The sequence below is a fragment of the Eumetopias jubatus genome, unplaced genomic scaffold (genome assembly GCF_037043125.1).
Source record: "Eumetopias jubatus isolate StellerSeaLion01/CBP00866 unplaced genomic scaffold, mEumJub1_p1.0 scaffold_2, whole genome shotgun sequence".
Classification (NCBI taxonomy): Eukaryota; Metazoa; Chordata; class Mammalia; order Carnivora; family Otariidae; genus Eumetopias; species Eumetopias jubatus.
In genome coordinates, this window is record NW_028274808.1 from 179,759,696 (window position 1) to 179,831,784 (window position 72,089).

The 72,089-nt window shown below is 36.1% G+C and overlaps 1 pseudogene; it reads left to right on the forward strand.

The window, feature by feature from the left end:
* The first annotated feature begins 32,580 nt into the window (after positions 1–32,580).
* LOC114198643 (coiled-coil domain-containing protein 6 pseudogene) lies at positions 32,581–33,233 on the forward strand (annotated as a pseudogene).
* The last annotated feature ends 38,856 nt before the right edge of the window (positions 33,234–72,089 follow it).

Below are 72,089 nucleotides of genomic sequence, written 5' to 3' on the forward strand. Positions count from 1 at the left end.
TTTATTTATGTTGCTTTATGAGGGTGAAATTTAAAGCAAAAAGTGCAGCTCTGGTATCAGCTAAAATTTGGCAAATTTCCCATTAATTTTAATTTTTGTTTCCCCTTGGCTGTTTAAGGGAATTACTGGTAATAGTTTTCTGGAAGATGAATCCATCTAAAGTGTGAGAACCCCTGAGACTACTGTCAACTATCTTGGGACCAGAGTTTTGATGACAGACCCCTGGGGAGGGTGCAATGCAGGAGGTCCAGGTGTTGTTGTGGGTCTCTGGCCTTCACGCTTTTGTAGCTGGAAAGCTAATACTTGGGCGGATTTTTGTTTTCAATCTTGCTCCAGGTTTCTTTCAAAATGCTCAGCTAAGTCATGAGTTCCATCAGGCCTGTGGACTCCTATCTTATTTATTTATTTCTTTATTTATTTTTATTTTTTTATTTATTTTTTGCTTTTTTATCAATCCACTAATCTTAGGAGATAATCCATTTAAAAGAAGGCAGCCAGAGCAGGCTGCATGACCTTATTTATTGTATGGAACCCTGAATGCCGTAGAAAAAGGGCTTCCAAATGGGATTTAAAAAATGGCACGGATTCATTTTTGTGTGTCTGTTTGCATGTTTGAAAAATAGACCAATCAGGGTGGGCAGGGAAAACTCTAAGAATGGCTTGTAAAAGTTCAGCTGCTATTGTGAGAGCTTTTTCTGGTTTCTCAGATGTTGAAGACCAAAGATCTTGGATATCATCCTTTGGGTTTTGCCATCTTGCTTCCTGCATCCATTTTTGGGCTCTACCAAGTCTTCCCAACATGTGTACAAGCTGACAAAGATCTGGCAGCCCACAGTCATAGGCCCAATAATGACTCTAAATTCTTCAGAAAAATTTTTGAGGTTCTGCTTTAGGTTTAGGAAATTCTTTAACTAGGACTCCTACTTCAATCTTTGACCAAAGGGTGAAGGATATCTGAAGTTCATCTGTAACCTCAGATAGTTTTATTTAAAAAAAGTAACTGTTTAATAGTCTCTTTGGAATGGAAAGGCAGTTCAGACAAAGAATTAGTAAAACTTGAGTACTCAGGTAAAAAAGAATGAGGTGGGGGGCGGGCAGTAGGAGTCACATTAGTCCTATGATCTTTTGTTTTAGGTAGCTCTTGTGTATTTAAATTTCCATTAGCCTTTTGTAATGAGCCTTTTAATGAAGCTATTTTGGAATCTTGAAGTCTTTTGGAAGTTTCTGCATACCAATTAAAGTAGGCATTCCATTCTGTTTATTCAGCTTGGGATCCCTTGCTCTCAAGGGCATTTCTTAAATGAGTGATCTTGACTAATTGGAATGTTCCCCAAGATGGCCATCCTATCTCGAAGTTATTTTTAGTAAAATTTTGCCATTTTTCTAGGTAATCTGTAGCTTCTGGGGCTACAGTTCTTAAACATAAAATAATAGCCGTGCCAGAAGGTGGTGAGCTAAATAAACTTTGGATATAAAGAATCATATTTCTTTTAGCTAGGGCTTTGGGCTTCCCAGAGCCAAACTAAAACCTATCACAGGAGTCTTCTTGACATGGTGAGGCTCTAACAACCTTTAAATGCTTGACCCTGTCCACCAATGTTTGCAGCTTTTTTGACTTCTGAGATTCCCATGAACAATTAGCCCTAATTTGATATACACTTGAGGCCTCTCACCAGACCCAGGCCAGCCCAGAGGAGATCCAGTTAAATCTCAGACTCAGTCCGATTTTTAAGTTGGACTCTTGAGGATTCAGCTATAGCCCCATTTAGCTTTGGTTCTGTCGCCAGCACCACATACCAAAAGACCAGGAGGAGTCTTGCCCACCAGACATGGGGTGATAGATGTCCAGCTGTGGACCCTGAAGTGTTATTCTGTCTTTTTCAAAAGAATAAATAAACTTACCATTTTTTCTTTTAAACTAATTATGGCATAAAGGATTTAATTGATACCATATTAAACATGTACTATTTGTCAGAGAATGTGCTATTAAATGTCATACAAATTATACTAAAGTCTTTGAGATTTCAGGAAGAAAATGTATGATTTCATCTTTTTCTTCCTCACTATTTTGTTTATCTACGCATAACTCTAGGGTTTATTTGTATAAAATAGAACATATATTTGTATGCAGGCAACATTCATTGAAAGGAGAGATGTTCTCCAAATTATTGGTTCATTTTTTTAAAACCTCAAATTAAGAAAATTGAACTAATCATATCACTCATGGGTACCTTATCATTGTTGATTCATTCAAGTCGCCTTTCTTCTTTTGTTTGCTTCTTCCTCCCTCTGAGCTCCTTCCTTGGTCCCTTTTGCCTTCCTTCCTCCCTCCTTTCCTTACTTCCTTGTTTCATTTCCTAGACATTTTTCTTCCATTTCTCCTTAGAGACAAAACTTTTAATATCTTTATTATGCATTTTTGTTCATGTTCTTTTAAAATGTATATTGATTATATATGCAAGCAGTTTCTAAATATACATAAGTAATATTGTGCTTTCTATCTTCCCCAGTTTTTTTGTTTTGGTTTTAGTTTAGCTCTGTTCTGTTGCTTTTTTTAACTCAAAGCTGTATTTATAAGATGCAACCATGCTATGTTGTGTGTGTGTTTATTCCTTGTTTCTACTGCTAGATGATGTGCATCCACTACATTTTTCCATCTGCTTTACAGGTGATAGGCACTCCGATTGCCTGTAATTCTTTACTGCCACTCAGAACACTGTACCGAACATCCTGATAAATGCCCCCTGTGGACCCGTGTAAGAAGTTCTGCATTATGGATTCCCAGGAGCAGAATTGCTAGGACAAATTATATGTGTAAGAGTAATGTGTGTCCTGGCAGGGTCTTGTCCAGACTACATCCCACAGTCTGCAGCGCCCCCACCAGCATGAGAGTTGCTGTATCCTAATACCCATGCACAGACTTAGAATTGTCCAGCCTTTAAAATTTTGCCAGAGAAATAAGTATAAGCTAATATCTCATTGTTATTCGCATTTGCATACTTCTGACTTGTAATGACTGTGCATTTCTTCATATGCTTACCAACATTTCAGTATTTCTCTTCTGTACATGACAGTTTATATGTTTTGCTCATTTGATCATTGGAATTGCCATATCATTCTTCCTGATTTACGGGACCTTCTTGGTTTTTTTGTGTTTTGTTTTGTTTTGATGGGCTTTTTTTGTGTGTGTTTTTGAAGGGGGTTGTATCCAACCCCCCTTCTGGCCTCCCTCTAATTTTGTCTATAGTGTTCTTCATTGACAGAAGTTGTTAATTGTGATGTAATGCAATTGATCCTTTTTAAAAAGCTTTTTGGTGAGAAGTTTTGCATAACAATTCCTTTTTATAGTTTGGCCTTATATATCTTAGGCCTCCTTATGTATTTTCCACCTTTATCCTTTTCTGAAATCATCTAGAAGTTCTTCAATCTGATATTCCATTCCACTAATTTCTTCTTTATTCCATCCTTACTATTATGATCTCCATGTAGTCTGCATTTATTTCAACCAATATATTTTTATATATAATATTTAAAATTATTTATTTTATTTTCTAATATTTTTCCTTTATTTTCTCTTTAAAAATGATTGTCCATTGCAATAATGCTGATTCAAATCTTTGTGTTGGTCAGTTTCTATTATGGTTTTTGTCCTCCACAGATATTTAGGTTTTGGCCACTTTTCTTTGGGTTACCAGATATGGTCTGCTAATATGTGTTGAGTATGGATTCGGTCAGACTTTTTTTTTTTTTTTTTGTGACAATCTCAGCCAGTTTGATCATTTCCATTTTTGGTCAGTTTATCAGGAAAAGGAAAGTATTATGGTCGGAGCTGAAGTAGTGATGCCCACGCCCAAGGGGTATTCAATTCACACCTGTTTTCATCAGCCCCAGGCTTCTCCCATGCACAGATGTAACCTCACGGACCCTAGTATAGATGGCTTTTGCAGTAGGGTTTTGTTCTGAAGGAATAAGGTCACCTGGAGCCAAGACAGGAATGGAACCTAAAATGTTTTCTTCAAGCACTCTTCTCTGCAGATGTCTTCTTTTCCAGATTGCAGCCATTCACTGTCTAAATACCCTCATCCAAGACATCATTTGTCTTCTTGGGATTGTCTTACTTGTGCTGTGACTTGGAAACTCATATTTTATTGCTATTGTTTGATTGATTAGTTCTTGGAGTCCATGTTTCCCTCCTGTCATTAATTTCCCCAGAGATGTGTCCTGGGGAGGGAGTCTTAAACTGCTTTGCCTGAAACTTGAGATTTCTCTGTCACCATCTTTCTTAGGATGTTTGTGCCAATGAGCCAAGGCAGGAAAAATAGTTTATTTCATCATATCCTCATAGGCCTTTAATAAGTTATAATTCACTCTTACTTAGTTTTATTGAGTTTACTTTAAAATTAGCCCGGTGATGGGTATTAAGGAGGGTACGTACTGCATGGAGCACTGGGTATTACATGAAAACAATAAATTGTGGATCATGACATCAAAAACTAATGATGTATTGTATGGTGACTAACATAACATAATAAAATTAAATTAAAAAAAAGAAAAAAAATCCCAAATTGTGCTATTTTTCCCCCTTATTTTTAAGAAATATTTCCTCTTCTAGTGTTCTCTTAGTAACCCAGTAGGACATGCAGAAACTAAGGTCCATCTTTACTCACAATAAAAAGAATGATAATTCTAGTCAGTATTTTGTTCTCAAGAGTTATCTAATTTAGTCCTCATAGCAATCTATTAGTTAAGGTGTTATTTTCAACATTTTATTCAAGTGAAAAAACTATTAAAGAAATACCTTTTCCTGAGTCCCAGAACAAGATTCAAAACAAGCTCCAAATTCCCCCAGAATCTGAGCTTGTAGCCATTCCTGTCTGATTTTCTGATGCTAAGTAAATGCTGGCAAACATTTACTGGTAAAATGTAAGAACATTAAAAAAAAAGAAAAGGAAAGAAAGTTCATTTTCTTTACCTCAGTTTGCCACATATCACTGTTCAAAACTTTTCTAAGTTCTCTCTCCCAAGAGAATTAATCCACTTGGCCTTGTTAACTGTATCCTATCTCCTGCTACCTGCCAGGCCAATAGCAGAGACATATGAAAACCCAGGTTTGTCCTACTAGTCCTGATGAAAATGAAGCCTTCATACTAAGATCCAGGACCAATTAATTATGTTACCAATGCCGTGGCGTCCCTATACTTGTTTATAGTATTGCATGCTGATGGGAACTGCTGTTTTTACCATTGAATGTCATATACATTATTCATAATGCATGGCAGTGAAACTGAATAATTAATATCTCGATATCAGTGATAATCCACCCTCCCTTCCACATGCCAACATACAGTTTGGAAATTCTTTTTGATGCATGCCCAATGCATATCACACTGTGCAAGAGTTCTGCATTCTGAAAGATATATGCATGCACTGTAAATCTGAAACATAGCTTTGTGCCTTATAACTCAGCAATTATTTTTTCCAGGGGTCCATAAATAAAAATGAGAAAGTTTACCTATATGCATTTTTGAAAATTGGAGAGTGGATGCAACTCTAGTAAACTATTCATTTTTAAAAGAATGGCTATTGAACTTAATGGAACAGCTTCATCGACGTGCAGAAATTTACCCTCTTGACAATGCAATTTAAAAGCTGACTTGTTTTAGAAACAAGTAGACTGGTAAAAATTATAGGAAGAGATTTTTCAATAAGGAATAGAACTCCCAGTACTTACATGACTTTCTGTATCTGAAAATTAGTATTTTTTAAAAATGGAATGTGTGTGTGGACTTTACCTTCCTTAAGTAATGATAGCATATCATTTATTATTATTAAAAGTCTAAAATTTAACTTAAAATATATTATCTGCTTCCTTTTTACAGTATCACTTTTTACTATTCATCAATATTTCCATCACCATTGATTGTTATTCATTGAACATCTAAAGCATCTGTGCCACTCTAGCAAGAGATCTGATCCCTCCAGAATACTGACTTTTGATCTAGAGTCAGATAAGCTACTATTATATTCGTGAGGTCAAAATTAATTACAGGAATAATATGAATTATATATTTATAAGAAATGGTTGGCATTTTCTGAATTCCAACTGTGTATAGGCACAAGCTAGCATACCTATTATTCTCATATCTAGTTGGGATTACAACTGAAATTAAAAAGTCAGAAAACACAGAGGCATAGAGACGGACTAGAAATGGAAGCCCAAAATAGCACCCTTGTCAAAGTGACTTTAAATTAGGGTGACAGGCAAGAAATATAAAAATAGACATATGGAAATAGCCAAGTTGATTAAAAATGGGTATCTGAATTAGTGCCATTTGGAGGCTAATGTCAGATTCTGATTCTATTCTGACATATTAGGAAATGTGTCATATTACCACCCCAGGCCATTTAGATATCCTTTATCTAATGGTACCCGGTTTTCCCAGGGAGGCCTTTTTATTCTTCCTGAGAGCCCAAAACCCTACAGCACAAAGACCCAAATCACCTCTTAATAGAAATTCATACCCAACATGACCAAGACATGATTATTTCAGTGTACGTATAGGAGAGCTCCCTGCTGTTCTTGGCATTGTGAAAGTCATTGTTGCTCACTCTCCCTGAAGTTGTAGAGGGTTTTTTTTTTTTTCTTCTCCATTAACGAGAGAACATTTCAATTCAGTTGGTGTTCCTTTAGTCACTGAGGTGGCATTACCACTAACTTTAGCACTTTGAAATGGTTACAGTCAAGTTTTAGATCACAATCCTCATACCATTACTAAGGGTAATGGTTTTCAAACAATACAACTGTATGAGAGAGCCTGAAGATAGCCTGGGAAAGTAAAGGTGGGAAAGTAGCTCTGTTGAAAGGTAAGACTCTCCTGTGACTGAAAAACCTCCTTTATGCGTTGACTGAACCCCAAGTGGACCTTTCCTATTGACAAGCTAAAGGTATTTCTGAGAACAGGTAGTCAAGTAACAAAAACTCATTTCCTCCAAATTGAAGTGAATTGCTAAAGCTACTGCTTGAAAGAATGACCTCTTCAGAAGACAGGGCAGAAGAATTTAGCTTTGTTTCTTCTCCAACTGTGTACAGTTAGCAGAACTGTTAGCTATTCCTGGTGTCACTAGGAACAGCCCCTTTGAGCAAGAAAGGGAGAGGAGGTCCAATACAGTAGTGAGATTCTGAGGAGAAGGCCATTCTTCTCCCTTCTAATATCATTAAATACGTGTTACTCCTCTCTGGGTCGTTCAGCTTCATCATCCCCCAAATAATTTAGGTCTTTGTAAAGACATAAATGGATACCAGTACAAATTTCATTTAACATTTTGCCTTTAGCATAAGTATAAAGATATAAAGTGTCAATGCTTCAAGTGATTTCCTCTGGGACTTTAATATATTTACCAGATGCTTGTACTATGCCATAGTCTGATGGACAGTGTCTCTTGGTTGACATTTCTTCCTGCTATTTTGCACAGGTTGGTTCAAAAAGGTTTAAAAAAAAAAAGTGACAGTTAAGCATATCAGTATTCCTTGCAACTCAAAGCAATGCTTAGAATTTTGTTCACATTTTTTCCATTGTATGTCTATAGATTCTCAATATTAATGATGGTTTTCCATTATCATTCAAGAGACATTGACTCTGATATTGTTAAAAAGAATAATCACATAAAATCATATAATAAAAATAACCAGTTTCTCATACAGAAATCCACAGAATAACATCACTATGTGTATCTTATCTTTGTGCATTTGCTTTGTTTTGAAATGAAGTGGTATGTCTTGGTGGGTTTGATTATCTTTTCCATATTTTATAATTGCTTCTATATTTTCCGTATTTTGTAATTGCTTCGGAGACGTCAGAGAAACACACAAGTACTCTCAGACTGAGAAATGGGATAAATCTATTTCATCAAAATGTTTAGGAAAGATAAAAAAAATCAGTCACCAGAAAAATGTTGGCAAATCAATCAACAAATGCTGATATTGTGTGAAGCATTTGGGTATGGGCCAGCTATATTTAATAGTCTATACAGAATCTTGACTATGATCTTTTCTAAGTGCAAAGCACTCAGAATTGAATTTTAAGATTATTAGTGATTACCACTCTGGATTTTAAAATTATATTCTTGCTTTTATTTACTACATTAATTAGAGCTTAGTTACCATTCCCAAATTCTCATGAAGTAACTTTCCCATTCAGGGTATTCACGGAATCTGTATAGGTCACCAAATGATTGCACATTAGTCATGCAATGACACAGTGATTTTATCTTTTTTTTTTTTTCCGGCTAAAGTCCTTTCCAGGTTTAAAATTTTAAGATGGACAAAGATAATCATCCCCAAAAGTAAACCGACAGTAACATTAGGTATGTTTATTAATTCTAATCATTATGCTTCCATAGTGAAGGTCACATCAATGACATTTAAAGTGGAAATGAAAGTTTAAGTTTGGAGTGAGAACACATCACTGTCAATGAAGAGATCCAGGGCTCCTGAGGAAAATTTTCATCAGAGTGGAAAGCAAATAGGGAAGTCAGTCTCACCCAAACCTTTTTCTTCCAGAGGCGAAGTGAGGCTTATGGTGGTGAGTACCATAAGAGTTCGATCTTGAGCTCTCTTGACATGATTTTTGAGACAAATTATCAGTAAAGTGGTATGGTCAGGAGAAAGGCATCAAGGAGAACGGGGAAGGCTAATTTAATTGCCTTTGTTCCTCAGTGACATAGCTTAAATTGAGCTTGCATTTCTGAGAGCACAGGGATATTTGCATGCTTGGATTTTTATAAATGGGAAATGAACTCAAAGCACTTGGCCTACAGATAATGTATCACTCCATATTCGAAGGACAAAAAATACAAGAGGGAGTCAAGGGAATCTGAAAATTTTTCTTCTTTCAATTTCTCCTGATATGGGGGGGGAGGTGATAAGGTCAGCTTAAGTGTAAAATAAAATGTAATAAACATAATACAAAGAATAAAAAATGTGGAGGGTCAAAATGCATGTACCTAAATATATGTTCTTAAGGAAAAGCAGTATCTCGTGGCTATAGGTAATCAGTTCACTTGATGATTCATTTATTAATATATTAAACAATGACACATTAAAGATCCTTTGAAACTGGTTTGTACCCAGATAAAATCTGGCACAAAACGTTATGTAGAAGACGCTTTGTCTATATGACTGAATTTATGAAAAATCAGGGAAATGCCAGAGTATTTTAAGCTGTTCTAGAAAAAATTAAAAAAAATTGGAACAGCTCCAAAAATATTCAAGGATTGAAAAACTTGGGACTCTTTCCACTAAAAACCTGGTAGCACTACGATTTCCTGGAAGTGGACATAATTAAAACACATTAAAAAAAAAGCAATTTACACTCTTTGCTTGCAAATCCTCCCATACATTTAGATGTTACTTGAGTTGATTTCTTTTGCATTTGATCTTGTTGTCACTAAGTCTTCTATCCATGATCACTGAGATTTTATTCATGTCCAATTGAATCTAAGTAATGAAAAGTTAATAAAATCTATTATCAATATAATGAAAACTATAACTTTGTTATAGAGGTAAATAATTAAGCACTTGTTAAACACTGAGTCATAATTCAGTGGAGTTTGTGAGCAATATAAATTTATAAAATTCAAACAAATGAAACATCAGTAAAAGTGAACTCTTGTTCCAACTTGAGGGGGGAACACTAAATGGCATTATTTTCATGCTCTATTTGGAATCAGTTAAGAGACATGGGGATCAGACAGATGGAAATCAAAAGAACACCAAGAATGCTGATAAAGGCTAAATTGGAGAAATTGCCTTTCAGTCTGTTAGCCTTGTGGGCTTGCTCAAATTACACACTGAAATTGAACCTGGCCACCCAGTTTCAAGCTTGTGAAAACTTACACTCTTCCCCGGAGTCCCGACCCTGTAAAGCTTTCATGAAGGTGTTGCAGTATGTACTTTCTTCTAGGAGGTGTATTAGAGAGAGAGAGAACAGGGCTGGGTCACATTTGTTTAATTCTCTGCTCTCAGCCTCACCCATGAGAAAAGTTCATCTTCTTCCTGTGGGCAAAAGTAAATCTAAGAACAGAGAGAGGTCCACATTTTACCCTATTGGAGGCATTGTTATTGTTTACTGACATTTAAAAAATAATAGTAATAACAGTAACCTCTCGAGATTTCTTTTTTCTTTTTTTTTTTAAGATTTATTTATTTATTTACTTGACAGAGAAAAAGAGAGCACGTGCAAGTTGGGGAGGAGGGAGCAGTGGGAGAGAATCTCAAGCAGACCCTGCTGGGCGTGCAGCCCGATGCCGTGCTTGATCTCCCCATCTGAGATCATGACCTGAGCTGAGGTCGAGAGTCCATCCCTAAACCGACTGAGCCACTCAGGCGCCCACCTCTTGAGAGTTCTAAATATACCCATATCTGGAATGAGATAGATGAAGTAGCTGCATGTTTTTGATTTCAACCAGGTGATTTCAGTTCGACTGTTAGAGCAAATATTGATAGGACAATAGTTACTTCATATTACCTTCTCCCGTGAGTATTCTTTTAACTTTACTACAAAAAGATAATAATAAATGTTTTAGCCATTGTTATTAAATGCTTAACGGCTAGGCACATAACTTTAGATTCCTTTGCCTGCTTTGATAGGTGTATGCCAACAGGAAGGATGGGGATATGCAAAATAGACAGTACATTTAGAAGTTGTTTCTACAGGCTGTCCACATGGGCCTTTGCTTCTCTTCCACACTTGATAGGTTGAGGAAAAGAGACGATGGAGTTTAGAAAGCAATGAAGAAAGTCTATGTCACTTCATTAAGAGTAGCTGCAATAAAACTCCACCGTTCCTCAGGTAAGATTTTTGAATAGAGACAACAGGATCATATTCTGTAAAAAACAATGCTGACATAGAATATTCACATATATACATATATATATATATATATATATATATATATATATATACACTTGAGTAGTGTAGAGGATGAGTTTCAAAGGTGAAACATTATGAAAAGTGTAAGAACACAAAGGTGAAACATTTAAGATTTATTAAACTTGTTGTCATATGAAATTGCAAAAGTATGACAGATACAGAAATCATCTCCTATGTTGTATGTTAGGGTCATTAAAGCCAAACAGATGTGACATATCCATATTGCTTGGGTAAACTACCAATGCAAAGTAAATACTGCATTCACAATACATATGGAAGGTTAAGCTGAGTGAAAATGGATACATTAATGAAGGTAATGTTGCTGTACCATGGACTTTGGGATGGCAAGATATTTGAGGCAATATTCTAGTACTTATTGGAGCAAATTATTAAGATACTGTTTCACTTCCCTATAAAAAAATCACTGTTTTTATGTCCTTGATTTTGTATTACACCTTCCAGAATTTATATTAACGTGGATAAAAGATTTAGAAAGAATCAAGTCTATGAGTTAGAGTCGTAAGAGTTGTCATGAGACGAAAGGACACCACAGGGATGGAATGACCCCTCTATTCTCGTTTGTATTTATTTTGTTTTGGGGGCTACTCAACAGAACCACTTACTCCAACATCAACTGATGTTTCCTAGCTTAATCTTTATCGGTAAATGAGATGATACTTTGTCCTCCATCTCCTTTTTCTTTCTTTAAGACAACAGTTTGGGGGCACCTGGGTGGTTCAGTCATTTAAGAGTCCAGCTGTAGATTTTGGCTCAGGTCATGACCTCAGGGTCATTGGATCAAGCCCCGGGTCAGTTCTGCACTCAGTGGGGATTCTGCTCCCCTTGGGATTCTCTTTCTCCCTCTTCTTCTGCCCCACCCCCCACTCACTCTCCCTCTCAGATAAATAAATAAATCTTTTTTAAAAAGACATTGATTTAAAAAATCTTGGCAAGGAAGAGAAGTATTATTTATTAGGATGCCTTAAAGACTCCAATTCTCTCCATATGTATGATAGACAGAGAAGGAAATATATATATATATATATACATATATACACATATATATATATACACACACACATATGTACATATATTTCTCTTTCAACATACCTTTTTTGATACCAGGATTCATAAACTCACATATACAAATATGTACTTACAAATACATATTTTTCATAGATTAATAAAATGACTCCAGAGCTTAAAAGTCTGTATATTTTGGATCATTTCTTATTTAGAAAAGATTGAATGTTACATTTTTCCAAATCAACAAAATAGGATCAAAATATAATGTAATCCCAGAGCCAAAATTAATGACAGGAGTAGAATGCAATTATTTTACTGTTTTGCCCAATTTAATCTTATGTAATACATGTAATACTGTGGCATGTTAAAACCACAGATTTTATTTTTGGCAAACATTTTTTTCATTGCTAATATTTTCTCGACTTGGGCCCATTTTTAAAAAGCTTATCTATTTGGTTTGCTAAGTCTTGAAATTCCTAAGTTTTGGTGTGATGCTGATACTAAAATTATAAATTATTATCTTGTTCTTAAGAAAATTGTTATTGTCTACCTGTTGCAATTTTGACTAGTATTTAATCTAAGTGGTTAAAAAGAAATATATTTATGTAGCTGTGTGTGCTTAGCTTTCAGGTAGCCTGTTTGCATATTTCTTTGGTGTCTCCCATTATTAGTTCCCAGAATAACTTGATAAGCAGAATGCAAAAAAAAATAGATCAAATACAACTTCCTGCTATAGCCCTCTCTTCATGTTCTACCTGTGGAAGAGAAGTGTTATTACTCTTTCGATTTATGGAGGCTACCCTACTCTTGGCCCTTGCTCGATGCTTTACTTAGCTTATTAACATCAGTTCAGACTTGAGTATTGATTTCTGAGGCAGTGCAACTCCATCCTGCATCAGAGTCCAACAGTACCAGGTCCAAATGCAAGAACAGTTTGAAATAAGCTTTAAAATGTCATTGAAATCTCTAGGGCAATATCCAGAGGTGACGGACCACTACTCCTCTATATCATTATTTGAAAAAATGATAGGACCTTCACTAAACAGTAAGTAAACTGCTTGGGGAATTATCTACAGTTGAGTGTCCTGTATAATATAAACTGCTGCAGCAAAGAGTTTAATAAAAAGTGATCCCAAACTGGAGACACGTGTTCAATACCCGAGGCTATCCTAACTCTTAATATGATCCTTGGTAGTTATTTAAATTCTTTCAGGTTACATTGGTTATTTCATTTAAAAAAGAGAGGGGAGATCAGCTATTTATAATAGCTATCATTTATTGAGTACTATGTCTAGATTTCTCTACATTATTTATATCTGGATATCATTTAATCATTTAATAATTGTGTGACAGATGTATTAGTATTATCCCATTTTACATTTGAAGAAACTGAATCTTAGAGAAGCTAAAATTCCCATAGGCATATGCCTACTAAATGGTGGAGGCAGAATGCAAATTTAGGCCCGTCTGTCTTCAAAGTTTGTGCTATAAGGATAGGCTCTAGTTCATGTTAACATTCTATGATTATTGGTTCTTTGGGTGGTGTGTGTTGCCTTTGGGGAGCCAAGTGTTTTGGCACAAAGATGACCTAGAATCTTTTTTTTTTTTAAGATTATATTTATGTATTTGACAGAGAGAGCGAGAGAGGGAACACAAGCAGGGGGAGTGGGAGAGGGAGAAACATGCTTCCCACTGAGCAGGGAGTCCGATGCGGAGCTCGATCCCAGGACCCTGGGATCACTACCTGAGCTGAAGGCAGATGGTCAACCAACTGAGCCACCCAGGCACCCAAGATGACCTAGAATCTTTTGCAGTACTTATACACTTTAAAACAAAAGAAATATAGGGCGCTTGGGTGGCTCAGTTGGTTAAGCAACTGCCTTCGGCTCAGGTCATGATCCTGGAGTCCCGGGATCGAGTCCTGCATCGAGTTCCGCATTGGGTCCCTCCTGCTCGGCAGGGAGTCTGCTTCTCCCTCTGACCCTCCCCCCTCTCATGTGCTCTCTCTCTCTCTCTCTCAGATAAATAAATAAAACCTTTTAAAAAAAGAAATATATATTATATATTACATATAAATATATAATGCTTGTAAAATAGGTTATAAGCTAGAGGTATTTTAATCTATACCCTTTCTTTTAGATTGGAAGCTTATTGTAGTCATATTTCCAGAATAAATATAGAACAGAACTTAGTATATTACAGTGCCTGAATATAATTTGGGGCTAATTGAAAAAGGCAAGGAAATCATCCCTGATTAAATTTTCAAATGGCTGTCTGGAGAACCATTATAATTTATGAGGATTTGTTGCTCAGAGAGTAAATAATACCAGTGACAGCATTTCCTCAGAGAACAGAAGATCAAATCTGTTGCAAAGTAAGTGCCAATACTTCCTCTCAAAAACACAGTGGAAGAGACAGAGGTAATAATAAATGATGTTCCGTTTACTGAAATGCTTATGACCCTCCTTGTTGCTTAAGAGCAGAGGGACAGCATTTAACTCTCAGTGTGCTTGAACTACATATTCCTGCTGCATCCAACAGCCTCAAATTCTCAGGGCATAACTGAATGAGATAACTTGTCTAGGCAAGTGAACCCCATAAAGTCACACCTGGTATTTCTGGCATATAGAGAAATGTTTAGTAATTTCATGTAAAAATATTTTTTTATCCCATAATAATAACGATGATAAAAATCTCCATGGTATGCATTGAAGCAATTCTGTGTCCGTGTCATTTACAAAAATGACAGGCACTCTGCAATTAGCACTTGTGAGTTTCTGATAATGCAAATTGCATGATGAAATTTAGAATTTGTGGTCTCATATTTCAGAGCTAACCCCAAAAATCCAAGGTGCAGATTCTAGCAGATTTAATTCCACATTTAGCTCTCCTGCAGCATATAAATTCAAAGCTAGGCAACTTGTCATTCAAATGAGTTATTAAAAATTGAGACCCTGGATCTCACCACTTTAGAATCTGGTGGTGTCAGCACATATTAAGAACAATTTATGAAACGTGGAGACCTATTGGTCAAATGTTAGCCATATATCCTGAGGTTGCCATTTTAATTAATATACGTCCCTTTTTAAATAGGTATTTATTATATGAAATAAATTATTGTTCTGTTTGACCAGCAATATCTAGCCATTATTGATATCTTATTACATTGCTTTAATAATCATTTGGCATTTAGCATTTTGTAGCTAACAATGAAATGTAATGATTCATAGCTCCTGAATGGATGATAAAATCCTAGAGGGAAGTCATTATGTTCTATATTCATTTTATTAATTGATTAATTATTCTGACACAAAGTTAGAATGTAGTAGGATTTGTAACACCAAAAGATTGATGAGCCAAAGTTTACACTTAATAGGTGTATTTTTTTTTTTTGGTGATTTGACATAAAATGAAATGATATATGTGAAACATAGAATACAGTGTCTATAATAAAATAGATGATATAATATATATGGTTTCCTTTTATTCCTGCCTTTCATTTTATTAGTTCTCATAAAAACCTGTATATGGAGACATGCACACACAATTTTCTCTCTCGGCAAGATGTTTGTTTCCATGCAGGTAAGATACACCAAGATAGTGTCATTGGTACTACTACAATAAGCCCGTGTCTACTAAATTCTATCTATAATAGCCAACTCTGAAACCCATATAAACAGGCTAAGAAAGTAAGAACAAGAATAATCTTCCTGCATGGTGTTGGGAAAAGAGGATCACAATCAATTCCTTCCTTGGGGGATAATGTAACAGGTCCAGCTTGGGGGGCGGGGAAGCATGCTGGCTTCTAATTTTGCATTTTACAATGATTTGTCCAAATTTTGTTGGTTGATTGAACTGAATTGTCTTGTTTTTGAAAAACAGCAACAGCTTAAAAGGAAGCTCTCTGCAGGAGAAAAAAAAAATATGCTTCAGGGAAGAAGGGCAGAAAAAGGAGAGAAGGCGTTATTAACATGGCTAGTTATATGATTATTCTCTTTACAGTTTGTTTCTTTAGAGCCCAGTGGCAGCTTTTCGAACTCACTTTGCGGGCCACAACGCTTTATAGATTACCAAATCATCAAAGCAGTCTCCATTACACAAAACTAGGATACACCTGCTACAAGGAAACAAGGTAATAAACAGACGCAGACACAGAGGTCAGCAATACTTGAGAATTAATTCTGCTTCGTCGTATGCCATGTGCGCAATAATTCAGAGTAAATGATAATATATTACACCCCGAGTCCTTAGAAAATAAAAGCCTAGTTGGTGCTTGACTTACACGAGCAAAACAAGCTTACAGTGCATGGGTCTGTGTTGTTTGGCAAGTGGTCAATAAAACTGTACCTTATGACTTTCTCTCCTAAAGGTTCTAATCAAAACAATTTATTTCAGGCGTGTAAACCCTGCTTCTCAGACTGTAGCTATTGTCAGCATATGCAGAGGCTTCAGCAGCAGCTGATGCGATTTTTGAATTGAGAGTCTCAGAGCTCCCCCATCTGTCTCAGGAATGGCTGGATTTTGAACTCCATCAATACGGCCTGTCAACTCTAGTGCGAGGATTTTCCCCCAACCTTTATACTAGCAGTTGCCCTGCACCCAAAGCTTGCCCAGGGTAAAAGCAATATCTGAAGATATTATGCAAAGTAGCTGGAGCTGATAGAGCTTGGAGAACATTAGCTATCAGGACACTAATTGCTGGAGGCCGAGAATTCAGACATTAGAGCCCATTTGAAATCTTAAAACATCAGCCACGAAAAGAGAGTATCTTTTCAGGCTAGATGTTAACTTGCTTGCCTCTCTGAGCACCGGGCGGTGGGTAAAGATGGGAAAGAGTTCTGTAAACAAAGCTACCGTTTATTTTTGTCTGAGAGTAATCTGGTTGCTCCGGTTGGTTCTCTGAATGTATTTCTCTCTCATCAGCAGTGGGAGAGAAGAATTGAATGTGATGTGTTTGTCTTAGTAAAAGGTATAACTAGATCCTGGAGGGAGACAAAGGGTTTTGTTTTGTTTCTGCTCCAGTTCTCTACTGAGAAATAAAACCGAGAGGATTCAATTCTTTTCCTGGCAATGGACCCGCGGCGGCCATGACTCACTGCTCAGAGTCACGGTGAGCTGATTGTTGTGTATCACTGCCCCTTAGTGGTTGGCCAACAGCAAACCTTTTAACACCTACTGAACGTCACTGGTTTAGAGGTAATTAGAGCATGCAGGCCTTCCTCTCTGTTTCTTAGCTCAGGCAACAGAGACTTCATGGGCCTGCCCACTGCTTTCTAAGGGGTTGTTGTACTTCTCCTGGTCAGTAGAATTGCAGAGGAAAGGGCAAGTACTCTGGGGTCAAACAGATCTGGAATTATATTTCCCTGCTGTCAGAGCTTAGGCAAGTTGCTTAACCACTTTCTCCCTCCAACATGGAATTAGCTACTACTGACCTAAACCAATGTTGTGGGATTAACTGAGATAATGCAAGAGAACAACTAGAAAAGTAGCTGACATAGGGCTTGGCCTCTGTGATGATAAAATGTAAAAAGCATGTGACCCAGTATTTTGTGAGACCAAGACAACGTAAGCATGTCATGGAAATATAACTGTGGATCCTATGGAATTACAAGTGGAGCCTGCCTTGAGAGTCACCCCAAGAAAACAAGGACACAGTGGTTCCTGTTTCCAGTCCAAATCATACATCAATTTAGTTGTTGTGGTTTGTGCTTAGATTATGGTGAGTTGAAGTAGGATTTTATTCAGTTCCCTACATATTTATCAATAGCCTTCTGCTCTGTACAGTCAATGTGCAAAGGAGAAAAGGGAGTATCAGTGGCTTCAAGGGGCAACTTCTAAACAGTGGAAGAGAAAGAGATATAAACTTACCTACATAAAAATTAGACTTTGCTAAACTAAGCATGTGTATGGGGCGCCTGGGTGGCTCAGTTGGTTAAGCGTCTGCCTTCAGCTCAGGTCATGACCACAGGGTCCTGGGATCGAGCCCCGCATCGGGCTCCCGGTTCACTGGGCAGTCTGCTTCTCCCTCTCCCTCTGCTCCTCCCCCTACCCATGCTCGCTCTCTCTATGGAGTATTAAAATCTTAAAAAAGAAATAAATAAACATGTAAGTGCTATGGGATTGTAGGGGGAAAAGTCAATGAACACTGAACTTTCACATACTGAACAACAAAATGCTGAACTTTTACATACTATATATTATAACAAGGAATCATGAGGGAACATGTTTTACATCCTAGGAAATTTTCTCTATTTTGGTTGGAGAAGGCAATATTTAAAATGGATTTACTCAATAGCCTCTTTCATATTAGAGCCAAATATCTTGTAGTCATTTGCAAGGTTATCCATTATTATTTTATAATGTTCATTTACCCCTTCTTTAAAATGTTGGTGAAATAAAAACAGCAGTAAAAGCTAACTCTTATGGATTCTTTTCAAAAACCAAATCTCCCATTGGCCTGTCATTTGATTTCCCCATTGCTAATGATAGCTGTATGTGAATATTGTTCTCCTCTCCTAAATAATTATATACTGCCCAGGCAAAACTGGTCACTGGAGACACCTTGAACAACTAACTGGAATCATTCTGCACGTAAAGTAAAACCTTTGGCTATCTTATGAAGATGTAAAATTTATAAAGTAACATTGAGAGATGAAGGACAACTGCCAAAGAACCATAGGATGATATGTCTGCTAAACCTACAAAGGCACCCAAATCTCTATTTCTGTTAATATCATTAGTACTACTCAGGTCCAAACATCATCATTTCTCCCTTGGGCTACCTCATTGGCTTTAATCGTTATAAGCCAGCCAACTGAACTTCCAGTTTAAAACTCTCTTTTGATTACTGACATCATTAAAAATACAATACATGTTCATGTCTCATAAGGTCTTTATAACATCTTTATAACAGCTGCACACTCATTGTGTCCCATGCTTCTCTGCTGTTACTCTGCTTTGCTACACATTTTCTTGTTCTTCTAACAATTCACCGCTTTTCTACCACAGGGCCTTTGCTCTCTCTTACTTTTTCTGGAACACTGATCTCCTGTGATGATCAGCCTCCGTGATGATAAAATGTAGAACGTATGTGGCCCACTATTTTGTAAGACCAAGACAATGTAAGCATTACATTACGTTACATTACATTACGTTACGTTACGTTACGTTACATTACGTTACATATACACTTCATCGAGGTTTTTATTTAAAGACCAGTGTAGACTGGTCCTGTCCATACCTTCTCAGGGGGCTCCCTTTCCCCACTCTCATCGTTCTCTATGCTCCATCACATCTTGCCATTTTATTTCCTTCTCAGCACGTGTTGCAGTAATAAATTACCATATTTCTTACGTATTTACTTTGTATAGCCTGCTACATCAGTGAGAGCAGTCTGTTTTATTTCCTTTTGCATCCCCAGTGCCGCCACACAGTGCAGGCGGCTGTGTTCGTTAAACACTTACTGAACGAATGAATGCACAAACAAATGAACGAGTGACTCACTAAAGCCCAAATCAGATGAGAAGAAAATTGAAGTAGAAAGCCACTGAGATGCTGAAGCCAACAGAGAGAATAAGGGGAGGGGAGATAACTGACTAAGGAAAGCATGTGGGTCACATATATCAACAATGTAAGGTAGGAAAAATGGAGACATAGCTAGTGTCCGCATGGCCATATTTACAGTCCAGTGTCAGTTAAATTCAGTATGCCAGTGGATGAGTAGGAATGCTTGGGATTTATCCTGCTCCCTTTAACTGCATAGGCTCTGGGGAAACAGCCAGAGGAAGTGTGAGAAGTCTGCAGAAGCAGCCCATACGTGTACTCCTAAGTGGCTGGGGAAGAGGCGAGGCATGATCTTGTAGCATAGCAGGGGCATCTGGAACTTCAGTACAAAACTGCAGTATTTCCCCACAGGTCCTACAGCAGAGTTCTGGCAGGTGTAAGAGCAGGAATTATAAGAAACCCTGCCATTAGGATATATGGTTCTAATTTTAACAAGCTGTGTTTTGTTATCAGGACTCTGCTCCTTAACAGAGAAAGGAGAGAGGTTAGGCAATGAGGTGAAACTCAAAGTCCTAAGAATAGGAAAAAAAAAAAAAAGACACTGTGCATCTTGCTACTATAATTCGGTCGGGAGGGTAAATCCGAAGCCAGTAAAATCAGAATGAAGAAACAAAGACAGAGTTTGATTGTTGCTTTATGTATTTTCTCTAAAGCACAACACCTAGAATCACAGGGTTCAGGTGGAAAGGTAGCAAATTCTTGCAATCTAGTCCAATTTGTTCTTTTTTTATTATTCCTGTGGCAAATGATATTTTCTACAAATGACTAAAAGAATAACATATTAACAGTGACAAACTTTTGTACAGACACTCTCTTATTTGGCTGAGAAACCTATAGGAAGAGCTACTAGCTAGGAAAATGGGTCTGTATGGCCCAGAATGCTAATATAAATACTGATCTACTGAATCTGTGAGAACCATGCAGAATGAATGGTAACACGGGGTACTGGAGGTTTTATGCAGGAAAAAAAATGACTGTGATTAGAGATAAGTTCATGGGGAATAAAAGAATGTGGAGGCAGAATTACAGACTTAGTACAGGAAAACAGATTAAGGTTGAGAAAAACTAAGATAAAAAGAGATTTGGCAAGAGGCTGAAATGCTTTAAATCCATGCAAATAACTGACAAGGGGGAAAGTGAATATGTTGGAAGGATAAAACAATGTGTTTTAGAGCAGGACAAGGATCAGATACAGGGACAAAACATTAAGAAACTGCCCATATCTTGATTTTTAAGTTATCTAAGAGTGAAATTAACTTAAACATGTTCTCTATAATGTACAATAAAAACAATAACCAGCAAATAATATTAATAGAGCAAGCAAAGAAAATCAGAGTGACCTTGGTTAGCAATATTATACAAAAGAATGGAAGGATTTCTGTTTAAAAAAAGGAATTCATTATAAATCTTGAGTGGAGCATGTAGGAGGAAATTTTTATTTTATGCACTTTAAAATTTGCATAAGACAAGTATTGATTTTGCCATGTATTTTTAGAAGGTGGCACTATGGACCACGATCAAATCCTTATGGGACACACTACAGGGAAACAGAGTGACAAAACCTCAATGCTGAGAAGCCCAATGCCATCTCCAGCACCTCTACTCCTGAAACACCATAAACTCCATATCTTGCCTCCCAAGAGATTCAACAAGGAAGTTACTAATCTGGAGTTTCTATGGATGTGCTTTGGATATGGGGAGGTTGAAGATTTATGAATAACTTAAAACCATAAACACACTGAAGAACAGCAGTGTCTATTGCTCTCATTTTTTTTTAAAGAAGTCCTCAGCTCAAAAGTTTCAGAAGCACTGAATGGTTATGAAATTATGGTATAAAAGCTTAATCTAATGTTTTTAAATCAGTACATTTATAGATTATATACATAGCATAACATAAAGAGATCACTTATATACATGTGTGTATAATGTGCATATATATAGTTATATATAATCTATATGTTATATCTGTAAGCATTAGTTTGTTTTTATATAATCATTTGATCACCATTCATATATATAATAACTTATGGAACTAAAAATAATTTGTGCATTCTTTTGGTAACTATATACATGATGCAATAAAGGGTCATCAATAAAGTTACTCAATAGATAGATAACTATTTCCAAAAGCATATTGAAATACCTGTGTTTTCTTTCCTCTCTCAAGGATCCCTAAATATAGATGTTGGTTGTGCCTAATACAACCAGCTTAACTATTTTGCTCAAATTACAATTCAGTTAATGTCTTCATTAACATTAACATAGTTCTATCATTCATTCAATCATCATTTGAAGATTTTAAGATTAAATTATTAAATATTTTATGTGCATTTTATGTTCCTACTTGGCTAGATGTTCTTCTTCTTGGGACGGCCAGAAATATTTTCATCTGGAAAAAGCTTGCCTCTCTAAGGGCATAAGCCCAGGCAGAAAAATGAAGGTCTTGATTCAGCTATCTGTAAAACCATATAGCTAACTAAACTAAACTGCTATTGTGTTGCTATGGCAAGATAATTAATCATGGAACAAGGCTAAAAACCTAAAATAGAGAAGTTTCAGCTCTTAGTGAAGTCAAAATTGGTGAAGTGGTTATAACAGCAATAAAAAATTTGAAGCAGTGGTATCCACTATTTCTTTTATCAATTATGTAAAAGATGGGTAGTAAATTTAAACAACTACAACATAAATACATTAGTTCAGAAAAAAGTACCTCAGAATTCTGAAATCTGGAACAAATATTTTAAGATTGTATCCTTGCCTGTTTCATTTACAGAATAAATATCTTCATGTCCTCCACCTTGCAGAGAAAACTTAGAATTTTATGAGGGGTCTACTGTATGTAAGCTGAAAAGATTCAGTTAATTTTCTGTTGCCAAATATGAATTTGGACAGACCTCTGAAGACTCTATAGGTAAACACTTCCCTATAAAGCATCTCTGGGTTTTAAAACTCTAAATTTTTTCTTAGGTACATGTCTCAATACAATGGTTTTCAGACAATGCACAAGTGTATTTGCTTCCCCCAAAATGTATTTCCTCTAAAACTGCATTTTTATCAAAATCATAGGAGAGAAAACTCTTGACTTACATCTTAGACATAATTGGTAGAAGGTTATACTTACATATAGAAATTTTGAAAAACCTGCGGATTCCCAACAGTTGGAAGGTGTGTTTTGCAGGTTGTATGCATTCTATCAAAATACACCAGATAAGACTTTCTCTGCCATATTGTTCTCACCTGAGCATGATTTCACTGTGATTTTATATTTAGTCTTTATTTTGTCTATTACAGCACAGTAAATGCCAACACAGTGGAGAAAATATTTAAGGGCTGTAGAAGAGTAAGCAAAGCAGATAGGAAGTGTAATTGTTAGGGAGAATACGGTCCTGCATATAAAATGACTACTGGTTAAAACCGTATTAATATTTTAGAGACCAAGTAAGAATGTTTTAAAACAATTTCAATTTTTACCTGATAGTTTGATACTTCTTTTTCAGCACTGTAAAAACTATATTTACCTTATTGGATATTGTTGAGCCCTTTAGGTATACATGTAGCACTTTATAATGTTTCTCATTTAACTAATAAAAACTTGGGTCCCTGTTAGGATTTTAGGGCAGAAAAAACTTTCAGTAAAGAATTATGTGGGTAATGACTGATTTTGGTCCTTCAAACACTGAATTGTCAAATAGCCTCATGGATGCTTTTCTTTGGACTCTAGCATCAATTTTTCTTAAGGCAGATTTTAATCTCTTCCAGACTGCTCTTGTTTCTCCATGACCTAAAACAATACATCTTAGCAAGACAATGATGACTTTCTCTCATTCTAAAGCTGCGTGTAGTGCTATATAGTAAAGGGAGACTGGACAGTGTAGGGAGGAAGATCTCTGAGAATGGAAGCTAGTTTAACACCATAGCCTCCTCTAATATTGACCTAGAGCCCATGATAATGGCTTATTTGACCTATGAGCTTTGTAAATTTGGGTAATTAATTTTGTAAATTTCTCATTCATAGAGAAATTATGTCATATGGAAAGCAAGAGTAGGTATCCTTGACCAAGCTCAGGTAAAATCTAAGAATTAGACACATGAACTGTTGATAAGAGGTGAACAATTTCACCTAAAATTACTTTAAAAAATATGATAGAATAAGTGGTAGAATTGATTAATAGTAAAATTACTAATTAATTAATAATAAAATTAATAGTAAAATGGTAACAGTAAATTTACCAAAATTCATATGCCAGATTTGAAAAGAAGCCTTTATTTTAGGTGGTAAGCAAATACAGAAATATAATGTTATTGGTATTCCCTATTGTAAGGAAATTTTTAGCGATGTCTACTTTTCAAAGTATATGTCTTTGGCATGCATAGTGACATAAGGAGGAAAGAATATTCTATTTCTTGATTATGCAAAAAAATGACATTATCTTCTTAAATTCTTTTCAACAGTGGGTCAAAATCAAGCTAAGAAAGGAAAAAATGGTTAAAATCTGAACAAAATTTTAAAAAAATTAAGACATCATTATGTAATATGGATAATAATGACTCTTATGCTAGAACTCCCATCTCACGTTATTCTGTACAACTGACTTTCTTTCCCTTCCCTCCGACCTCCCTTCCTTCCATCTCAGCCCCCCCACCCACCTCTCTTCCTCTCTCTCTCTCAACGGTAGTTCTGTAGCCTGCAAACAGAGATCCTTGTCCCTAGCACTGAAAGTAAATTTCTATCTCTTCCTCTGCAGCATTATGGCTATAGAAACAAGGCTCTTTTTAAAATGTAAATATTCAAATAAAATTTGCTTCAGTACTTAAATTGCCATTACTTTTGGTAAATGAGCTTTAATAAATGTTTTAAAGATCTTCATGAGGAGCATTTTCATCCAAATAAGGAGAGAATAAGCTTTATTATCCATTCTGTTTGGCTGTCAATTTCTAAAAAAAAAAAAAAAAATCCTACTTGAAAAGTTTTAAGGGTACTCAATAAATGATTTAGTATAGTTACACTAAATGGGTTAGCACATCTTACAGCACTCAAAGAGGTTTATTAGTCAGGCATATTAATTTCATATTTTCCACATTTATAATTTTCCTTTGTTTTCCTCAAGTTCTTAGACTTAGATCAGTGGTTCTCAGAATTATTCAGTTGGTCTAGCAGCTAGAAGTCACAGTGCAATTTGTGGAACACCATTGAAATACTGAGATACTGAGTATATCTTTAAATTATACATACACAATTTTGTGGCATACCCGATATCCATTTTATATGCATATAAAATCAATAAGACACAACAAGAGTCAATGTTCTAAGCCTAATGTACTCGAAAGAAAAACATATATTCTTTTAAATGTCTTCATTAGGTATTTTTTTTCTACAAATTGGAAAAAGACTCATTATTCAATTACAGCTGCAGAACACCTTGATCCTGCTAATGGAACATGCTCTGTATGATAATTATTTAAAAACCATCTTTCTACATTAACAGACTTTAAAAGAAGACCATGAAGTAAAGAGCATTACATAACTCTAATCAACACAAAAATTAGCTGGATATTTAAATGTATAAAATTCATGGCACATTGCACAATTTATGATCTAAACAGGATGTTTTAAGCAAATAGAGTAATTCCCTTAAAACTACTCTGTAATATTAATAAAGTCTGCATATTTAGACATTCTTTGGGCAATAACTTACACAAAAAAATGATACGATAAACAGTCGTCAAATAATTTTGTTTTCTTTTTGTAAAAAGATTAAACAAAAATCTAACAAATATGCATGGATTCATGAAATAACTGAAATGCATTTTTATAGAAAGACCTTTGTGGGAGCACCTGGGTGGCTCAGTCGGTTAAGCACTCGCCTTCAACTCAGGTCATGATCCAGGAGTCCCAGGATGGGGCCTTGCATCGGGCTCCTCACTCAGCGGGGAGTCTGCTTCTTCCTCTGACCCTCCCCCTCTTGTGCTTGCTCTCTCTTAAATAAATAAATAAATAAATAAATAAATAAATAAATAAATAAACAAAATCTTTAAAAAAAGAGAAAAGAAATGCCTTTCTTATCATAGTGCAAAGAATACAAAGGAGATATAGTCTTACAGAATGCTATTTTGTGAATTGATTGGTGGCATGAGGCATTCTCCGATCATCACAGAGTCATAGAAGAATATTCTGGTAAAAATCCACAGTCGATTCCCTTCTAGGAAAGTTTGGTAAATTTAGAAGAATTTATTTAAAGTTGAGTTTTTCCTTTATTAGTAGTCTATATGAGGCTGAACTTCTCATGATGGTGATCAAATAATTAAGAAATGCAGTTCTTTTTCACATAGGTAGTAGAAGATTAAATACACCAAAAAGAAAATGAGAAGGCTAGGATGTATATTTACTACATATATATATCTATACATATATCTATATTATTATACATCTATATACATATACATATATATATAGCATTTACTATATATATACTCTTTATTACATAATATTCTTTACTACTAAGAACTGGTTGATTCAAAAGTAACCACTGTAACTGGAATATTAAAATGGCAGAATTACAATTATTTGGTCTAAAAAATAACTGAAGGTAAATAATTTAAGTTTGCAAATGATGAAGTTGAAACTTAAAGAGGATGTGACATATTCAAAATATGTGTGGAAAGAAAGCTAGGTCCCAGGTCTCTGCCTCCCAATCAATGCTTCTTCTAATTTCCCAGATTGTAAACAAATAGGAGTTACATATTAGACTTTTATATTGAATAATGCCTTTTCTTCTGTTCTTGGCATGTAAAGACCAGCAATGGAAAATTTTTCTACAACTCTTTTGTTCAGAAAATTAGGACTAGAATTTTTTTTTTAAGATTTTATTTATTTATTTATTTATTTAACAGAGAGAGAGAGAGAGAGAGAGAGAGCGCACAAGCAGGGGGATCAGCAGAGGGAGAGAGGGGAACAGACTCTGCTGAGCAGGGAGTCTGATGTGGGGCTCGATCCTAGGATCCTGGGATCATGACCTAAGCTGAAGGCAGATGCTTAACCAACTGAGCCACCCAGGTGCCCATAGGACTAGAATTTAAAGCAGTCATTTATTCACTTGTAGAGAGTTATACACATATGAAATCTATAATGCGGGAATAGACATATCTCCAAAGAATATTAACAAATGGCCACTAAGGAAATGAAAAAATGTTTATCATAATTAATCAATATAGAAATGCAAGCCAAAACCACAGTAAGGTACCACCGTGCACCTATTAGGATGGTTTCTATCAAAAGAAAATAAAGCAAACTAAAACATAAAACCCTAAAACGGAAAATAAAAAGTTTCATTGAGGATGTGGAGAAATTGGATCCCTTATACACTATTGGTGGGAATGCAAAATGGTATGGCTGCTGTGGGAAACAATATGATGGTTTCTCAAAAGATTAAATAGAGAACTACCATATAATCCAGCAATTTCACTTCCAGGTATGTACCCAAAACAATTGAAAGCAAGGTCTCAAAGAGACACTTGTATATCCGTATTTATGGCGGCATGCATTATTCACAATAACTAAAATATGGAAACAACCCATCAGCAAGTGAATAGATAAGTAAAATATGGCATATATAAACAATGGAATGTTATTCTGCCTTAAAAAGGAAGGGAACTCTGACACATGCTACAAGACGGATGAACTGTGAAGCATTATGCTAAGTGAAATAAGCCAGTCACAAAAAAAGACAAATACTGTATAATTCCCCCTATATGAGTATTTAGTATAGTAAAAATCATGGAGACAAAAATGGAATGGTGGTCACCAGGAGCTAAGGGGAGGGAACGATGAAGAGTTATTGCTTAATGGATGTAGGGTTTCAGTTTTACAAGATGAAAGAGTTACAGGGATAGATGGTGATGATGGTGGCATAACATTATGAATGTACTTAATACCACCAAATTGTACACTTAAAATGATCAAGATGGTAAATTTTATGTTATGTTTATTTTACCATAATAAAAAATCTGGGGAAAATGCTATGATGCATACTAAAAAGCAAGAAATCAAATAAAACATGGTCTCTGCCCACAAAGAACCTATATCTTATTAGTGGGAAAAATTCAAGTACAGTAATAATTAGAATACACCAGTCTAGGATGTGGGATTGCAGTCTGGAGACTTTTCATTCTGTCACACTGTCACCTAAATGTAAGGAATGGATGATGATTGAGACCTCTGACAAGTGGCCGGCTGTGTCCAGCCACAGTGGACACTGAAAGATGCATCTGTCCTTCACGTTCACAGTCTACCCAGATCCTTTGTTCAGAATGAGTGTGGATTCATATAGCAAGATAATTTTACCAGAAGAAAATACAGATTATTTCAAAATTGTCTCACAATTAACTTTAAGTTTTGTTCAATAAGAAAACATTTCCCAAGTACCTTGTCCTCAATGTCCTCTTTAGAAAAACCTGGCATTTTAAGGAATGAGAGTTGTAATATGGAAATAAACAAATACTCATGTTATTACATTTTCTTTATTCTTCCTAAATATTAACTAATGGCATATAAGAGATATTTCTACACAATGTTTTTCAAACCTAAGGGCTGATGTATTCATAGGGATTAGAGAACTTTAAGTGCAATTTAACTCAAACGACCTTAATTACAGGCAGGTGCCTGTCTATGTTAAAATTGAGATAAAATTCCATTTGAATTTTGACCTTGTCAAAAAGAGTTGCAATAAAACTAAGTATAGATTACATAAATTTACATGCAGAGTAAAAGAGAGGGCTAAGAGAATTTTTTTTTCAATATATCCATATTTGTAAGTCTAAACTATGTCACTGAAGAAAGCAATCAAAAGAGCTTAAACTTTGCAGGGTCAGGGTGAAATTGCATTAAATTCTCTACATTCATTTACATCCTACTTCACGTTTTTCAAAAGTGAGAAATACAGGCCACTCCCACAACGGGTCTTATCTGGATATCTGATTGCAGAGCTTCAGTGTGATACTAGCTAGTATTCTGAGATGCGAACAAGAAAAAAAAATGAAACTAAATTTGGGTTGTCTAAGTAGAAAGGGGATTTACTGATAGGACATGGAGGGGTATGACTTCAAAATAACAATATGAAGAGCTCTGCTATTTCCCCAGTGAAATAACCACAAATGGTGAAAATCATGGAAAAAAAAAAGTCTTTAGAAATGGTCCTAGAGGCATATAATAAATGAAGAAACTAAACCAGTAAGAATAGCAAGAGTCTGTGGCAGTCGAGCACATCCCACTCCCCCGACAACCTTCCCCCACCACAGAGCTCAACATGATGGAAACACCAGTCTGGGCATGTGTTGCTAAGAAGATGGAGGCTTGGGCGCCTGGGTGGCTCAGTTGGTTAAGCGACTGCCTTCAGCTCAGGTCATGATCCTGGAGTCACTGGATTGAGTCCCGCATCGGGCTCCCTGCTCAGCAGGGAGTCTGCTTCTCCCTCTGACCCTCTTCCCTCTCATGCTCTCTCTCTCTCATTCTCTCTCTCTCAAATAAATAAATAAAATCTTTAAAGAAAAAAAAAAAAAGAAGAAGATGGAGGCTTTCTTCACCCCCAGTTCCCAACCAAAGGATATGGCCAACTTGAGATCGGCAGTACACCAGCATTTCCCATGGCCCTTCATATCTGTGTAGCAGAAGCTGAACTCCAAGTGAGTGTTTCTGAGAGGTTAGGAGATCCTAAGATGGAGGTTCTACCCCAGGCACAGCAGGCCTAGAACCTTGGAGAATCTTGGAGCTGAAGGACACCCAGAAAACTCTTAGGGTGGTGGTTGCATTCTGAAAGAGGAAAGCAGAGAATATCAGAGATTGTCACCCACTCTGAACATCCTACTGGTACAGAAGGGTGTCACTTTGAGAGAAGTGTACCACTGCTGTTGTTCCTAACTCAGAGATTTTGTTCATGCAAGAGAGATGGGGCGTAAGAACAGAGAATTCTCAAGTTCTCTCCAGAGGAACTGACCTTATTCTCAACAGAGTATGAGAAATTCAAATCTAAGGGCAGTCTCAAAAACAGGAGCGGTTTTGGTGGCAAGCAATTATTTTTTTTTTTTGGTAAAGATTTTATTTATTTATTTGACAGAGAGAGAGAGAGAGAGATAGTGAGAGAGGGAACACAAGCAGGGGGAGTGAGAGAGGGAGAATCAGGCTTCCTGCAGAGCAGGGAGCCGGATGCGAGGCTTGATCCCGGAACTCTGGGATCATGGCCTGAGCCAAAGGCAGACCCTTCCGACTGAGCCACCCAGGTACGTCCCGGTGGTAAGCAATTAAAAGGAATTTGGCAGCTCTAACAGTGTAGCAAACTAAGCTATAGGCTAGCTAGTTCACCAGAGAAAGCGAGGGTAAAAAACAGCTGAGAAGAGCCGTCTTAGAGTCTGGACAAATCTCAAAGACTGTTCTCAAAATTAACCCTCAAAAGGGGGAAGAACCCAAATGTCTATTAACTGGTAAATAGAAAATATGGTAATTATTCTCAAAATAGCATATTATTTTGCAATAAAAAGGAACAAAGTAATTACAATATGAATGAACTTTAAAAACATTATGCTAAGTGAAAGAAGCAAGTCACAAAATAGCATATATTATATGCTTCCATGTACATGAAATTTCCAGGATAAACAAATCTATAGAGACAGAAAGCAATTTTCGTGGATGCCTAGAGCTGGAGGTGTTAGAGTTGGGAGAAAGGGGGAGTGATTGCTATTGGATATAGGATTTCTTTTGGAGTGATGAAAACTGTTGTAAAATTGATATGGTGGTTATTGCACAATTCTGTGAATATACTAAAACCATTAAATCGTATGCTTTAAGGCAGTGAACTGCATGGTATGTGAATTATATCTCAATAAAGCGGCTATGCAAATATTATTTAAATACACATTTTGTGGTTCCCCTTATCATTGGAATGACTAGAGAAATGGGCTCTGAAAAAGACCGGGAAGAGGAGATGGCCAGGCGACTGGAACTAAGCTGAAACGAATTCATAAATTTGAGGCTCTTCATGCCTGGCTACTCTAATCTGCCCTGCCACTACCAGTTCTCCTTGGATATTATATACAAGGACTTCTGTCATTGGTACCACTATTCAAAGAGATTCTTCACTTTCCTTGTTTATATCATTAGCTCCCGTTTCAAACCACTGAGTGACTCATCTGATTGTTGAAGCTTACATTACACGCCTGCCCAAGCAGAATGTGTAAATACAAAGCCTTTTGCTCTCTTATATTAGAAGTCAGTTTTTGGTCCTTACCAGGTGAGAGTTCCTCAAGCACAGGAAAGGGATTCAGATGATGGGAGGATAAAGATGACAAATATACACTAATAAATGAATATAAGATATACTATATAAACATATGCTATATTTATGTAAATAGAAATATATGTTAAACATGATAATAACTAACACATACGCTTCTTACCATGTACAAGATAAGACACTGTCCCAAGAGCCTTAGGTATTTTAACTTACTTATTCTTTGCATCACCTATGTGTGAAGTAGGTGTATGTATTATATCACCCATTGTTTTCCAGTGAGGAGACTGAGACCCAGACAGATAATGTGAAATTCCCACAGTCACTTAACTAGTGGATATTGGCTGCGATTTGAAAACAGAGTACCTCTGGAGACCATGCTGGAACCACTGCTATGTTGAACTCCCTGTGAATAACAAAGGTCTTTTGATTCAACTCTGCTCTCCTAGATGGATCATGATCCATACTTAGAAATATGTTTTTTCTGCTAGTCATACTCACTGAAAAATAGACAGATTATATAGCATTCCATTATTTTACTCCTCCAGGGGTTGTGTTTGATGCTGGGGAGGGAGTAGGAAACAAAGGGGAATGCAATATAACTCCTGCTCTTAACACGTTTACAATATAAATGCATAACTGCTAAATGAGTACACAAAATAACTAAAATGAAAGGAGGTCTTTGCTTTTCAAGAAATAGAAACATTGGGGCGCCTGGGTGGCTCAGTCGTTAAGCGTCTGCCTCCGGCTCAGGTCATGGTCCCACAGTCCTGGGATTGAGTCCCACATCGGGCTCCCCGCTCAGCAGGAAGCCTGCTTCTCCCTCTCCCACTCCTTCTGCTAGTGTTCCCTCTCTCGCTGTGTCTCTCTCTATCAAATAAATAAATTTAAAAAAATCCTACAAAAAAGAAATAGAAACATTGCCTTCCAAAATAAATGTTGCGCAGAAAAACACTATATTAAAAATAAACAGAAACCTTTGATTCGATCTTGGGTTTAAAAAATTTGAACTTACACCCACATACTCCTCTACCTGGTCCTCCAAAACAATGCCTGGGGCACTGCTGAGGGAACCCTCAGCTCCCAAAATTTCAGTTTAAAAATCCTAGATTATGATAAATTCAAAGAGAAATATAAAAGTAAAGATTTATAGGGCTATCTAGGAAGAGAGATAGCATTGAGTTAAGGGAAGTCCAAAAGCAATCTTTAAAGAGGATGACGTTTGAGATAAGCTTTGACAGATGCAGATGGGTGGTGGTGATGAATTAAAGAGACCATTATTAGGACCACAGACTCACAAGCAGTGTTCAGGGAACAGTAAATAATCTAGTTTTGTAGGAACATAGATTATATATGCAAGTGCACTAGGAAACAAATTTGGTCAGATAAATTAACTCAGTGTTATGGACCATGAGTTGCCAAGGTAAGGCTTTTATATTAAGCTGAAAAGTAACAGGAAATCATTAAGTTTGTCAGTTAGAGAATGACATGTTTTGTTTGGTTTGGTTTTAGAAGAAGGGTTCAAAAGGTTTATTAGACAGTCCATCGCGAGATAGAAAACGCTTAATGACCACAACAATCATATTTCATCAGCCAGGTTCCACTTGGCACTATGACACAATCCTGCAGGATATCCTTGGGCTCACATTTCCTAATGGACTGCCAAGAAGTGAATCCCCTCAAATCAGGACCCTAATGCAAAGGCATTCCAGATACCACTGGGGAGCAGAGTGCTTAGAAAGCCTGCTTTCTTATCAATATTCTTATCAATATTAGGAAACATGATGCGCCACATCATTTTGAAGAATGAAGTGGAGAGGCTGAAGAAGCAGCTGAGAGCCGCTCAGTTACAGCATTCTGAGAAAATGGCCCAGTATCTGGCGGAGGAGCGCCATATGCGGGAGGAGAATCTGCGGCTGCAGAGGAAACTGCAGAGAGAGAGATGGAGAGGAGAGAGGCCCTGTGTCGACAGCTGTCCGAGAGCGAGTCCAGCCTGGAGATGGATGACGAAAGGTATTTTAACGAGATGTCTGCGCAAGGATTAAGACCTCGCACTGTGTCCAGCCCGATCCCTTACACACCTTCTCCAAGTTCAAGCAGGCCTATATCGCCCGGTCTATCCTATGCAAGTCACACAGTTGGTTTCACGCCACCAACTTCACTGACCAGAGCCAGAATGTCTTACTACAATTCCCCGGGTCTTCAGGTGCAGCATAGAGGAGCATCCCATGGCATCACAAGGCCTTCACCGCGGAGAAGCAACAGTCCTGACAAATTCAAACGGCCCACGCCCCCTGCTTCTGCCAACACACAGACCCCGGTCCAAATCCCTCCACCTCCACCTCCGCCGCCCATGCAGCCTGCGGATCCCTCGGCAGCCACCTCGCAGCCCGCCCCTTCACAATAGCCGGTGCACCCCTCCTCCCAGCCTTAATGCATGTGCTTAGTCTGCATCTCCTGTTGGGACTCGTACAGTGGAGTCTACTCAACGCCAAAAGCTTCCTCCCTTGGCATTTTTGGATCTGACTTATTTGCACTGAGGTTATCTAGGCTTCACTATTAATTGTGTTGTAAGTGTTTGTCGGAAACGCAGCCAGTGTTGTGGGTCTACAACACTAAACAGATGACTTTTTCCATCAGTGTTTTACTTGAATCTACATGCACGTCCATTCCCTGGCTGGAACATTTGCTATTCGATATTTGGTAATTCAGCAGCAGTGTGCAATTTTTGCTTGGCCCCAGAGCTTCATTTTCCTGGCTTTTAGCTTTGTAAAATAAAAAGGAATATCTTAAAAAAAAAAAAAAAAAAAACAGGGAGGAAACTGTGGGACGATTTGAATTTCTAAACTTAGTAAGAGGGAAATAAATTTGCAGGTAGGGTCTCCTGGGTTTGGGGCAGAGCATGGGGGACAAGAGAAGCAAAGCAATCGGGACCTGACAGCAGCTTTCTCTCACCTCCTTCCTTCGCTTGCCTCTCTCCTGGAGGGTCGGCAGATGACTGCGCCATTGGCCGTGTTGAAGTAAGCCAGCAAGTTGGAATCCTTTGTGAAGATGCCGATAGCTTCTCTTCCCCTGCAGGCATGCCTGTGGCTTCAGAGATCTTCTTGACGATGACAGAGAACTAATCTTTGAGCAGGAGGGTAAAGAGTAGCACCTGCCCTCTCGGTTTCCATTCTGTCTTATCCTGCATGTTAGGCCCCTGGATTTTGAAGAACATCTGCCTTGTTTTTGCGTACAAACTCCTCCTCTGGCGTGAGGCTCTTCTTTGTCTTCAGTGTCTTGGAGGTGTGCGCACCTTCCATGGGAAGTGGGGATGGACAGTGGGCTTTGGAGCTGGGGCTGGGACCAGTGCCAAAGATGAAGCGGGCGAAATGGCTGTTGGCACAATCATGGGGGAGGGCAGAGTGCCATGGTAGGAGGGGCCGATGGAGGCATGGGCACCCCATTGAGCCTGGGTGAGTGGATGATGAGCAGCATAGAGGCAATCGCTGAGCCGGGGGGCAGTCAGACCGTGAGAGCCAGCGGGGGCCAGGGCGTGAAGGTACTGCAGCCACAACGATAGCATGGATGGACCAGAGGCAGCCCACAGCACATGGAAGTGAGGTGAGGAGAGGGCCCCGCTGGGAATGTTGGTGCCTGGAGGTGAAGGTGGTGACTGCTGGGGGATGTCATTGGGCTTTCTGGGATCAGTGTTCTCTTTGGTATCCTGCTCCAACACTGGGCCCTTAGGTGGGCTCCTGGAAGACGATACTGGACTGGGTAGCCTGCTGGTTCCCGGTCATGCTGCCTGAGTGACCAGTATCAATTAGACATTGCTGAAAGTGGTGTGAACTATGTTTTATGTTGTAGGATGTTATTATATTATATTGTTATTTTTTAAAAGATTTTATTTATTTATTTGACAGAGAGAGACACAGCAAGAGAGGGAACACAAGCAGGGGGCGTGGGAGAAGGAGAAGCAGACTTCCCGCTGAGCGGGGAGCCCGATGCGGGGCTCGATCCCACGACCCTGAGATCATGACCTGAACTGAAGGCAGACGCTTAACGACTGAGCCACCCAGGCGCCCCTTATATTGTTATTTTAAAAACATTATTGTTTAATAACATTTATTTATTTGTTTGTTTATTGGGTTTAGGATGTGTCCAAATAATGATCAGAAGGAGATATAGAGACTGGCTCTAAGACTGTCTTAGAATACTGCAAATGAGATTTATTTAAATGGGAAAGAAAGGAAAAATAAATATTTGTTGGATGGATGAGAAAAATTAATGAAAGATGAATAAATGCATGATATAGTATGGCCGCAGAATCTATATAACTAGGTCAGTTTTCTTACCATGGGGGGAAAATTAGATTTATTAGATTTATTAGAAATGTTGTTGAAGATATGTAGAATGATGCTCGTATAATTAACAGAAATCAGGAAGATGGAAAAGGCAGTGGCATTTCTGAAGCAGAAGTAATATATTTGTTTGATCTATTTAAATAAAGTTCCCATTGAGGCAAATTTGAGGTGACGCCAAACAGTTGAAATTACAAATCTAAACCTTAAGAGAGAATTTTTGGATTATAAAATTTGATAACACATATGCAGAGAATACAAATTAAGGTGTAGGAATAGATTCAAAATATAGCCAGACGAAAATAAACAAGAAAGAAGGTTTTGAAGACAGGGCCTTTTGGAATAAGTATTTCTAGGTTGGGTATGACAGTATGAGAAAGACCAGAACAATAAGATAGAAGATAAGAATTATGTTTGTTATGAAACTAGAAGCCAGAGAGTGAGAATTTAAAAAGTTGATTTGCCAGTTGGAAAAAAAGCATTGAGTATTTCATAAATTAAGGGTTTTATGCAATGAGGGATCAGTTTTGCTAAATAAAGAGCATCATTTGAACTGTTTGAAAAGTTTTGTCAAAGACCATTAGCTATGTCATATGGGAAAACAAAAGAATCCCTACTGAGTTTATGTTATGTCATATGGAATAAGCCTAAAGATTGGGAATTATTCTTCAGTTTTGAACAAAATTAACGTTAACATTTTTAGTAAGATATGCTTATACAAATGTGCAGTTTTCGGATGATATTCAAGAGCAGTACTGAGGTGTTATTTCATACATAGGAGAACTTCTAGTTACTCAAACACAAGAGATGTCCAGTAGCTGTTTCTCAATAATAACATCCAAAATATGATGGAGACCAGTCACTATTATGTTGAGATGCTGACTCATTCTATTTATTCTTTTTGTTTGAAGTAACAATTATGTGATAAATATTTTCTATTTACATGTTATGCTTCCATACTCTTTGCACCGTGTTTAAGGATTATGGAAAAAAAAAAACATAAAATCAAAGAAGTCATCATACAAACTTTTCAGGGCAAAAGGGAGGAAACACAAATCACACTCACACACACACACACACACACACACACAGATAAGGTTTCAAAAAATTTTTATAGCCTATTTTTAGGAGTGTGTAGATAGAGTCAACCTCCCAGGTCTACTATGAAGATTGAGATAAGATACATAAAGCATGCTTTACATATTATAAAACACTCAGAGACCACTGTTAGGTTAATCTTGTTAAAATTTGCATAAGTCGGGGCACCTGGGTGGCTCAGATGGTTAAGTGTCTGCCTTTGGCTCAGGGTGTGATCTCCAGGTCCTGAGATTGAGCCCCATTTCCAGCTCCCGGCTCAGTGGGGAGTCTGCTTCTCCCTCTGCCTCTGCCTCTCCCCCTGCTCGTGCTCTGTCTCTCTCTTTCCCTCTCTAATATGAATAAAATTTTTTTAAAAATTTGCATAAGGCAAAGAGTATTAATCCAACACAGTAGAGCATAAAATAGGAAACAGCACTAACAATAACTTCAAATATAAGAGTACCTGTGGTTACACTCATTTTGCCTTAGCTGGTACTCATATGGATCGTGAAGAAAGAAAAATTAGATATTGTGTTTTTTTCTAATTTTTTCAACAGCAAAACTAATATCTACAGGTGGTCATTTTTAAACATCACATATTTCCAAGATGGAAAATAACAAAAAATAAGCTGGATCCAATGTCAATGTTTTGTGTCTCCAAAGTAACATTGCCAAGGTTACAAATCAAGTAACAGAAATTATATTTTGATCTGTTGTTGCCCACCATATACAATTTCTCTTGAAATCATATCTATGACAGGATTTCTTCTGTCAAAATCAATACTTTTTCTCAAAACAAAATTATTAAAATTGACTTTAAGACATTTTATTTAATTTTGTAAGGATTTATTGATAGCTTAGGATGTTCAAGTTAGATGTCTAAGACATTGTGATAAATTAAAAGTCTATCTACTATCTCCACTTCTCTAATATCACAGGGATTCATAAGTTAATAGATGAAGTAATTATTTATAAATTGCTAATAATATAAAGCAGGTTTGTATAAATAGTACAATAAATATTCAGAAAAAGTGCAATAGGAGTGAGGTAGATATAAATGAGAAATTTATTCTGATGAAAGTGATGTGGGAAGCATGTCTTGAGTCAGGTAGTATTTGATAATAGCATTGAAATGATATAAGTGTGGACAGGAAGATAAAGGATAGAGGATGTGTAAGGCATTCTTCAATGGTTTGACTCAAGTGAAAACTTCAGAGATTTGAGATTATACTCAGATAATTCACCGCAATGTCATCTAGCCATAGAATTGCGTAGAGTGTGTTGAGCAAAAAACACAGTGTAAGCCATGAGAGAATTTTTTTTAATTACAGAGTAGTTAATATATGGTATTATATTAGTTTCAGGTGTACAATATAGTAATTCAACGGGTCCATGTATTACTCGGTGCTCATCATCTATGGCCATACCACCTTAATATGCCTGATCTCACCTGATCTCAAGGGCTAAGTGGGGTCAGGCCTGATTAGTACTTGAATGGGAGAGAGAGGTGTTTTGATCAATAGTTACAGACACACGTATATGGGAGAAGACACATCAAATAAGCATGACTGCCCATTTGGAGAGAAAAAAATTAAATTATATGGATATGGTAAAAATTGATAACACTTAATTCTCAACAAAATATTACACTAACCAAAATAAACAGTTATGTGATTGCCTTGAAACACACACTGGATGAACTCTTTATCTCAGATCTGCCTTTTTATCTGCTAAAAATGAAAGGAGAATTTTATCTGACATCATTGAAGCCTCATTTTAATGGGCATCATTATAAAATACATAGTCATTTATCTTTTCTTAACCATGAGGCAAAAATACGTGTTTTTGAAAAATTGAGCATAAATCAGAAAATATTGGGTAGCTGCATACTTGACAATTTAAGGATCTTGGAAGCATTTCAAGACCTTAGATAACTACGTTCCACATCCTTCTTCTGATTTATCTTTGAAGATGTATTAGTCAGAGGTATATTCTATTTTTTTGCAGATTTTATGTACTGTGTAAAATTGTAATCAATCTCATAGAATTGAATTGTAGTTTTCCAAGAGTGATGTGAAATTTAGAATTTAATGCTAAAGAACAGAAAAAAAAATTGTGCCTTTTAAATGTTATAATATGCAGTCTTCATAAATAACAAGTGACTTCCACACTATTTGAATGTTCTATGCTGATATTTCTTGATTCTTTTCTGATTTTACTTAAAAACCAATGATGTTTTTTTTTTTCCTTAAATTCCCTTACTTGGTCACATGTTTCCTAATTAATATGGTCACTTCTCAGTCCGATAACCATTTTGGCTCTCTTGGCCAACTACATTGAACCCTCTTTCTGACAATCAAAACCCTGTATAATATGGTCACACGTTCCCTAATTAATTTTTGCCTCCAAGTCTTCACATCTGCATGATTTCTAATCAGATTATTTCCCATGCCATTTTTAGTATAGGTCAAACCTACTTGTACATTTGGTCATCATGGATACCTATTCCATTGTTCTCCACTATCTGAATTTTTCCAGTTATTCAAGACCTAGTTCTTTGCCGTAGGCCTTTTTAAAGAAATTTATTAACTGACTACTATGTGTTAGGGACAGCACACTTACATATTATCTTCAAGATACATAGTTGCCTTCAAGAATCCTATAGTTAAATCAGATTAAATCAAAAGAATAAATCAGTGAGTTTGCCAACACTTAGATTCTTCTGATGAAGTCATGGAGGTGATGGCAAGACAAATCCATGTGTATAGGAATGGCTGAATTGCAGCAGGCAGAAGGTCTATTCTCAGGCAGGATGTTGGTGAGCACTGAGTGCCCTCCTCAACACTACCCCTAATATTATATTATCCCTAATATTATAATATTATCCCTAATATTATAAATATTATATTATAAATCTAGTGCCAGCATCACTTCCCTGTGCCCAACTCGTCAGCATACCCCCTGTGCCTTTGAGACTCCATCAAGGACTATTACCAGGAGACTCAAGTTATCAATGCCAAGGAAACACCTCATTGTGTAATAATATGGCCATCCATGAGACTGATTCTTCCAGAAACTGAAAGACACATAACCTTACCAGATGGCCAGATCAGGCTGGGTCTGTACATCCCCTATAGATTTATTCATTAATTATTTCTACAAATAGTTATTGAGGTCTGGTAGGCACTAGGCCCATAGACAATCTCTAGTTATGTCATATTCTGTGCTTCAAGTTTTCTGTCTTGATTCATGTGCTGAGCCACTGCATGTCAGGTGCTGGAAACCCTATAACATTCTATATGCCAAGTTTGGCCACAGAATTAAGCCTTTTCAAAATCTCCCTGTTTTATTTTCTCCTTTCAACCCCCAAGTATCTCATCCTCATCACTCCCTGAACAAAAATGTTCCACAGTCCAGTAGCAGATTCAGTTCTAAAGAGGCCTGTTCTTTGGAAGACCAGGAACCAGAACTACCTGGTTCTAGGACTTTTCACCTGGGTGATCTTGGGCAAGACAATCAATGTAACCAAACCTCAGTTTATCCTTCTGTAACGGAAAATGGTAATGTTTGCCAACTCATGATTTTATGAGAATACAATGAGAAAAAGCACCTGTTAACCATAATACACCATAAACATATTATTACAAATAAAATTAATAATAAAAAGAAAAATGTTTTTTTTTCCTCTCAGTTATTATTTGGGTCACCCATAGCTTGGATTTTACACAGGGCCTGGTAAAGTATATTAAGCATGTGGTTAATGCACAAGAATGGTTTGATTCACTGGGAAATCAAATGAAGTTTATTAAAATACTCTATCACCTGTTACACAGACAGGACAAAGACCTGCCCAAACCTTTTTTCGAGGCTCACAATAAAAACAGACAAGTGTCTCATTCTCTGACATGCAAACAAAAACATACGTGTGTGTGTGTGTGTGTGTGTAGCTGTGTATGTATACCCACAGACACATATTACTAAAAAACTTAGAGCAAAATTATACAAATATCCACATTTTACTAGTCAGGGTCTTTGGCAACAAACAAACAACCCATCTGACCCCTAATTTGGCCACTGGGGAAACATATTCTGAGATGGATATTTGCAAGCCAGAGGTTTATTGAGAAGTCCCTTGGGATCAACCCTGTGGGGAAAGAAAGGAAGTCAGAATGAGTAGAAGGAAGTGTTGGATTTCAATGCCATTGTGAAGGAGAATTTTGCTGATTCTCCTGGGTCTTTAGAGCTTTCAACGGGCCCTTCCTAATTGTCCCACAGAGGGAAGAGGACCAGACTTCACACCATGGAATCAATTATCATTGGATGCCTCTGGGACGAATCACTGAAATTGGGCCAGATCTCTTCAAGGCACTTTTCCCAGAGGAACTTAGCTTAGAACCATCTGGATCCAACACTTCCCAAAAGCCAAGGAATTCTGTTTCAGCCATGAAAGGAGAAAAGAATGTCTCTTAACAGCGACAGGTAAAACCCCAGAAGCCAGGAAGGCATGAATATTTTTTCACAGAGCAAATGTTGGGAATAGTTCCTCTAGGATTCTAATGTGGTCTGGAGGTTTCAACTAATGTTTATCATTTACTTCATTTTTTATATAATAATTACTGAAAGGGGCTATTCTGTTGTGGTATCATTCGTCATGATCATATACATTTAGTAAGAGTATGCATATCACAAACTCCCACAAGCCCTCTTATAATGAGGATTCATCATAATTCATGGAACCACCACTTATTTCTGATGAGAGTTATCTGAATATTTGAGAGACACTTCTGTGTCCTGAAAAATTTGCTAATTTTATAAATTTTCTCTAATTTTGCTAATTCCAATTGGCCATTTTTTTCTCACCAATTATTTTCTGATCCAAAACTATGTCTCAGGTTGTATTATGTCTAGATGAGGCATATATATGGCTGAGATGTGTGCAATGCAGCACTGATAGACAAATAAAACAACAAGAACTGTACTAGTGCATATAAAAGCCATTGTCTATAATTATTGGCTGTTCCACAAATAGGGTGCAAGATTAAATACAGGATACACAGTTAAATTTCAATTTCAGGTAAACAACGTACTATTTTAGTATAATTGCATTCCAAATAGTGCATGTGACACATCCATGCCCCCCCAAAAAAATGTTATTTATTTGAAATAAAAATTTAACTGGCATCCTATAATTTTCATTTTCTAAATCTGGCAACCATGTCCACAAATGAATGAGATTATGTCAGAAAGGTAAATTTGTACTTTCCCTTCACACTACCTACATTATGGTATGTCAGCCTCAAAGCTATTGAGATTTTTGGCCAGATAATTCTTGGTTGGGAAGGGGGTGGGGACTATCTTACTCACTATAGAATAAGTAGCAGTATTCCTGGTCTCTACCCACTAGATGCCACTAGCATCCAACCAGTTATGATAATCCAAAATTGTCTACAGATGTTGCCTAGTTTCTCCTGGAAGCATAACAGCCCCACTTAAGAACCATCTATCCAGATATAAGGATTAACAATACAACTGATTTAATCATCAGGATAATTCAGGCCAAATCCTTCTCTTTTAGTTAGATAATTGCAGCAAACAAACAAACAGATGACACATGTAGAGATGTTTAAATTAGTTGTACTTTATTCAGTGTGTAACATAAATTTCTAGCTAATCTATCTGCTGATACATTTGATTGCTTGAGAGCAGACCATGAAAAAGCCTTCTGTTGTATGATCCTGTTTCAAAAGCTATTGACTCAATACTTACTACCAGAGCCGTTCTGGTTCAAAATATTTAGTCTGACAGAAGATACTTATAGATACATGAGATGCATGCCCTTCACACTTCTATGTGTACATGTGGCCTACTGAGATGCAAATTGACGCTTTTGTGACTCACTCATTTTGGTTTCAGCCATGATAAAACTTCCTTGGTAAGCTAACGTTCAATTTAAGATGATTGAAATAACAAGAATGTCTGCTGAGGTTTGTTTTAATTCAGTGAGAAAAACAGCTGTGGGCTAAGGATAACCGATAGAAATAAGGGATAAGATGGGGTTTGTTCCAATTCATGTTACCATCAAACAAGACTGTGTAAACTCCAGGACAGAGACTTCCTCTGTTTCCTTCTTTGCTGTATCTCCCAAACCTAGAACAATAACTGGCTGACTGTGCTCAACAAGTCAACAACAGATGGAGCTGACATAGTCATATGTGATATTATTGATTAGGCATACTGCACAATCAGAGATTATAAATTGTTCAGCAGACAACATTATCTTGCCTAAAAAGTTGTTTTCATTACAAGAAAAATGAAACTCTTAACATTAGTATGCTTAATAAGCGATTAAGCTCTTACTAGAATTACTATTATCATCCAGTAAGACATAACACAGGGCTCTAATTTCAGCCAGCCAAGCTGCTTGCTAAGTGTTATTTTGTAACTCTTAGGATTAAGGTGTATAAATAGATAAGCCATAAAGGAACATATGCATTTATTCACTATAACTAAATTCCACATGAAGATGTGAGAGGGGGAGAGAAAGGGAAAGAAAGAGAGGTAACTTAAGAATGAAGTTGTTTAGTTATTTGAGGAGAAAAATTATATACTTCATATTAAATATTGCAAAAAAATTGGACTAAGTTTTGCCTTAAAAATGCCTGGACAGAGTTCTGGGCATACTGCTCACTATTTCCTAAAATTGATAGGGTTTTTGGAGAGCCTAGCAATTTTGCATAATACAGCAATTAGCTGTGCTTTAGCCTTAGATATGTTAAAGGCAGTAATTTCTCAAATACTAATGTTAACGAGGTTGATTAAGCCAGTTTTATCATTTTGCAAACATCTGTTGGGGCATGACTAATGAGAGAAAGAATAGTGATCAAAATTTCTGAAATGTCTTCATATTTTATGATGAAGAAGCAATTACCTATAGAAATGTAAAACACATATACAGCACAATTATACTTTTATTATTGAAAATTCAATACAAATATTCAGTCAAACATAAAAAAAATAAATGTACACAAATGGTTTAAAAATCCTGTCTGTTCTTCTATGTCCCCCTTCACCTCTAAATTAGAACAGGCAATATGTATTTTCAATAGCAGAGGAGAAAGGGTCTTCAACGTCCAGGCACTAAATCTGTGTTTTTATTTTCAACCCAGCACTGCAAGATATTACCAACGTAAGAGAAAGGCAGTATCATATGGAATTGGATAAATCTGCTACAGGTTCCATCTTGTGATAGACTCTTAAACTTTATGAGCCTCAATTTCCTGATCTGTAAAATGGGAATAACATCGACTTCTAAGATAAAATGTGATGATATTTGTAAACTACTTTTAGTGCCACATTTGGCCCATGGTAATTGACAGGAAGCTACTGTTATGTAGCTTTCCAAACAATTTCAATCCAGATATGAAAATAATCTTTTGGTTTTAACATTTCTGCTACTGTGTAAGCCCTTATGGCTTGATATATCAAGAGGTTTCTTGTGTTTTTTTTAATTGTATGATAATGCAAATATAAACTTAGAAATATACAAGAGATTGATGTTGCTGTTTGTTGGACCTTAAATCATTTCAAATCAGTACATTTAGTTCAAGATAATAGGAATTTATGGAGCAAGCATCAAATGCCAAAAATTATACTCAGGACTATCTACATAAAGATGAGCAAAAATCCCTTGAACTCACAGTCTTGATGGTGAAAGAACAGAAATCATTTTACTTTAATATGCAGAGCAATTTATCTCTTCTTTCTAGACCAAAAACCTAGACTCTGGGTTCTGCCTCTGCATACTCCAAAGGCACATTTGAGTGTGTGTATGGATGGATGCATGTTTATATATGTGTGTGTGCTTTCTTTCATTTCTTCACTAATGGAAGCTGTCTTTCCAAAGATGAATGTTGTCTCCATTCTTAGAGCAACTAATGAAAATATAGGCAGCTTGTAAAACATTAATTCTTTCTCACCCATATCCACAAATGCACTCATGTAATCAACAAGCATTTGTTGAGCACCTATTTGATGTTCTGCTAAAAATTGGAAGACATGAAGATAAGTAAAATAGACATGACTCCACCCTTTGAGAGTTCAGACTCTCCCAGGTCTAGGAATATACATCATATAAACATGCACATATACAAAATAAAGTTATGTATAATTATATTTATAATCACACACAAGCTTTTCCTCATGTTTATGCAAAGTAATGTAAAGATTACTTTCCCTCTCACAACATAAAATTTAAGGAAAAAGAAAGAAGAAAAAAAATAAAATGTTTGCACACACTCAGGATATTTTTGTAAACTTCTCGTGAGAAAGCAACCATTCACTTGTACAGAAAGTACTTCTGTGCAGCTTATAATTTCTAGGCATTTTGCTGAGTACGGGTTATAAAGAGACAAAAAAGACCCTGTCCTTGGCTCACATTGATTTCACACAAGGGACACATGTATTAGTAAAGAAAATTATACCTCTGAGTTTGATGCCCCTCCCCCATGTATATCACCTTCTACTAACATGAATATTCTTTTATAACCCTCAACTCTTGAGAGTCACTGGTTTTGGGGAGGGCCTAGACAATGAAAATAAATCAATGTAATAAAATGCTAGAGGTATTATGATAGAAAACTTTACAAAGTTCAGCAGGGTCACATGTTGGTTTGAATAATTTTACTTTGCAGAAGGAAGGTGTTCAACATATCTGAAACAAATTAATGGACTTTTGAAATAAAATTTGAAAGGTAAATAAAATATTCTAGCCTATTTTCTAAGCTATTCATGGTGAAGGAAGGGAAGGGGTTTAGGAAGCAGGAGTTATGCTGTCGGAGGCAAAAAATAATATGAAACAATGTGGCACTTTCTAAGAACTACAAGTGGGCTAGCCTGAGTAGAAAGCAGCTTTTTTTTTTTTTTAAAGATCTTATTCATTTATATGACAGAGAGAGACACAGCGAGAGAGGGAACACAGCAGGGGGAGTGGGAGAGAGAGAAGCAGGCTTCCTGCAGAGCAGGGAGCCCGATGCAGGGCTCAAGGCAGGGCTCAAGGCAGGGCTCAAGGCAGGGCTCAAGGCAGGACTCAAGGCAGGGCTCAAGGCAGGGCTCGATCTCAGAATCCTGGGATCCATGCAGGGCTCGATCTCAGGATCCTGGGATCATGACCTGAGCTGAAGGCAGACGCTTAACAACTGAGCCACCCAGGCGCCCCTTCAAAAGCAGCTTTTAAAGAGAGGGAAGAAACAGACATGAGCCAGGTTTATCTCTCTCTCTCTCTCTCTCTCACACACACACACACACACACACACACACAGAGTTATAGGATGGGTTGAAGAGTGTGGGCTTTTCCCATGGGTGATACTGAATTGTTTGAAATTGGCAATAAAACAATTAGACTTGTATTTTTGAAAGACTTCCATGGCAATGAGGCAAGAGTTGCATTAGAGGAACATAAAATTGTAAACCGAAATTGCAGATGATGATTAAAACAGTCCTGATGAATCTGATCATAAGAATATCAAAGAGGAAAAACCCAAATCTTCAAAAATCTAATTAGCTTTGTTCACAGACAAATGTAGTAATAAAAATTACTTTGTTCTCTTAAATGGAAAAGTACCCTTGATACCAGATTTCACATTCACTTGCTGAGGGCTTGGCTTATAGAATCTGTAGAAACCAGTCCTCTGATTTCTGCCTTTGCCAATGTAAAGACAGAATGTAAAAAGCTTTGCCAAACATTCCTTTGAACCAAATTTTGCCTGTTAAACAACTCAGCTGAAAAATGTCTTGTTATGTTATATTCTTATTCACAGTTTTCTAAACAAAAGGTCAAATATTTTATTTCTTAGTTGTCACATTAACAGCTGCAAAGAATTTTAAGTAACTGGCAACTTGTGCATAGGAAGTTGAGACTTAAAGGTATCTGCTTATACAAAGGCTAATAAATATGTAAATTGTGTCTGAATGTGAATTTCGCTTACTCAACAAGATTCTTGAACTGTTAGTTTAATCCACAGCGTAGTAGAATTCTCTAGGCTATTTTTCTTGCTATATTAAAAGTGTTCCTGAGACAAATACTAATTCAGCATAAAGATAATGATTCCAACGAGTAGATCCATAAAAAAAAGGTTGGATGGAAGAGAAAAAATTTGCTAAATTTCTAGTGAATTTGGAAAACATAGAAAAAGTGTATTATTGCTTAGGCACATGTATAAGAAGATTATTTATACAGTTAGTGTTTAAAAGTGACCAAATATTTTTAAGTGAATCTCTTCTGCTTCGGTAATTATTAGAAATCTTTAAAAACCATTTCTAATTCGAGATCAGTGTCTTGTAATCTGCCTATATTCATGGGAGTTGATCACTTTCTCATAGGGTGCCTTTAAAGATTTATTTATTTATTTTTAGAGAGGTGGGGAGGGGCATAGGGAAAGAGAGAGAGAATCTCAGGCAGACTCCCCACTGAGCGCAGAGCTCAATGGCAGGGCTTGATCTCCCTACCCTGAGATTACGACCTGAGCCAAAACCAAGACTCACTCCTTTAACCAACTGCACCACCCAGGCACCCCTCAAAGGGTGCCTTGAAATAGATACATGGAAACCTTACCTTTTAAAAAACTGAGGAGAAACAGAAAAAAATATATAGGTTTATATGAGACAGCAAAATAAAAGTAATAGTAATTTTTTTTCCCCAACCATTACTGTGGTCAGTTGTTAATTAGTCAACTCAAAGAAATCCAGACAATCCTGCCTCTATCACTAAATATCTTATAGTTTTTGTTTGTGTTTTTTTTTTCCTACTTCAATGTCACTTCTTACTCTCTTTCAGTACCATCTCTTCCACCAACATTGGAATTCACTGCTTTTCCTTAGTCTGTCTCCTTTACTGTTTTTTTTTTCTTTTTTCTTCTTATATTTTAAAACTACACAAGCACAGTGACTAACATTTGTCTTATAAATATATCCCCTGGCCTACATTGCCAATTCAGTCCACAGAATTCAAGAATTTTATCCAACTTTGGAATAGAACTCTACAATTTAATCCAATTATATAGTTGATGCCAGATTCCCATCCATACCAAAAACCCACTCAAGGAATTCTGGTGCCTTAGAATATAACATAGAAAGTTTGCTAATATAGTAATGACATTGTTCTCTCTGCATCTCATATACTCTCCTAGTCTGCTTGGGCTGCCACAACAAGACACCACGGACTTGGTGACTTAAACAATTTAGTTCTCACATTTCTTGAGGCTGGAAGTCCAAGATCAAGGTGCTGGCAAAGTAGGTTTCATTCTCAGACCCTTCTCTTGGCTCATAGGTGACTGCCATCTCACTGGGTGCTCTCATGACCTCTTCTTTGTGTTCATGGAGACAAAGAGAGAAGGAGCTCTCTGACATCTCTTCTTACAGACACTAATCCCATTAGATCAGGGCCCCACACTTATTACCTCATCTATCTCAATTACTGCAAATATAGCCACACTGGTGATTGGAGTCTCAGCATATGGATTTTCAGGGACACAAACATTCAGTCCATAACACATACCAGTTGGAACCCTTGACAATATATGAAAAAGTCTACTTCAGAGATTATCATGATGACTATCTGAAACATCTTATCAGATCTTTTTGGCTTTCACATACCTTCTGGTAGCTGTAATTGTTCTTCCAAGAACAGCTCATCCGTACATCTCTTTCAGGATTAGTCATTGATTCACATGTTTCTTTTCCATTTGAGGAGCCATGAAAAGTTCTGAACACTGCTTTCCTGGCCTTCTCCCCCCATACCCAAGAACAAGTAAGTATAATAGAAAGCTAGTTAGCAAATTTTCCCCAGACAATATTTCATAAAAAAAATAAAATTTTTCATGGAAAAATCAAAAAAAATCTAAAAGAAGGGTCCTCCTGTATCGTATAAAAGATTAAGGTATCATGTTTTGGAATATTGATAAGAAAAGGATGAAAATATTCACTCTGAGAAGTTGTTTCTTCCATCCCAAGTTGGTAGCTAGCAGTCTGGCATCTTAGTTTACATCCCAGACATTAAACCTGGGCTATAAATATACCTAATGGAGTTTTCAATAGTTTTGTTTATCTCCCTGAGGACAGAAGAAACCTGCTGCTTAGAAATGTCAGATCTTAAACCTTGTTTCTGTGAGTTGTTATTATTTATGTTCCATCTTGTCTTTCTCTGACACACACACAAAAGTCAACTTCAAAGAGCTATTTGTCATATTTGAAATTCTTAAGTAGTTAAGTGTTAGTTTGAAGAGCCACCTGGAAAAGTGTAGACAGGCAGTACAACCAGCACATTGAAATCAGACTATGAATATCTAACATTTTTTACAACATAATTTTGTATTCAAAAAAAAACAAACAAACCTGGCATTATATAATATCATAAATTTAACATAGTGTTATATTATATAACATAAAATGTTTACTTTATTCATGTTCTACAGTGAAATGATTTCCTTTGTGTTTACCACTGTATTATTTTTAATAACTGCAAAAATTCTATGACACAGTTAACTTATATTTTCATATGCAGACATTCTGAGTAATGAATAAAATGAGTACTGAATCACAAACAATAGCAAACGTGTCTGTTCTTATATTATCAAAGCCATTTTTTAAGTTTAATTTGATGTCCCCATTTATATTTTTAGGTTGTAACAATCATTAATGTAATTGATTTATCCTCTTTAGGAGAGTTGCTTAACTTGGACATAGAGTCATAGAATAGCATAGTTGGAAGTATCGCAGAGTAAATCTTTAAATATCTAATTATATAGATGTACCTTAGAAAAATGAAGTCATGAAGCTAGTCAGTAGTAAAGCCCAGGAATGAGCCTAGCATTTATATCTTTTAATACAGTAACCTGCCCTGGGTCCTGGTCCAAAATTTCTAATACCCATTATGCAAGTCTATATGTCCCTTTTTTCCCCATAATCACTTATTGCTTTCTAACAGACTATAAAATTATTTATTTATTGCTTATTATTATTATGGTCTCCTTCCCCTTGGGCAATGCAAATACAATAAGGCAGCACTTTTTATATGCCTTATTTACTGATGTATTCCAATTGCTTAGTATGTGTTCAATAAATATTTATTTAAAAGGTGAATGAGTGGGGACGCCTGGGTGGCTCAGTCGTTAAGCGTCTGCCTTCAGCTCAGGTCATGATCCTGGGGTCCTGGGATTGAGCCCCACGTCGGGCCCCTGGCTCAGCAGGGAGTCTGCTTCTCTCTCTTTCTGCCTGCCCCTCCCCCCTGCCTCTGTGCTCTCTCTCTGTCAAATAAAATCTTAAAAAAAAAAAAAAAGAATGAGCAAATAGTACTTAAAAATATCCAAAATTGTAGGATTGTAAGACCTTTTTATTTTATTCCACATATATATATCTGGTGCCTGCTTGTTCCAGATACCATCCTACACACTGGACTGAAGATAATAAAGGAAACGAAAATGGCTCTTCAGTCATGGTACTTAGAACATATTGAGACAATTGAATATTATACAAGTAAATATAACAATTAATAAGTAACTGAAGTCAATAATTAGTGAAATGAAGACAAATAGCAAGACAATTGGGACTAAGTTTAAAGTGCATGATCAAGTGAAGAGGTGATATCCAACCAAAAAGAGAATGCATGGGGTTCAAGTTATCAAGGTTAATTCCACACTTCTGTATTTAGCCACATATGCAAAGTCTTGTATTTAAAACATGTTAAATATGCTATTAAACAAGTGGTATAACAAATAGACTTGGAATGGTATCAGTGGAGATTGGATGATTATGAAGAATGTTTCTCTCTTCTCTATTTGCTGTCATCTCATGGAGGTTTCTTTCTTATACATGACCTACCTAGAAATTAACTAGGAGATTTACATATCACTCTAACTTCCATTAGTTACTTAATGTTTTAAATCGCATCATGATATGATTTTCTTTTTTAATTCTCTGTTGTCTCATTTACTTCATTCTCATTTAAAAGCACTTATCCTCCCGTTAACATAAGTAGCTTACTGCATACAGCTAATAACCATGGCAAAGCCAGGCAAGTATTTCAGATAATGTTACTTTTAATATACTCCTGGGATAACCTTGGATATGTTTTCCATTTAGTTAAGGAATGAGAGAACTTATTATTTCCCTTTCCTAAAAAATATCTAGCAATTGGAATATTGGATTCTGAACATGTTTGTACTAACAATCTTACATTTTTAAAATCCTTTTATTTAGTCTGAACATCTGAGGAAGATATGACAAACATTATGCTGTTTTTGTAGACATGCAGAGCAGTTTCAGAAGTTAATTTTCTATTCCAAAGTCATACAGCTGGAATTAAACTCAGGTTTCTCAACACCCCCAAACAAAAAATTTTTTTTAATTAAACTATATGTCAGGAGGCAATTTTATGATAGATGGGAGACAAGAAAATGCAATAATCATGAATATCCCTGTTTGTGTAAAATTATGAAATATATATTATGTTGTCTATGAAGAAAAATTCAAGAATGGGAACAAAATAAGAAAAGAATAAGACCTCTTTGTGATTACATCTATGTGCATCAGTAAGCTAGTATTAATGTTCTGTATTACAAAAGAGAAAAACAACAGAAAAGCCAAAACAAACAAAAATACAAGGATAGAATAATAGTTTATGCCTTTGCACTATCTCTCTTTCTAGATTTGATTTCACTGTGATGGAACTTTCTAAAGTTGAGATAACTGTTTGGCAATTATACAGATTTATCAAATTTCTGAGTTATATTTTAAAGAAAAACTTGAAGAAAGTAAACTATAACATAATATAAAATCTATGAATACATAAATAGAGACAGGAATTTTATCTGAATTCATGAAAAGATAATTACAATCAAAATTAAAATCTAACAATAGTTAATCCTTTTTTTAGCAAAATATAAGTAATACATTAGAAATAATTTCTCATATGTATTGGCTCAATACCAACATGTAAGAGTTACCTGGATGGTTTTGATCAAATCTGTTAACAATTCGTGGCTCAGTTTATTCAAATAAAAATACTGATCCAAGTTATTCCATATCTCTTCAAATTCTAAAATCATATGGCTGTAAAAATGAACTTATAAGAAATTTTGGGAGAACTTGTCAATGGAATAAGACAAGAAAAAAAAGGCATACAGATTTGGAAGGAAGAAATTCTGTTTGCAGATGGCATGATCATCTATGTAGAAAATTCTAAAAAAGTGACAAAATACCTCCTAGAATAAGCAATTACAGCAAGGTTACAGAATACAAGATTAATATACAAAAGTCATTTGCTCTCCTATATACAGCAGTGAACAAGTGGAATTTGAAATTAAAAGCACAATACCCTTAACATTAGCACCCCCCAAATGAAACATTTGGGTATAAATCTAACCAAATATGTAAAAATTTTATGAGGGAAATTATGAAAATCTGATGAATGTAATTAAAGAAGAACTACTTAAATAGAGAAAAATTCTGTGTTTATAGAAAGGAAGTTTCAATATGTTCAAAATGTCATTTCTTCCCAAATTGATCTATTGGTTCAATTCAATCCTAATCAAAATCACAGCAAGTTCCTTTGTGGATGTCAACAAAATGATTTTAAATTTTATAGGGAGATGCCAAAGACTGAGAATATCCAACACAATATTAAAGAACAAGACCAAAGTTGGAGGACTGACACTACCCAACTTCAAGACTTACTACAAAGCTATAGTAATCAAGACAATATGGTATTGGCAAAGGAATAAACAAGTAGATTGATAGAACAGAATATAAAGCACAGAAATAGACCTTAATAAACATAAAGAGACCCTAAAAGAACTTGGACCAAAGAGCAAAGCCAATACAGTGGAGTAAAGATTTCTCTTCAACAAATGGTGCTGGAACAACTAGACATCTACATGAAAAAAAAAAAGAAAAATCTAGTCACAGACCTTAGGCCCTGCACAAAAATTCACTAAAAATGGATTATAGGGCCTAAATGTAAAAGGCAAAACTACAAAACTCCTAGAAAATAACAAAGGATAAGTCCTAAATGGCCTCGGGTATGGAAATAACTTTTTAAATAAAACACCAAAGTACAATCTATGAAAGAAATGATTAATAAATTGGACTTTCTTAAATTAAGAAGAAAAGCCTCAGACTGGGAGAAAATATTTGTGAAAGACACCTCTGATTAAGGATTGTCATGCAAAATATACAAAGAACACTTAAAATTTAACAATAATAACCCAACTAAATAATGGGCCAAGGTCTTTAACAAACACCTCACCAAACAAGATACACAGATGGAAAATAAGCATAAGATGCTTACAACATATGCTAACCAGCAAATGCAAATTAAAACAATGAGATATTACTACACATTTATTAGAAAGGCCAAAATCCAGGTCACCAACAACACCAATTACTAGCAAGTGTGTGGAAAAACAAGAACTCATTTATTGTGGGTGGGAATGCAAAATGGTAGCCACTTTGGAAGTCAGTTTGGTGGTTTCTTACAAAACTATCCATAGTCTTACCATACAATCCAGCAATCGTGATCCTTGGTATTTACCCAAAGGTGCCAAAAACTTTTGTCTACACAAAAACCTGCACATGAACATTTATAACTGTTTGACATCTTGCAAGCTTCCAAGTTTTGACAATTATAAATAATTTTGTAGGTGAATGGATAAATAAACTGTGGTACAGACAATAGAATATTATTCAACACTAAAAAGAAATGAGTTACGGCAAGACATGGAGAAAACCAAATGCATATTATTAAGTACAAGTAGCCAATCGAGAGATCTATGTACTGTGTGATTTCAACTATATGACATCTGGAAAAAACAAAATTACAGAGACAGTAAAAAGGTCAGTTGACCAGAGTTGGGGGTTAGGAGAGAGGAATAAATAGATGGAACACAGGAATTTTAGGGCAATGAAACTTCTCTATATGATAATATAATGTTGGATACATGTTATTATACATTTGGTACCAAATATATAGAATGTACAATAGCAGGAGTGAACTATAATACAAACTATTTTGAGTGATATGTCAATGTAGGTTAATCGACTAACAAATGTACCACTCTGGTGAGGCATATTGATGATTGAGGAAGCTATGAATTTGGGGAGGCAGAGATATATGGGAAATCTCTATATCTTGTGCTCAGTTTTTCTGTGAACCTACAACTGCTCCAAAAAATAAAGTCAAGAAAAAAAAATACTACTATGAACAATTTTAAGGCTGTATGTACCTAATCTTTAATCACCCTCATACAATTAGGATTTTAGTATATTCCTAATATGTCTTAAGAAAATTGTCTAATTTACTGGAGTCCACAAAATTTGTGTAATATTAACTTAATAATTGAACATCAAATGGGCAGGTAAATGCTGCCATTTTATATATGTATACATATTTTATATATCATATATATATGTCATTGGTGAAGTAGATATCTTTTATGTTAACCTTTTCTTTCTAATTCTTCATGTCTCTTCAAGTGCTCTGGATTTACATGATCTCTTAATCCACTATGATATATGTTCTCTATTGATGAAATCATTTTATGTATTAATACCATAATTTTTTCATATGTGTCCTGGTCTTTCAACAGTCTGTTTTTCCTGCTTATTTTTGTTTATGGATTTCATGCAGCTATATTTATATTTTGTAAGGCACCTATTTTTTTTATTTTAAAGATTTTCTTAATCCTTTTACTTTTTATCTGTGTGTCCTTAAAACTAAAGTCAAACTCCTGTAGGCAGCATATAGTTGGGTCTTGGTTTTTTGTTTTTGTTTTTTATCCATTGAGCCACTTTGTCTATTGATTGGAGAATTATTCCATTTACATTTAAAATTATTATTGCTAGGTATTACCATTTTGTTAATTGCTTTATTGCTGTTTTGTAATTAATTTGTTTTCTCTTCTCTTGAACTTTCCCTTTGTGATTTGCTGATTTTGCATTTTATCTTTTGTGATCTACTATAAGTTTTTGTTTTGTAGTTACCATGAAGCTTACATAAACACTTCATAACAGTTTATTTTAACCTTATGACTTAACTTCAAACACATACTAAATGTCTACATTTTCACTCTTCTTCCCACCATATTTTATGTTTTTTATGTCACAGTTTACATCTTTTTACCTTGCGGGTCTATTAACAAATTATTGTAGCTATAGTGTTTTTTATACTTTTGTCTTTGTACCTTCATACTGGATTTATAAGTGATTTAGCCATCACCATTACATTAGAGTGTTCTGAATTTACCTATGTACTTACCTTTACCAGTGAGATTTATACTTTCATATACTTCCCTATTCTAACTAGCATCCTTTTGTTTTATCTTGAACAAGTTTCTTTAGCATTCCTTGTAAGGCTGGTCTAGTGATATGAACTCCTTTAGCTTTTGCTTGAAAAACTCTTCAACTTTCCTTCAGTTTTGAAGAACAACTTTGTCAGGTAGGGTATTGCTGATTGGCAGTTTTTTATGTTGTTGTTCAAAACTTTGAAGATACCCACTTCTTTCTGGCCTACAAGTCTTTGCTGAAATATCTGTTGACAGTCTTATGGGAGTTTCCTTGCATGTAACAAATTGTTTCTCTTGCTGCTTTTAAATTCTTTCCTTGTCTAACTTTTGACAATTTAATTATAATGTGTCTCAGTGTGGTTCTCTTTAGAATCATCTTATTTGTAACTCTCTGGTCCTTCTGGATCTGGATGTGTGTTTCTTTCTTCAGATTAGGAAACTTTTCAGCCACTGTTTCTCTGAATAAACTTTCTGCCCCTTTGTCTCTCTCCTTTACTTCTGGGATCCCTATAATGTGAATCTTCACGGTGTCATATCAGTCTCTTAAGTTATCTTCACTCTTTTCGTTCCTTTTTTTCATTTTTTTCTTTTTGCTCCTCTGATTGATTGGATGAATTCCACCACCCTATCTGTCCTATCTTTGTGATTGCTGATCTTTTCTTCTGTTTGATCTAATTGATACTGACAGCCTCTATTGGATTTTTTTTTAGTTCAATTATTGTATTCTTCGACTCTGTCATGTCTATTTTACAGATTCTTATATTTTCTTTTTGTTGAAATTCTCACTCTGTTCACTCATTGTTTTCCTAACCTGAATAAGTACCTTTATGACCATTATTTTGAATTCTTTATCAGGTAAGTCACTGATCTCCATTTCATTAAAAACTTTTTCTTGGGTTTTATCTTGTTCTTTCATCTGGAATGTATTCCTCTATTTCTTTTTTTTTAAAGATTTTATTTATTTATTTGAGAGAGTGAGAGAGAGAGAGCACATGAGAGGGGGGAGGGTCAGAGGGAGAAGCAGACTCCCTGCTCAGCAGGGAGCCCGAAGCGGGACTCGATCCTGAGACTCCAGGATCATGATCTGAGCCGAAGGCAGTCGATTAACCAACTGAGCCACCCAGGCGCCCATGTATTCCTCTATTTCTTTATTTTCCTTCACCCTCTTTGTTGGTTTCTATGCATTAGATAGTACAGCTATCTCTCCAGCCTTGGTGGAGTGGTCCTGTGTTGAAGATGAACTTTATTATCCATCTCAGCTGGATCTTTTAGCTGTCTCTCAAACCTCTGTGGTTGTCCAAGCCTCCTTCTTTGTTCCTGGCTCCCAGAGGCGGACGTTGTGTCAACACCCATTCTAATGTGAGTGTTTTCTCCTTCTCCCAATGTATAGAAGTGAATCAGCTAGTTTCTGGGTTTCTTTTAGAGGGAATTACTCCATGTGTAGCTGGAGATTCTGTGTGTCCATAGAAAGAAATGAGTCCTAACTCATCATCTTAGACTAGATATTGCATGAAATCTGATAATTTTCTAAAAATTGTTGACTACTCATTTCTGGGAGGAAGATGGATTTAAATTTATTTTAAACATCTCAGGCTAGCTAAAACTGTTGTTCTTCTGTATCAATGCTCTTTTATTAAGTTATGTTGTAGTGACAAACAATCCCTAAATCACCTTGATTTATAATAATAAGTGTTTATGTTTTGTTTCTGCCATTAATTGGCCAAAGTCTTGCTTTGTCTTATTCATACTGGGATCAGAGCTCCAAAGCTGCCCCTTTGGGCCATGCATCTATTATGGCCAATTGCAAAAAAGAAATGTGTGAATGCATAATAGCTATTACAAACATCCATGAGAAAGCCACATGCTGTTTTTCTCCCAATCTATGACTAAGCAAATTATATGAGCAAATTTTACATCAACAGGGTGGGGAAGTATAATCTAATTATAGAGGAGAGAGGTAAATATTTGAGCAAATTAGTTGGCACCATTACTACCACTTTTCTATAAAAGGTATAGAGAAGTCACAAAGAATACACACACACACACAAATATATATATATATATATATATATATATATATATATATATAGTTACTACTTCAATGTGATGAAATGCCAGGGAAAATCAGAGTGTCTTCCCAAAAATTTAAAATATAACTAACAGCAAAAGAAAAATAGAGCTTAATCCAGATACATTGTTTTCTGAACTAAGAAGATTTCAAAGCAAATTGCATACTAGTATTCTTATAAGAGATACAGTACTATTGATAGGGTATTTACATGGGTACCCTTTGAGTAATTAAAATATAAAAATGAATAACATAGAAGCTAAAGCATCCATAAGAATTTACTGATATTGAACTGTTATGTTCGGTATTTAATTGCATGTCCCCCTTTTTATTCTCCTGATATATGAAAATCCCTTTTTACAATAATTTTGACAATTGTGTTTCTCAGGTATTCTTGAATTTGCAATGCTAAACTTGCCCATAATCAAGTGGTTATGCCTACAGTATTGACTTCTTGAGCCATCACAAATCAATTTGGAGCAAAACCTAGACTAAGGTCATGCAACAAATACTGATATTAAGGAAGAAAAAACTGTGTATCAAATGCTCTCAAGCCATCAAGAGTTATGGAGTCTTACCTAAACATTTAAGTCAAACCCAGTTGTCAGTTATGTCAGTTCACATACGGTTTACAGTTTATACTACGATATTGCTTTATTTGATTATTAAATAATCCTTCTTATTACAGAAAGTCAAATGGACTCTTAAGATGGTAGAAATAGCAGCACATTCAAGGCTGTTGTGCAATTATTTTTGTTTGTCTAGGCATGGCCTTGATGTCAAACTCCACCCTGATTGCATTTTTGTATCAATCCTATTTTCACTGATACAGCATAACTCCAATACCCTGAATGCACTCTCATCTCTTTGATGTCAGTCAGAGTCTAAGGCAAGATTCATTGAGTGCTACCAAAAGCAGTATTGTACCTCAGAAGCTCATCTTACATATTTGGATCCCAAGGTCACCGGTGCTGTCCAACTGCTCTTTCAACACATCAAGTATTAAAACAAAGGATTAAATTAAAGTACATGTTAAAAGTCATTAAATCTATCCCTGAAGCAAAACTTAAGTTGTGATGGGCTTATTTTTAAATGTTCCTTTAATTTTTACTTAAACTATTTCATGGAATTTCTCTTTCTCGTTCATCTTTAATTTTGATTATCAATTACTCTGCAAAGGAAGTTGCTAAAACCTCTATTCATACATAATAAATCATTAATATTTGTATTTTCAAATAAGGCATTGACTAAAATTCTCACAACATTAGAAATAAATCAAATTAATATTATTTGTAAGTGATTAAAAAAACTACTAAAAGTTTTCACTTGCTTATGAGCAGAGAGTATATTTAAAATTATACACAATATAGTTATATATGATAATGTTACAAATGGTACTGGCATAATATAAGAAATCTGTACATATAGGACTTACTATCAAAAGAGAGTTTACAGATTGAAAATCTAATAATTCTAAATTTTATATAAATAAGTTTCCAGATATTTAAAGCTCAAAAATATTGAGGAATTTATTAATATTTTGGTATTTGTGTCCCTACTTGTTATTTCTTCGCATCTATTATTTTTGCACAAATGCTACCTAGAATTCATCATGTGATTTAGAGGGACATGGTATGACACTCGCAGTGAAATTCTTAGTTAATATTCTTAGCCTTGTGCAACTCCACTGCCCAAAACATTTTTATTTTGAATTTTTAAGTACTGCAAAGAATCAAAACTAATGATCAAAATTTCTCACTACCATTTAGTCTAAATTTTAAAAATTAAATTTGAAAATTAAAAGCTTGTGATGCAATTTTCATGTCAAATGAGTTTTGGGGTTTGAGATGAAAAGTAACACTTAAATTTCATATTATAATACTCACATACTAATTCTATGATATTATTTTTCACTCCCACTGCTTACGAAATATAACATGACACGTAATACAAAATATCATTTGAATAAGTCCCGTTATTTAATAGCTTAATACCAAGGCTATTTTCTAACTTCAATCATTTTAAAACATCTCTTTAAAGTTTGTGAACTATTGCGTTATTGGGATTGCAGAGAGCTTATAAAATGTGACTCTAATAGATGGTTATTAATGGGAAGCAAATATTCACCTCTTCCCTGACCTGCATGGGAGGAATATGTTTATCACCCTATGGATATTGTACTTGGCCTTGTGACTTGCTTTGAGTGAGTAAAATGTGAGTGAGCATAGCATGTATCCAGTGTGGGCTCTTACTCAGAATCGCTAAGCTCTTGGCCACTCTCACCTGCAGGAAGACAAGTACAATCCAGGAAGCAGCTGCCTCTTTGGCCTGGGTGGGTAAATGATGTATGAATAGACCCGAACCAAACCTGTAGCCTGGAGCAGAGCTTCTGCAGCTGATCCACAGGTCGGCGGATAAGAATTGAATATGTGTTGTTGTAAGCTAGTGAGATTTTGGTATTATTATTTAAGCATATCCCACGACAAAAACAACAAAAGAATATCCCACGACAAAAACAACAACAAAATGAAACAAAATAGAATAAACAGAAAATCCTTGTATTTATCTCTTTATTGTCATAGAACACTGATTACACTATAAAATTGTCTTGAAAATTGTTATGGCCTAAAAGTTTATAATAAAGTGATGTGAAAACGAAAATGAGTTATTTGATTTAAAATATATAATTTAGCTGTTCTTTTCCTCAGATTATTTGCCTGATCAGACTATGTTTTATTTATTTAAGACACAGCTGTAAAGAACACTGAATTTATTTATTTAACGTTCATTCAATAAATATTTATCAAGTAACTACTATAGTTCGGTTTCAGGTAGGTTCAAACAGGGAGAAAGAGAGAGAGAAAGAGAGAGACCTATATTGTGTAAATTTAAGGATTGCTGTTTTCCATTCCAGGAACCACATTTCTGTCCATGTTCTCATTATTATTAGAGTTATTTGAAAATTGGTAGATAGATCTGACAGACATTTAAATGAGGCCAGAGGGTAATTTTGTTGTAGTCAATACTGAATTATTTTATAAATGATAATTTAGAGCAGTTGCATTACTAATAATGAAGATAATAAGCACTGTGTGTTTATTTGAATTATTTTATTTAGTATTTATAATTTGTTGTAGGCAGGGACTATTACTATGGGCATTTTTAAAAGTAAAAAATGAATAAAAGTAAGAAAGTTAAGTGACTTAATTTTCCCAAATACAACCTGTAGGATTGTAAGTTGCAGCTTGAACAAATTTCCTTTGGTTCTCTAATTGTTCTGATCACTCACTGAACAATTATTTTCACCTGACCTGATAGCAGGAAGTGAGCAATCCTTGGCAGTTAGCTAAGTGTCTGATGAATAACCAACCATGATATTCAGTAGCTTTCACAAGTTCTCTTTATCTGCAGAAATATATCCTAATCTCTACATGATAATACAGGACACTCAAAATTCAAATTTAACCTTTGCATTTCAAAAACCATGGCTACAAGTTGAGTGATTTTTCCCTCTACCCAAAACTCTGTGGTTTTTGACCTCATGCAATATTATGTTCCTCTTGTATAAACTGAGGAAATGCTAACATCGTTAACTTAATTGTCAAAACAGTGTTTTATAAACTTCTGCAGCTCTATGAGGCTTAGAAAAAACCTTATTTTACTTTCTTATTTTATGAAAGCAAAGTCCAATTCTCATGACTTTATATGTTATTTTTCAACAGATCTATCACAGAGTTGTGTTTTTCTTTTTAACTTGTGCATTGAGTTCAGGGAAAGCAAAATGCTGTTTATATACTCCCAGGTTGTACTTTGAGTAGATTTAGCTACTTTAATTCCAGTCCCATTATGAAACATCCCTCTGAAAAACTTAGAGTTAAACAGGATAATAATGGAAACCTAGTTCAACCTACAACTCACAATAGCATAACTGCATCTAATAAGTTGTCATTAAACTTCAGCTTCTGGTGACTTGTATTCTCAATGAGTTCTGATATTTAGTTCTTCCTTATTTTGAACCAAATCTGATTCTCTGGAATATTTGCCTACTGATCATGGATTTTCCAATCTGAGCCAAAACAAAGGTCATTCCTCTGTCCAAAGGAACTTCAGTGATTTGAAATCACTTAGTATCCCCAAATTTTTTTTAAAGATTTTATTTATTTATTCATGAGAGACAGAGAGAGAGAGAGGCAGAGGGAGAAGCAGGCTCCCAAGGAGCAGGGAGCCCGATGCGGGACTCGATCCCAGGACCCTGGGATCATGACCTGAGCCAAAGGCAGACGCTTAACCATCTGAGCCACCCAGGCGCCCTAGTATCCCAAAATTTTAAAAAGAGAAAAACTTAGATATATATAGATGATATAGATATAGATCTACATATATATACAAAAAATAAGGGTAACTACTCTGAAAGGATAGAATATGACTCTAAAAATGAAAAATAAAAAAGACTTTTTAAAAAAGGGATTGATAAGATGTTGGTTGAAAAAGGGAAAAAGAAAAATTAAAAAAAAAGGAAAATTAAAAAAATTAACTTTGAAAGACTAAAGAATCATAAGAATTATGGGAAAAAAGCCATGAATTCTATGTGCAGTATCCCCCTAGTGATGGAGTTCTGCCGTTGTCATTGATCAGTAAACTTGGTCTTGGTTGGCTGTTCTTGCTGATCTTCTGGGGGAGGGGCCTGTTGCTGTGGTTATCAAATGTCTTTGCCAGAGGCAGAATTGCCCTGCCCTGGCGGGAGGGCTGGGCTAAGCAATCCACTCCTGTTTGCTCTCAGGAGCTTTTGTTCCCTGCAAGCTTTCCGTATAGCTTTAGAGGACAAGAGTGAAAATAGCGGCCTCCCAATCTCCACCCCAGAGGACCTGAGAACTCGGGGCCCCACTCCTCAGTGAGACTCCACCCCAAAACTGCTAGAATTCATACAGGAATTCAGTAAAGTGGCAGGATATAAAATCAATGCACAGAAATCAGTGGCATTCCTATACACCAACAACAAGACCGAAGAAAGAGAAATCAAGGAGTCGATCCCATTTACAATTGCACCCCAAAACATAAGATACCTAGGACTAAATCTAACCAAAGAGGCAAAGAATCTGTACTCAGAAAACTATGAAATACTCATGAAAGAAATTGAGGAAGACACAAAGAAATGGAAAAATGTTCCATGCTCACAGATTAGAAGAACAAACATTGTGATGACATCAATGTAACCTACAGCAATCTACACATTCAATGCAATCCCTATCAAAATACCACCAACTTTTTTCAAAGAAATGGAGTAAATAATCTTAAAATTTGTATGGAACCAGAAAAGAGCCCGAATAGCCAGAGGAATGTTGAAAAAGAAAAGCAAAGCTGGTGGCATCACAATTCCGGACTTCAAGCTCTATTACAAAGCTGTCATCATCAAGACAGTATGGTACTGGCACAAAAACAGACACAAAGGTCGATGGAACAGAATAGAGAGCCCAGAAATGGACCCTCAACTCTATTGTCAACTAATCTTCGACAAAACAGGAAAGAATGTCCAATGGAAAAAAGACAGTCTCTTCAACAAATGGTGTTGGGAAAATTGGACAGCCACATGCAGAAGAATGAAACTGGACCATTTCCTTACACCACACACAAAAATAGACTCCAAATGGTTGAAAGACCTAAAAGTGAGACAGGAATCCATCAAAATCCTAAAGGAGAACACAGGCAGCAACCTCTGCGACCTCAGCCACAGCAACTTCTTCCTAGAAACATCGCCAAAGGCAAGGGAAGCAAGGGCAAAAATGAACTATTGGGACTTCATCAAGATAAAAAGCTTTTGTACAGCAAAAGAAACAGTCCACAAAACCAAAAGACAACTCACAGAATGGGAGAAGATATTTGCAAATGACATATCAGATAAAGGGCTAGTATCCAAAATCTATAAAGAACTTATCAAACTCAACACCCAAAGAACAAATGATCCAATCAAGAAATGGGCAGAAGACATGAACAGACATTTTTCCAGAGAAGACATCCAGATGGCCAACAGACACATGAAAAAGTGCTCAACATCGCTCGGCATCAGGGAAATCCAAATCAAAACCTCAGTGAGATACCACCTCACACCAGTCAGAATAGGTAAAATTAACAAGTCAGGAAACGACAGATGTTGGCGGGGATGCAGAGAAAGGGGAACCCTCCTACACTGTTGGTGGGAATGCAAGCTGGTGCAGCCACTCTGGAAAACAGTATGGAGGTTCCTCAGAAATTTGAAAATAGAGCTACCCCATGACCCAGCAATTGCACTACTGGGTATTTAGCCCAAAGATACAAATGTAGGAATCCGAAGGGGTACATGCACCCCGATGTTTATAGCAGCAATATCCACAATAGCCAAACTGTGGAAAGAGCCGAGAGATCCACCGACAGATGAATGGGTAAAGAAGATGTGGTATATTGGAATATAATGGAATATTATGCAGCCATCAAAAGGAATGAAATCTTGCCATTTGCAACGACGTGGATGGAACTGGAGGGTATTATGCTGAGCGAAATAAGTCAATCAGAGAAAGACAAGTATCTTATGATCTCACTGATATGAGGAATTCTTAATCTCAGGAAACACCCTGAGGGTTGCTGGAGTGGTGGGGGGTGGTAGGGATGGGGTGGCTGGGTGTTAGATACTGGGGAGTGTATGTGCTATGGTGAGCGCTGTGAATTGTGTAAGACTGTTGAATCACAGACCTGTACCTCTGAAACAAATAAGACATTATATGTTTAAAAAAAAAAAAAGGAAGATAGTAGGAAGGGAAAAATGAAGGGGGGGAAATTGGAGGGGGAGATGAACCATGTGAGACTATGGACTCTGAGAAACAAACTGAGGGTTCTAGAGGGGAGGGGGGTGGGGGGATGGGTTAGCCTGGTGATGGGTATTAAAGAAGGCAAGTGTTGAATGGAGCACTGGGTGTTATACGCAAACAATGAATCATGGAACACTACATCAAAAACTAATGATGTAATGTATGGTGATTAACATAACAAAATAAAATTAAAAAAAGAAAAAGAAAATGAAATCACTTAGTATATTCCTAAGCTAAAGTCCCTTAAATTCCTCTACTGTATCTCATTATAAGCCACTGTATCTTAAGTCTTTTCCTTACTGATTAACTTGCTATAGATTCTTAAGTTTGTCAAAGTCCTGTAATATAAATTGCTCTTTACCAAAAGAGTACTCGAATATAGGGAGACTGTTATTTCAATATATCAAGAAAATATATTTGAAGAATGTACTGTGAGGTTGCAATACTTTGTAGTTGTATTGGTACACTCTGCAATTGTATAAACATTAACTGAAAATCATCATTTAGCTTTTTTTAACCTATCACAAGAAATGCATCAAGTAATCTCTTTGACCCCAGAACTGAAAATATCAATGTAATAAATGAAAAGATTAAAAGTGCAGTTGTTGACAATGTAATTTTTTATGTTATCGCTCTCCATCTTTCTCTCTCAGAGTCTGGAGAGCAAATTTTAAAACAGTACATTTAAAGAGGGAAAGACCACCAAAGCGTGCAAGATTGTGCTCCTGACATCTCTTTCAGGACCAGCGTTAGTACAAGGCAACTCTGACATGATGAGTGGTCTTCACATTTATAGTCACCAAAATGAGGATTTTCTTTGATAATTTTTTTTTAATCTGGGCTTAGTAAAATGGCTAAGTCAAGCCTACACAGCTAGCTAGCCAGAGGACCATTGGAGATAACCATCCACCATGTTTTTGGTAATCTTTGGAACCACTGGGTGATAATCACCTGCTCCCATTGTCTGGGAGCTGGCTGGCTATGATATTGAGATCAGTGTCGGTAATCCCTGCTATCTCCTGATCAAATGAAATGGTGAAATTTGGCCAGATCTGAGGAGAATGAGCAGGGGGGATAGTGCTGGGTACATCAATGATCCTGCACCTCCATGATTCCTTAAGTCTGGGCGGTTTGTCACATCTTCTGAGTCTCAGTCACCACAACTGTCTTGCCCCTCCAAAACACAAACACACAGAAGTTTTTCCTGTTCTCTTTTGAGACAAGATGCTGTCAAGTAAAAAGAGTTATATAGAGAATTAATAGCTACTTGTGGCCTGTTATAATATTGCAAGCAAATTCATTTAATTTTCCTATAAGCCCTTAATATTCTTGTGGTATCAACTATTGGGGTACATGATAATTCACCTAGAATTTGCCCTTGTCAGATGTTTGCCAAACTTTTCAGATACTGAACCCTTATTTCTAAATCTGGTTACAACCTGAATTACCTGTAATTAAGGGAAAAGGGGTGGGTAGGCAGAATACAGAATTATTTTAGTATTTCTTTATGAGTTTTTGTTTTATTTGCTAATGTTTAAACTTCCTTCATGTTTCTCCTCAGCGTTGTCTTTTCTTAGCTATATGTTGTTTTTCATCTTTCTTCAGGGACTCTATTTTTCCTAAGGTTTAATCATTTTTATAGTTTTTAATATTCAGTAAGAAGGAACATATAAACACTATAGTTTTTGTACTTAACATTTGACAAATATGCAAAATTTGATGATCTACTATTATGTTACCAGCTCAAATATTATTTCCCCAGAAAAACCAATATTTCAAGGGCAATGGAAGGGATCAGTGAGAATATGAAATATTAGCTAATGTGCCGATATCGATAGTCATAGAATCTCCTGACTAAAGGAGATATTGCTGGTAGTGGCTAAAATGTATGGGCCTATAAACACAATTGTTTTTGGTATTCTCTTTACTACACTTAGTGGTCCTTCAGCTCTTAAGTCTTAGGTTAGGGGAGTTTCTTGATTCTTAAAGAAGTCTATTTTCTCTGGATAGTTCTGTATGTTGGAGATTTTTAGTGTGGTTTCTTTTTTTTTTTAAGATTTTATTTATTTGATAGAGAGATACACAGCGAGAGACGGAACACAAGCAGGGCGAGTGGGAGCGGGAGAAGCAGGCTTCCCACTGAGCAGGGAGCCCAATGCGGGGTTCGATCCCAGGACCCTGGGATCATGACCTGAGCCAAAGGTAGACACTTAACGACTGAGCCACTCAGGTGCCCCAATGTGGTTTCTTTTTATTTCTTTGCAACTTCCTTTTATTACTCCTAACATACCGCTTGGTGTCACACAGGGGGAAAATCTAATTCTTCTTCCCATGATGACATATAATTTTACCACTGAGTCTTCACATAACCTAACCTAAAATTTTCTTTTATTTGTACTTTAACCTTCAATGCAATATCTGTATTACTATTGTATAACAAATAAAACAACATAGCTTAGGTTTAAGAGGACATATTCTGGACCTAACTCCCTGGGAGCTTCATTGCTTACAAGCTATGTGAATTTGGGCAAAATATTTAACCTATCTCAATGTTCTCTCCTGCAAAATGAGAATAATAGGATAATTATAATAATATTTTCTTCATTGAATTGGCAGGAGAATTAAATGTCTGTACCCAATAACTGCTAAGATATTTTATTTTAAAATGCACATAAAATGTTTCAAAAATCGACTCATGCTATGTCATACAGAGTGTCTCAAACATTTTTAAAAAACACCAGAAGATTTAACTAAAAAAATCAATAATAAATACATAGTTTGAAAATTCTTTGATAAATATTTGGAAACTAAGTGATACATTTCTAAATAACACATGAGGCAAAACAATTATATTGAAGGCTTAGTCATAATTGAAACTAGTAAGTGTTTTGGGATGAAAGGTAATAAAAATATACTATAACTGTGGAAAGGCATTATGGTCATAAACACACACAGAAGGGGCACCTGGGTGGCTCAGTCGGTTAAGTGTCGGCTTTTAGATCATGGCATGATCCCAAGGTCCTGGGATTGAGTCCTTCATTGGGCTCCCTGCTCAGCGAAGAACCTGCTTATCCCTCTGCCTGCTGCTCCCTCTTGCTTGTGCTCTCCCTCTCTCTCTGACAAATAAATAAAATAAAATAAAATAAAATAAAAAGCAGCCCCCCCAGTTTAAAAAAAATACACACAAAAAAATACTTGCCTTTAAACACATATATTTAAAGAGAAGAAAAACTAAAAATCATTCGTCCCAACATCCACTGGAAGAGGCTAGTAAAATAATAGCAAATTAATTTGAAAGCAAAAGAAAGACAATAGTAATAAATGGCATAAATTAATAAACAGAAAAATGTAGAATCCCAAACAAGGTTTTATTTCTTGAAAAGATTAATAAAATAATCCCTGTCAAAACTGAGAAAGGTATTGCTGTGTAGGCAGAAGTAATTTTAGTCATTGGGCATGGGATGTAAACCGAGTAAATAAAGTAAGAATTTGGGGAGGAGTGAAGGATGTATCTTCCTCCAACCTACCCATTTCTCTTGACAATCACTCCAATATACATTGCTTTATATCTTACACCAAACTGAACAGCTAAGAGTATGGTGGCTACTCTTTACTCCCATTGGTAATGTCAAATGATTACTTAACAATTATAGACGTCTACAATATATGGATTTCTTTCTCTTTCTCTTCAATTATTTCATCAATGGCTTACAACATTCTTACTAACTGACTTTAAGCACTTGAATAAACATGTTGATGTTTCTCATGAAATCATCCTGGACTCAATTCTTCTTTCCTTTCTCCTTCTTCCTTCTTCAGTTCCTTCCTTCCCCCCTCCCTTCTTCTCTTCCCTATTCTTTCTCTTCTTTGTTTCTTCTACAAATATTTGTGGAGTATGTGACATTTGACAAGGGCCCTGGGGACTTAAAACTGAACAAAAGGAAGTCCCACCCTCAAGAACCTTGCAGACTGGTCTTGATAGTCAAGTAGAAACAGAGGGAAGGATGGAGTAAACACTGAGTACTTCTTACAGCCTATCTCACTAAATATATCATCACAGGTAATCGTCACAATAACCCGAGGAGATCTGTACTAAATTCACTTCCAGTTTATAAGTTAAAATAACTATAGCGAAGAAAGATAAAGAACTTACCAAGATTACACTAAAAATGAGTATTGTAAGGAGGACTAAGCACAGAAAATCTATAGATATTGTTATACTATGAACACCTCTAAATCTTCACAGTGAGTAAGTGGATTCAGAGCAATGCGCAGTCAATAGAGTAATGGAGATGATCTTGTCATTTCTACTGAATTCCATCTCATTTCTATCATAGCTCTCCCATAGCCACAGTGTCAGGACATCTGACAACTTATCATTGAAAATGTGCTACCATCATAATTATAAATTCTGAAAGAGTGCTGATATATCTGTGAAAGGTGAAATGAAATGGGGTCACTATGTCAAGGGGTTTTAAAGGGGAGCCAGGAGGCCATTAAGGCGGCGGGACTTATGCACACCCTCATCCAGAGAAATCATGATCTTTTGGACTGGGCCAAACCACATATATTCCAAAGATTGAGCCCAAACACCTACAACTTGCTACAATAAGAGACTTTGCTTAGTGATAACCTTAGTAATCAAGAATATTTAGCCAAGATTAGTTTTCTGCCATGAACAATGATAGAATTTTTTTTTTTTTTTTGTAGACAACATATACAAGCATTCTCTTGTCTTTAAAAACCCCTTGATTTTTGTTCTCTGGAAGGGGATAGCACTGTTTTGGGTTGCTGTCCAAACGTGTGTTCCCCAAATTACAATTCTGAGACCCAAATAAATGCTTTTGTATTTATTGTAGCTTGGTTTCCTTTTTGGCTGACTTATGTTCAGAAGACTAAGGTTTAAGTCACAGTTTTTCCACTTACTAATTTTGAAGATTTATCATTTTTCTTTTTGGACCTCAGTTTTCTTATACTAAGAAAGAGAATTTGATTTTTCTAGAAACTTGTGAATTTTTTTTTGCCAGTTTTTCATCTTTAAAATTATTTGACATGGGTGTAAAATATTTGTATATTTATGAAAATTTAGACTAATACGCTATAACTTTGGAAATACATACTGTAGAATGTTTTACTATTTAACTTATTTCTTTCTCTGGGACATAGAGATCAAAATACGGTAGGAAAAGTTGCATAGTGAGTGGGAAAAGTTACAGAAATTAAATGTGAGAATCCGGCAGCAAAATTGAGAGGGTGTCTAAAGTGATGTTGAAATAAGTAATAACCATTGAAATCCAAGTAAATGACAGGCATGTAGCACTGATTTTGAAATAGCTTTGGGAATATAAAACCAAAAGCCCTGGATAACAGTATAATTAGGTGGTTTCAAATATATTAGTGGATTTTACTTAAAGATTTTTGGTAAATAACTGTGTCAGTTAGCTTGTGGGTATGGTTTTGTTTTTTGTTTTGTTTTGTTTTTGTTTTTGTTTTTGTTTTTTGAAATAGTGCACATGAGCAGATGGTTGGGCAGAGGGAGAGGGAAAGAGAGAATCAGGCATAGACCCTGTTGTGGGGCTCAATCTCATGACCCTCAGATCATGACCATAACCTGAGCCAAAATCAAGAGTTGGATGTTCAACCAACCACCAACCCAGCCATCCAGGGCCCCTTTTGTGTGTATGTTAACAAAGCAAAGCAAACCAAAACCGAACACATTAAAACCACACATATTTATGTAATTTATTCTATAGGTTGATAATTTGAGCTGGGCTCAGTTGGAATGTTCTACTGATCTGGGTCACACTTAGCTGATTTCAGCTGCACTCACCCAGGCATTAATTTAGTCAGCAGCCTTTATGCTCAACAGACTTTCTCATTTGTTACTCGTCTATCTTGGACTTACTTAATTTCCATCAGTGACAGGGGTTGAGGAGTTCAGCTCCTAGCTAAAAATCTCTGTGTGATTTTTCAGGTGCCACCATAGGCCATCACAAAGGCTTTTCCTGCCAGGCCTCAAGGGGAGAAGCTTCCCTTCTCACACTAGACTTCATGCACAGCCAGTGCATTGCCCCTGAAGGGGGATGTAGTCAAAGATGCAGGCCCACCATGCTTTTATGCCCATCTGTGTTCCTAGCCCAGGTGCTTCCATTCAGAGGCCTCTCTGCATCTTATACCAGAGGACTGGAAGTGGCTACTCTGAGGCCATCTTTTCTACTTTGACTTAGTACTTAATACTTTTCTAGATCTAGGTAGTCCCTCTTTTCCCTTCCTTTTGCCCCTATGCCCAGAACCTTTTGTTTGGGTCTCCAGCAGTGAGATGATCCCAAACATCTCTGCTGTCTACCTGACCCTCCACCTCACTCCTTTCCTTCAGGGAAATGAGAAGAGTCCATACTTTGTCCAGTTTAGCTTCTTCCTTATATTACTGCAGGGAGTGATTACAAACTTGACTCTTACTATCATTTTGGCTTACTATCATTTAGCATGGTGGGCCTGCGTCCTTGACTGCACCCCGCTTCAGGGGCAATGCACAGCTAGTCCTGTACTTGACAGCTCAGTTCAGTTCTCTCCAGTTCACTGAGCTCTAGGCAGGTATACCAAGAGGAAGAATGGAAATACAAAGCCTACTGAGACTCAGGTTTGGAACTCACACACAGTGTTGACTTTGCTGTCCAGGCAAGTCACAAGGACATCTTAAATTTAAGGAGAGGAGATATAAGATTTAAAGATTTAAGAAGGAGAGAAATAGACTCCCCTTAATGGAGGAACTGCAATAAATTGTAGACCTTTTTATACCTTCTACCATGTCACTCCGGGGATTGTAGTTTTATGGCGCAATTCAGGGGTCTATTATCTTCCTTACTCTCTCTGATATTTCTTGTTGGTCAGTTGTGCCATCTTGATTATTCACCTATTAAAGTATATTAGTAACCAAAAGTGTAACCACAGTGTAGAATTAAAATACTGAGGCCAGAAGAGAAAAGTCATAGAATCGCCACGTAGTAAGAAGTAAAAGTGAAGGCTCAAATGAATGGCTGAAAAACTGGGAGTGTTTACATCAAGAGGATAATCTGAGCTTCAAGATGATAGTTACAGGGGCGCCTGGGTAGCTCAGTCATTAAGCGTCTGCCTTCGGCTCAGGTCATGGTCCCAGGGTCCTGGGATCGAGCCCTGCATCGGTCTCCCTGCTCCGCGGGAAGCCTGCTTCTCCCTCTCCCATTCCCCCTGCTTGTGTTCCTTCTCTCGCTGTGTCTCTCTTTGTCAAATAAATAAGTAAAATCTTAAAAAAAAGATGATAGTTATATAAGAGGGAATAACCTTATTATATATTATTCCAAAAGGAAGAACTGTAACAAAGACCGGAAGATAAGGAATCAAGATTTAAATGTATTATATGGAAGACATTTGTAACAATTAACAACCTTCTGAAAATAGACTGACTTGTAAAAAATGGAAGAAAATGTAGGACGATTAAAATATCAAAGCTGTGAAAAGGAGAAAACTTTTAAGATCTTCTATAATGACGTTTATGTCTTGTCTTTTCATTTTTAAATCTACTTTACTCATTGAGCTTTTCTTACTGCATCAAAACTTAAGTTAAAATAAAGAATATATTTTCTTTTTTCTCATATCCATTGTTTTTAAAAGGAATAAATAAAAAACAAAACTGTGTATTTCATATATATGTTACTTAGAGACACATTCATCAGCCTATGTGTCTGTGGGTGTGCATGGCTTGTACATGTGTGTGCTTGTGGTTGTCTTCTGTTTGTGCTTACGTGTGTGTGTGTGTGTGTGTGTGTGTGTGTGTGTGTGCACGTAGAGGGATGAGACACTGGAAGAAACTGAATATGGAATATTCATCCTCATAGAGCTCTGGCTACATTCCATTTAAAAAAGATTATGAATTTGCTGTTCATATCAAGCAATACCTTCACCAGGGTAGCATTCAATTGCAGGACAAGATATAGTATCTTTGTGCAATTTTAAGAATACTTTTAATCTCCCAGGAGCATATATTTACTAAATAAAAATTACATTGGCACTAACTCCAACCAAATTAAACTTTTGGGTTTCACATTTACTAGATGTGTAAATGTAAACACACTGTATTTCAGTTTCTTCATTAGTAAACTGGGTATAATAAGAGTAACACTCAAAAGTTTTAAGATTTTTGTGTTTTTAATTTGACAAATTATGCAAAAAAAAACCCCAGCACTTTGCATAGTCCTCACAAAAAATGAATGCTTAGTAAACCTACTTATCACTATTGTCATCATGATCATCATTGTAATCATCATTACTTTAATTAGAAGGTTATCTAATGCAATAAGGCCAAGTACAAACTTCAGAATCCACCACCTTGTGTTTAAGTCCTAATTCAGTCACTAAATAGCTGGTAACTATAGATAATTTAATTAAGTCATTTGTATCTCACTTTTCTCATCTATAATATGGGAATCATGATATAAAATTATATAGTTGTTTGAGTATTAAATTAAGATGATAGATATAAAATTCTAGAATACTAGAAATATAACAAATACTCCAAATGTAAACTACTATTTACATTTATAATAATCAAATTTCATTTTTATCAATATTGTACCAGAGGAGGTGACTTTTTGA